The sequence below is a fragment of the Onychostoma macrolepis genome, chromosome 01, assembly GCF_012432095.1.
Source record: "Onychostoma macrolepis isolate SWU-2019 chromosome 01, ASM1243209v1, whole genome shotgun sequence".
Lineage (NCBI taxonomy): Eukaryota > Metazoa > Chordata > Actinopteri > Cypriniformes > Cyprinidae > Onychostoma > Onychostoma macrolepis.
In genome coordinates this window covers 47,229,984-47,302,072 of record NC_081155.1, presented here as the reverse complement: position 1 = coordinate 47,302,072, position 72,089 = coordinate 47,229,984, and the positions used below count along the sequence as shown (strand labels likewise).

The window sequence follows — 72,089 nt, the reverse complement described above, 5'->3', positions numbered from 1 at the left end:
GAGCATTCGAGAAATTGAATCAACAAATATAAAAATAAAACACTATATGGATTGATTCCTATTAAATCAACTGTATTAACGTTTTTCAGTCAAGAGTAGTGAGTGATTTTTCTCTTTGTGTTTTATTAACATTGAAGGAATAATTAACCCCAAAATAAAAAGTTTTATATTTATACCATTTACTCACTCAAAAGTTTCTTTAAACCTGAATGAGTTTCTTCTGCTGAACATAAATGCTATTTTGAGGAATGTGGAAAACCAAACAGTTACTGGTCTACAGTGACTTCCATATTTTTTTTTTCCTTCTATCAAAAGTCAATGTGGACCAGCAACTGTTTGGTTACCCACATTATTCAAAATATCTTTTGTGTTCAGCACAAGAAAAAATTAATACAGGTTTGGGACAACATGCCAGTTAGTAAATAATGACAGAAATACAATTTTAAGGTGAACTATCCCTTTAATGACAGTCGGCAGCATGTTCAGTACTGCCCCTTTAAGACATGCAGGCATCTAATATACAGAGGCACGCATCCGTTTCTCTCAGCTGTTTACTAACTCATTTTAGACATAAGCAACGGAGTCTATACATAAAGCTTGTGTGTTTTGACAGTATTAGTGCACAAGATAACTTAGTTCAGTAATCAGGTGCTTTTTGACAGGCTTTAGCACGCGCGCTTCGGGTGTACGGGCTCAGAAAAAGCGCGCGTCAGACCGACGCGTGAATAAAACATTTAACCAGCAAGGCTTTAAAGCAGATCCGAATAATGTACAGTATATTGAGACGGAGGAATAAGAACTGCAGCTGATAGAATGTGTGCTGTAGCACAATACTACGATATTTCTTCAAAAGCAGATCGTGGAGACATTTTTATCGTCCACGATCAAAAATCGTCATATCGCACACCCCTACTTTAAGGCAATGATTGCAATACATAACATTTGTCAGGTTGGTATGTTCATCTATAGTTGCCATTATCTGGGGTCTTCATCTGAAGTCACCACAAGTGAGGCTGGATCCAAGCTGCAGTCCCAGCTAACAGGGAACGTTCCCAGAACATTCACTAACGTTCTTTAAAAGTTGTGTTAATGTTAGTACAAAACGTTATTAAAATAATGTTTTTGGAATGTTCTTATAACGTTGTTAGCGTTCTTGTAACGTTGATAGAAAACGTTCTTAGAACAACGTTCTTGGAACGTCTTTAGGACGTGATTTATACTTAATGAACGTTCTCATAACGTTGATAGAAAACGTTCTTAAATCAACGTTCTTGGAACGTCTTTAGGACGTGATTTATACTTAATGAACGTTCTCATAACGTTGATAGAAAACGTTCTTAAATCAACGTTCTTGGAACATCTTTAGGACGTCATTTGTACTTCATGGACGTTCTTATAATGTTGAGAGAAAACATTCTTAGAACAATGTTCTTGGAACGTCTTTAGGACGTGATTTATACTTAATGAACGTTCTCATAACGTTGATAGAAAACGTTCTTAAATCAACGTTCTTGGAACGTCTTTAGGACGTGATTTGTACTTCATGGACGTTCTTATAATGTTGAGAGAAAACGTTCTTAGAACAATGTTCTTGGAACGTCTTTAGGACGTCATTTGTACTTGATGAATGTTTTTATAACGCTGATAGAAAACGTTCTTAAATCAACGTTCTTGGAACGTCTTTAGGACGTGATTTGTACTTCATGGACGTTCTTATAATGTTGAGAGAAAACGTTCTTAGAACAATGTTCTTGGAACGTCTTTAGGACGTGATTTATACTTAATGAACGTTCTCATAACGTTGATAGAAAACGTTCTTAAATCAACGTTCTTGGAACGTCTTTAGGACGTGATTTGTACTTCATGGACGTTCTTATAATGTTGAGAGAAAACGTTATTAGAACAATGTTCTTGGAACGTCTTTAGGACGTCATTTGTACTTGATGAATGTTTTTATAACGTTGATAGAAAACGCGTTCTTAAATCAACGTTCTTGGAACGCGTCTTTAGACGTGATTTGTACTTCATGGACGTTCTTATAATGTTGAGAGAAAACGTTCTTAGAACAATGTTCTTGGAACTTCTTTAGGACGTCATTTGTACTTGATGAATGTTTTTATAACTCTGATAGAAAACGTTCTTAAATCAACGTTCTTGGAAAGTCTTTAGGATGTTATTTGTACTTCATGAACGTTCTCATAATGTTGAGAGAAAACGTTCTTAAATCAACGTTCTTGGAACGTCTTTAGGACGTCATTTTTACTTGATGAATGTTCTTATAATGCTGATAGAAAACGTTCTTAAATCAACGTTCTTGGAAAGTCTTTAGGACGTTATTTGTACTTCATGAACATTCTCATAATGTTGAGAGAAAACGTTCTTAAATCAACGTTCTTGGAACGTCTTTAGGACGTCATTTTTACTTGATGAATGTTCTGATAATGCTGATAGAAAACGTTCTTAAATCAACGTTCTTGGAACGTCTTTAGGACGTTATTTGTACTTAATAAATGTTCTCATAATGTTGAGAGAAAACATTCTTAAATCAACGTTCTTGGAACGTCTTTAAGATTTGATTTGTACTTAATGAACGTTCTCATAATGTTGAGAGAAAACATTTTTAGAACAACATTCTTAGAACGTTATTGTAATGTAATATAATTTCTAAATTAATAATTAAATGCTAAATGTTATGTTGTTATCAAAACATTCTGAGAACAGTATTCATGTCCTTATGATTGCAGGCTACTTTATGAACATTACCATAATGTTGGGAGAAATATCTTTAGAAAAAAAGAAAAAACAACTTATAGGCTATATAAAACATGAATAGAATAGAACCGAATATGATAGAAAAATAAAATGTATTTAAATATGAAACTACAACCTCGATTAGGATGTGGCAAATCACCTGAATGAGTCACTGAATCTTTTATAATTACTTTATCATTATTAATTATATATCTTTTATAACTTATTGAAGTCATAGGCCTATAGTGAAATGTCATACACTGTAAATCAGTGGCATTGCTAAATTAAATTAGTTAATTTAACAAAAATTTTTATTTCAACTCAATATATATTTGTGATGTGAACTCAAAATCTCATTAGGTTAAGGGGAACTCAATCTAAATAAGTATAAATTAATTTAATCTAAAAATTAGCTTAATTCATGATTTCTAACATTGTTTTTCGAGAAGTCACGTTTGCTTTATCTCTCTCAATATTAATTAAATAGCCTTCATAACTAAAGATAATATAATAAATACATCAATCTGCTTCATATTAAGCATAGATCAATCCTTTTAAAGAAATTAAATTTACTCGAGACAAAATATTATTTTTCAAAAACCGCGCGCATTTTTCAGTCAGTCTCATTCGCCCCTCCCCCATAGCTCACAGTCACGGACGGGATCACAGCCGGACGGCTCGCGACGCGGTCACGGAAAATAATAGGTAAGCATTCACTTCTGTATTCTTATTTAAAGCACTTTTGAACGTTATTTTGTGTTTTGTCAACTTTATCTGAAGATTAACCAGCTCAGTTATCATTGTAATGTTAGCTAGCAAAGAAGCAAGGAGCTAACAACCAACCACATCAAAGTTATCAACGGCAAGTGTTAAATATGCAGTGTTATACACAACAGTTTGTCAGTGATAAATTAAGATTTGTGTGTGTGTGTGCGTGCGTGTGTGGGGGGGGGGGGCATATTCTCTGTATTACAATACGTTTAAACTTTTAGTTAATCATTATTTATTATCCGCTTTGTCAGTTTCATCTAGAATATCCATGTGATGCTGATCAAGTTTTCTAAATCCGCCGAACACAGTGAACAAAGGGGCTGAGGAGCATTTATAATGGCTGTTTTGTTAACCTTAGTTAACATTTTACACTGTTATTTGCTCCTCACGTTGTCTTTCTTAAAATTCATACTAACAAATTGTTGTCATGCTTTTGAAATCAATCTTTTCAGTGCAAAGGCAGCGAGGGGTCATTTGCAACTAGACGGCTGATACTAATATGGGCCTAAAATAAATTAAGTAGTATTCACATTAAACAAATTGATGGGCTTTAGTGTTGTACAAGATGTAATTTGTCACCTTATAAACAGTTATTTAAATTCATCGTTCTTCGGTTTTTATTTTATTTTTTTTGTTATCAACATTTTTATTTATTTTTTATACATAACATCAAAAAAATAAAAATAAAATAAAAAATAAATAAATAAAAATAAAAAACAACAACAGACACATACTCAATATCTCAAAGTCCAATCAAAGGGAGGGAAAGACAAGAGAAACACAAAAGTCACTCCTTTATACAGTCACGTATATCAAAAAGAAAGCACTGCCAAGCATCGATGGTAGAAGGCTTGGCCCCATTGATTCGTGCTGTTGTACATTCACAAGCCACTATGTGCAGGAGACTACGGATCCAATATGTTTTTCCACACATGTGCGGTGTAAACCAGTTTTGTATTATTATTGTCTTCGCAGCTGTAAAACCAGCAAACATCATTCTCTTTTGCATTGAGGTTATACAGAGATCAGAATCATCATTAAGAAGACACAAACTTGGATTAACAGACCAATCCATTTGCAATAAGGATGATAAAACCAGGTTTACATGTGTCCATAGACTGATGACGACAGGACATTCCCAAAACATATGCAGAAAAGTACCTGATGATGTAGTATTACATATATGGCAGTTGAGATTCGGTTGTAGTTTCATTTTAAATCTTTTGTAAGGAGTTATGTATGCTCTATGAATGACTTTGAAGTGAATAAGACGATGAGCCAGATTTTTAGATGTTAAACTGAGATTAGACCACACTCTCTCCCAGTCGACAGATAAATTAAGGTCAGATAATTCCCTATTCCAAATAGTTTGAATAGAAAGAGGTTTTGTAACGCAATCAATAATCTTACTATATATTAAAGAAACAGACGGCCGACCAACAGATGGTGCAATCCAATCTTGCATAGGATGAGAGGAGATGGGAGATGCCCAAGGAACTCCATACGCTTTGAGAGCAGAACGTAACTGAAGAAAGACAAAATATGCGGATGCTGGTAGACAAAATTTGGTTCTTAATGTCTGAAATGAACATAGGCCCTGGTTATCATATATATCACCGCATGTGTTTACACCTAAAGAGGACCAAGAGGGTTGGACAAATGGACGATTTCCGCATACAAAATTAAAATTGTGCCATAAAGGTGTACTATTACAAAATTTGAAGGTTCCTCCTATCCGACGTTCCACCGTTTTCCAGATTTTAATAGAGTTGGCCACAACCGGACCAAATTTATATTTATCCCCTTTTTTTCCTGTGCCAGTAAATAACATATCTTGGAGTCTATTTGGTTTAACCTTGTCAGCTTCAATCACTCTCCAAGAAACTGTAGATTGAGGATCAACCCAATTATGAAGAGCCTTAAGCTGGAACGACCAATAATACAGTTCAAAATTTGGTACAGCCAGTCCTCCTGCGCTATTAGGATGTTGTAATGTGGTAAGCTTAATTCTGGGGCATTTATCATTCCAGATAAATTTAGAAATTATGGAGTTAATCTCCTTAAAATAACCTGGAGGGGGAGAAAGTGGTAGCATAGAGAAAAAAAAAATTAAATCGAGGTAACAAATTCATCTTAACAGTGGAAATTCTTCCTTGAAGAGAGACTTTAAGATTCTTCCATCTTTGAATGTCATTTTTGACTTTAACTAAGATATTATTAAAATTGTCTCTGGCAATCTTATGAATGTTTTTATATATGGTAATGCCCAAATAGATGAAAGATTCCTTAATAGGGATAAATGAGGGAATAGAAGAATTGACTTTAACATTGTTAATTGGCATTAAAGCAGATTTGCTCCAATTTATTTTATATCCTGATAAGCTACTAAAATTATCAAATTCCTTAATTACACTAGAGACTGAAACATCAAAGTGGTCTAAATATAGAATAATATCATCAGCGTATAACGAAATACTATGATTATGATCATGAATCTTAATCGATACTTCAGATTTCCTGATGGCTTGTGCTAAGGGTTCAAGAGATAGACAAAACAATAAGGGTGAAAGCGGACATCCCTGCCTTGTTCCCCGCTGCAAAGGGAACAGGGGGGGGGGAAATAATATTACCAGTTATGACTGATGCTGCAGGTGAGTGGTATAATGTCTTAATCATAGAAATGAAGTGTTCGCGAAGCGAAACATTGCAGAACTGCCCACATATAATTCCACTCTAGCCTGTCAAAGGCTTTTTCTGCATCAAGTGAAAAGACCGCACAAGGGGTCGGGTGGGAGTCTGCAAAGTCCAGAATATGAAGGAGTCGACGATATTGTCAGATGCATTGCGCCTTGATGAAACCAGTTTGGTCCTCCTTGATCAGACTATGAATTACCTTCTCCATACGAAAAGCAAAAATTTTAGCATAGATTTTAAGATCACGTGGGATAAGCGAAATCGGTCTGTAGCTGGAACAATCTAATGGGTCTTTCCTTTTTAAGAAGTAATGAAATCAGTGATGTTTTTGATCTCTATGAAAACCCCATGTTCAATCGCAAAATTAAATGAATTAAGCATAAGTGTCCCTACCAAATCCCAAATTTCTAAATATAATTCCGGGGAGACCATCTAGACCTGGCGATTTGCCCTTTTGAAGGCTTTTAGAGAGACGTGAAGCTCCTCCAAACTTAATGGGGCCTCCAAAGATTCTTTATCCATCTGTGAGATCCGAGGCAGTTCCAATTTATCTAAATACTGCTTACAAATTGGTTCATCAAAATCTGTTTCGGGTTTATACAGATTCATGTAAAAACCTTTAAATATGTCATTAATTGCCGCAGGATTCATGGTGACCTGATCATCCGATGATTTTATTGCGCTAATATATGCCTTAGACTCGCATTCTTTCAACCGAAGGGCCAATAAATGACTAGGTCTCTCTGATTCAAAATAATATTTTTGCCTAGTCCTATGTAAAATAAATTCCGCCTTTGAGTGTGAAAGTAAATCATATTCTTCTTTTAAAGAGGACAACTGTGTAGCCTGTTGCTCAGTAAAATGTTGTTTTTGTAGGTTTTGCAATGATTGTATTTTATTTTCTAATTGTGTAAATTGGTAAGTTTTCGCTTTGGCAAGAGTAGAAGAAAAAGATATACAGAATTCTCGTATGGCACATTTAGTTGATTCCCACATTATTTGAGGATCCACATCAGAGGGCATATTGATTTCAAGAAATTCCTTAATATATTCTTTTAATGAAGTAATGAAAGTCTGATTACTTAATAATGATATGTTAAAGCGCCATCTAGGGGCTTTGGCTTTAACATCGGAAAGAGGAACACTGCACAACACCGCAGAATGATCAGATAATAAAATTGGTAATATAGAGATGGACGAATTCGACGAAATTAAAGATGGGCTGAGAAATATGTAGTCTATCCTAGAGAAAGTCTTATGTCTATTAGAAAAAAGTGAAGTCCTTAGCTTTAGTATTCTGAATTCTCCAAAGATCGATTAAGTTGAGCTCGTGATAAATTTATTCAGTAATTTAGAAGATGGATTGGCTGTTGTATCAAATTGAGATTTATCTAAAGCAGGATTTATGACAGCATTAAAATCCCCACCCACAACTAATGGGCAGTCAGTCTGCTCAAGTAATGTTTTGGAAATCTGTGTAAGGAACGCACTGTCTGTCTCATTCGGACCGTAAACAGAGACCAATGCTAACCTATTATTATATATTTTGCATCGGATAAACACAAATCTACCCTTCTCATCACTACCAAGGTGTTCAATTGTTAAATTTAACTTTCGATTAACAAGGATAAGCACCCCTTAGTTTTATTTTGAGCGCAGGAAAAGCCACTAATTTATAATATTTATTCTGAAAACGTGCCACATCAGCTTGTTTTAAATGCGCCTCTTGAATTAGGGCACAGGAAATAGACTTACGGTGTAAATATTCTAACACACGGGTTCGTTTAACAGCGGAATTTAAACCATTCACATTCAGTGATAAAATATTTAGAGTATGCATTGAATATTCACAATCCCTAAATTGTATTCAATAAATGAAAAAACAAAAGCACTTCCATTCTGTAAATAGCATGTAAACGCTGACGTGCATTTTAGATACCAAACCTCCTAGATGAAAAATCCCTTTAGAAATAAGGTAAAATAAATAACAGTATAAATGTCTGTTGTAAAAAATACAAACAACATAAAAACCTGAACAACCAACAACTATAAACGAGGAACAACTCAGACCGCACATTACCGAGAACATAGGTCTGACTGAGCAACAAAAATAGTGATGGTTCGTGACCGATCCACTCCAACGCAAGACATGTCTCCCGAAGGCCCACACAGCCAAAAAATATTTTTAATTAAACCTACTCTCAATTAGTCCCTCCAAAAAGAGAGAAAAAAAAGGAGTGTCAGTCTTACCAGCAACGAGATCGTTGTACCGGATATATAGGGACAATATCTCGGTAGTAGAGAGAGAGAAGAAAAAGCAAAAATAGACTTAGCAAGCGTCCATGTCCATCCTACCATCATCCCCTACTGGGCAGCTAGAACCATGTCCATCCCGGCCATAAAGTTCCTCCCGCTGGACCGGAGAGACAGCGGCCGCTGTTCCCCCGTCGCCGCCCGCAGAGCCGCTGCATATGTCTTCTGCTGAGACAGGGAGCTGATAAAATCCTCCGCTTTCTGAGGGGAATCGCTTTTCTGTTCCCCTTTGTGCCGTAGTTTAACCACCGCCGGATAGATGAGGAAGGGCTGGAGGCCAAGCGCTGTCATCTTCTTCAAAACCGGACCAAATGCCTTTCTCCTGATCGCTGTAGCTGGACTAAAGTCGGGAAAAAATAGTAGTGTAACATTGTTCTGTGCGCATTTCACCGGATAGGCCTGCCTTAGCACTCATGATGGGTCCAATGCAGAGTGGTTCAAATTTTACTGACAGGATCTTACAATATGTGGCAAAGTGAGCAGAGCGAAAGACTAAGCTTGCATCGCCGTCGAAGGGTCACGTGATCCCCCCGGTTTTTATATTTTGATGAATTGCTATTAATGCAGATGTAATGACCAGCAGCACAAATGTTAAGTCTTCTGAAGCAATAGTATACTATTGTTTTGTGAATATTAGATTGAAATTTAAACCTAAAGATTGATCAAATCGTGAATAACGTTACACAATACAGATGAAAAACAACAAACTAACATCCCACAAGAATGACATCTAAAGACCGGTCATGTTTGATGTAATGTAGTGTGCCACCAATTTGATTCAGACTGAATTGGCAGTGAATAACATCTTAAATTTCAGTTTGTCTGTCATTCCGTCAAAGTCTTTTGGTATTTTGTGTTGCTTCAGAAGAATACCAGTGAAGTCTTAAGTTCTTATTATAGTTATACATTTATATACTTAACTAATATAGTTAATAAAACTTCTACTTTCCCTTATCCTAAAGTTGCTTTGTTTTTTTTTTATAAAGATGTCAGGTAATTGCTAATGTTAAGTTTGTAGTGGTTAAAAATTGTCTTGTTATGATTCATAAAAATAAGCTGTCCATAAATGTTGCTTAATTGTGAGTTAAATTTCTCTAATTTTGTGTTTTGTCTTCAGGGACAATAATGGCATCAGCCATTCAAGTTATGATCCTGGCAGATCTACTACTATCTGAAAAGTAGTCTCTGCAGATATTGTCAAGATGCACAAGGTAGGACACATGTCAGGACAACTTTATATTTACTTGGCAATATTTAAAAATTTTAGCTGAGATCAGCATAGTTAAAAAAAAAAAAAATTCTGTCATGGTTTACTCACCCTCATGTTTTTCCAAATTCATTTTGAATGAATTTCATTCATCTTCAAACGAATGTTTTTATTTTTGATATTCATTCATCATTTTTGTCTTTCCATTGGAAGTCTAGACAGTCTTTTTTTTCAAGCTTCAAAAAGTTTATAGTTTAGCCTTTGAGACATAATAATAGCTACTTATACCTTCTGTTATTTATCTTGTTTCTGAATACCTGTAAAATTTAAAGGATTAACTAACAACTTACGTGTAACTTGTTTTTTTGCTCTCAATGCCATTTTGACAATGCAGTTTTTTTAATCCATGCAGCATTTTTTTTTTAAAGGAAAACATTACAAATTATTCTTTAACAATTTAACTGATGTATTAATAGCAAAAATTCTTACTGTCAGTTAATGGTTCAATGCTAGCATACCTACCCAGAAACACCTACTAGAACCTATTAATCTTACCTGTTTATCTCTGAGTTTCCTTCCCTAACTGAGTTCATGTAACAGTTTATTAGCTAATAACATGTAACAAGGCAACTTTTGCCATTTAATAACTTTATTGATAACTTCTAAATGTTATCTATATTTGAAGGGATTTTTCCTGTTTCAAATTGGTATAAAATGGAAATTGCAGTTGACTTAACTACCCTATTATGACGTATTTCCAGTAGTGTGCATGTGTATACCTATCAAGATGAATAAATTAGGTCAATTTATGTTGACCTAAAAATTGTTTTTTGGAAATGACACGATGAAAATGTATTATTTGAATGTTTATATTTTTCTTAATCTAATGATGCTTCAGAAGACGTTTTTCTTAATGCTGCTATGAAAGTAGCTTGTCAATGAAAGTAACATATGCCAAGTCAAATGAAACTACCTTTGACTCTTGAGTAATGTAATATTTGTAGAACTCACAGCACAGATCCTAATAATTTTTTTGGCATAGCCACACTAATTATTTTATAGGCATTTTGTAATATCACTTTGTAACCTCAGCCAATCTGTTTACTTTATAGATGGAGCGTGGAGAGACGGGACATGGACCACAGTTTTTCAGCACCCACACACCACACTCAAATTCATATAGAAGTCCTCAATTATTAAATGTTAATATGATAGTTTATATTTAGCTGTGAAGTTATAGTTCATTGTCATAAATATTAAACTACATATTATTATTATTATTATTATTTTACATGATATGCAAATTTCACCAATTTGTTCAATGTGTTAATGAACTTTTTGAAAGTGATTATCTTTAATAATTCAGATACCTGTTGAAATGCACATGTAATTATATACTTGCTCGTATCTGGAAGGTTGTGTTAATAAAAATTATGTTGAAAGCAAATGTTGCAATACTGCTAATCTTAAAATAACATTTTATTAAACTAAACTTTTTCCAAATAAATGTTTTTAGGATGTTGTATTTTTAAGAAAATGTAGGTGGAAATAAAGTTGTAGGAACATTATGCTAACCATAAAATAACGTTCTAGCTACGTTAAGCAAACTGGACATTTTAACGTTCTTGGAATGTTCCAAATAAACGTTCATAGAACGTTATATTTTTTTTAATGAAATTTAGGTTGCAGGAACGTTATGCTAACCATAAAATAATGTTCTAGGAACGTTAAGCAAACTGGACATTTTAACGTTCTTGGAATGTTCCAAATAAACGTTCATAGAACATTATATTTTTAGTGAAATTTAGGTTGCAAGAACGTTGTAGGAACGTTATGCTAACAAAACAATAACGTTCTAGGAACGTTAAGCAAACTGGACATTTTAACGTTCTTGGAATGTTCCAAATAAACGTTCATAGAACATTATATTTTTAGTGAAATTTAGGTTGCAAGAACGTTGTAGGAACGTTATGCTAACCAAAAAATAACGTTCTAGGAACGTTAAGCAAACTGGACATTTTAACGTTCTTGGAATATTCCAAATAAACGTTCATAGAACGTTATATTTTTAGTGAAATGTAGGTTGCAAGAACGTTGTAGGAACGTTATGCTAACCATCAAATAACGTTCTAGCAACGTAACGCAAACTGGACATTTCCATATTTTTGGAACATTCCAAATAACGTTCCCACAACCAAAACAGAACGTTACAAAAACGTTCTCAGAACATAAATTTGTTAGCTGGGGTAACACTGGGATGGAAACCTGAGAGATAGAAACAGGAAAACAAAAGAAGAATTAGCATAGATGCTGTTCATATTATTTCAGGCAAAAGATGATCATACGCATTTATTACTAGAGTACAAGGTTATGAGTTATGTGAACGCTTGGCTAAAAGATGTATTTTTAATCTAGATTTAAACAGAGAGAGTGTGTCTGAGCCCCAAACATTATCAGAAGGCTATTCGAGAGTTTAAGAGTAAAATGCGAAAAAGCTCTGCCTCCTTTACTGGACTTTGATATTCTGGGTACTATACTGGGTACTTTGTGACATTATTTAGCTTACTTTGCTATAATTTGGTTAAATCGCAATCTGATTTTATTGTATATCCCTTAGTAAGCATATAATTTGTCCTCAGTATTCAGGAACAGACACAGTCTCACTCTAAAAAGTAGTTTTATAGTCCATTCAAATAAAATGTTTTAATTGGTCAAACATTTAGAAGACTACAGCAAGTTATGTCAATTAAAATTAAACACTTTACTCCATGTGTTTTATATGTTACCTCAACTAAGATTTATTATTTGGGCATCATAAGAAATTGCGGGGGAACTAAAATATTAAAAATATTAACCAAAATTATTAAAAATTATTAACTGGTGTTAAAACACAATTTACAACACATAATAGCCATTATTTAATAACAATCTCCATTTATAACATTTGTCATACAGACTAAACATACAGGCTTAAAAAAAAAAAGTCACCTACATCTCAGATGGCCTCAGAATATTTCCGGAGCAGCAAATCAGCATATTAGAATGATTTCTGAATCATCATCATGTAAAACTGAGGAGTAATGATGCTGAAAATTCATCTTTGATCACAGAAATAAAATACATTTTAACATCACTCACTCATGTTTGGATGTCAAAACCTTCTTAAAATAACTTTAATAAAGAATTGTAAAAGATGCATGGTGATATGCATTTTTTCACTACATATTTGCATATATGAAGTGATTTAATGAGCTTTCTCATGCAGCTTACCTATGTTTCCCACATCTATGTCAGCAGCTTCCTTCAGAAATTTAGATATCTGAATATTAAATCACGTTTTAACTAGATTCAGTTAATACATGCTCCTTTAAGTGACGTCACCGATTAAAAGTAAAGTTACAGCACATATTTTAGGCTAAATAAACTCGTCTAATTCCAATAACCCATTGACAAAACCTTTACAAAGCTATTAAAATCTCCCAACTACACATTAATATGTGATGAAAAGTCAAAACTTTGATAAATCAGAGCTCAATATACAGAGTTATACAGATATACAGAATATACAGATTCATTCAGAGTTAGCATACATGTCTGAAAACAGCTGAGATGCTAACGGACTTTTTCGAAAACACTAAACCGTCTTTATGAAGTAAATATTCAACAGAAGCGTATCAATTACAAGAAAGAAAGGTGTCAGAAACAGTTGTATGTAATATTTGTGTGATTTTAGGGACTAAACTCACCTGAAAACGGTGAAAACAGCAGCGAGAGACGCAATGTTGCAGCCGTCAGTTGGAGAGTTGCCGCCCCGTTTCCATGGTAACTCCCTCGCTGCAGCGTTTGAAAGAGACTCAGAGCGCGTCCATCAAATCACCTCACAGTCACGCACCATTTAAATAAACATATTATATAGAACATAAACAACAACAAAAAAATTATTTAATTTTGAATTTTAATCGTTTTGTAGTTATATGACCCATTCATACATAAATTGCAACCCGCACATGATAGTGGGACAAAGTAGCACTTTTATTTTTATTTAATTTTTATAGATTTTTTTTTTGCAGTTTTTTTAATTAGATTTTGTATTGTTGTTTTTACGATCATTCAAACTATTTATTTCATTTAAAAATGTGCTTGCAGTTTTTATACTAAACTTTTGTTAATAATTATAACTCTCACTATTTTTATTCAGTGCTTCAGAATCAGATTCCTTTTAACTGTAAAAATGTAATGTAAAACATAAATGTAATATATATATATAATTTATAAAACAAAGATGTCATGTAAGAGCTCAGTAGAAACACGGGACACAACCGCTTGCCACTGGTGCACCGACGGAGGCCCAGCCGCGGCAAACCGCTGGTGGCGTGCCACCCAAAAAAGGCCGGCTGACCGACAGCGCTTTTAGATTGGTTGGCTCGCCGATGGTGTGCCGACGGTGGTCCGACCGTATTAAGCCGCTGAATTTGTGCCGCCCAAAAAACGCTGGTGGACCGCCAGGACATTGTTTGCTGGGTAGGAATATATATATTCCAGAATTTAACAAAAAATTGTGTTATAGATTAAATAACCATCTTTCTGTTTTTACAGTTGAGATGTCTGGGATAATTACAGCATTAAGATGGATAGAAGAAAATAAACCAATTAAATCAGTCATATGTACAGATTCAACGGCAGCCTTACAAAGTTTAGAAAGCAATATTTCAGTTAGAGAAGATTTAATCATTGAAACTAGACATTTACTATTAAATATTAGAAATCTAGGAATAGAAGATCAGTTGTGTTGGGTTCCAGCAAATATTGGTATCAAAGGTAATGAAAAAGCCGATAAGATGCCAAAAGAAGCACTGGAAAAAGAGCAAGTAGAAATGAATACTTCAATGGGAAAAGGAGCGATTAAAGCCAAGATCAAATGTGAAATAATGCAAATGTTGCAAAAAGAATAGGAGTCTGAGATTAAAGCTAAACATCATATAAATCAAGCAAAAGTAGGAGGGAAAAGGATAAATATGACAAATAGGCGAGAAGAAGTAGTGTATTCAAGGCTGAGATTAGGTCATACTGGATTGAATGATTCATTACAGATAATAGGGAAGAGCCCTTTAATGAGTTCAATAAGTAAAGCATCTGTCAAGTCCCTCTACACACTCCTGTACAGTAGGTGGCGATATGCAATAATTACAAGTTGCAAAAGCCAAGAAAAAGAAGACTGTAGGAACCGAGTGAATGTGATGTCCATCCTCTCTCTGCAGGTGTTCCAGTTCCTGAATGCTAAGTGCGAGTCTGCTTTTCTGTCCAAGAGGAACCCCAGACAGATCAACTGGACCGTCCTGTACCGCCGCAAGCACAAGAAGGGCCAGAACCCTTCAGAACACACTCACTGACTGCGCTTCTCTCGTCTGTAACCATTGTGGGATATTATTCACATGACCGGCTGGAAGACCTGGAGGGCAAAACATCCATACAACTGCTGCACAAGCGTGTAAATTTCTCAGCCGCAAATATTTAGATCACCTCTCAAAAGAATAAAACAAAGGTATTTTTGAACAAAATGCAAGTTTTGGTCATTTGCAATCCATATTATGCATCCGCGGTAATATTTCAATCATAAACAGTGCGACAACATGTTGTAAAAACACTTAAAAGTGCCGTAATATATTTAAAACGGTAATATTAAAAGATCAAATTCAGTATTCACCATATTAATGATGCATAGTTTACACAGGCACGCAGATGAGGCCGGAATATGAACGCAATCCGCTTCACGGTTCAGTGTTTTCCTTCTAATGGTTTTCTGTGGGAAGCTATTTCATGTGAAACTTTGCACAATGTGTTTATATTCTGACTTCATCTTCTCGCCTGTACAAAATGCACATCATCAATAAGGTGTTTACTGAATTTCACCCTTTAATATCTGCGTTTTACTACATTATTACTTAATGCAGTCTGCGTAAAAATAACTGGTGGTCTGTGGCGCAAAGCTTGGTTTTGGCCTCCAGGTGGGTGTTCCTATAAGAGTGTGACGTCACGTGAAAACTATCAATAGGTGCAGGAGAGATCTATGAGCTCTCAGTAACACCACACACTGATGCTGACTGTAATTGACGTGGCTTGATTCTTTCTGAACCCTGAAGGCAGTGTGTGATGTGTGCTGAGTGATTGACTGTAAGCTAGCCATTAATCAGGTGTTCATGTGTGTGTTTGCTGGTTTAGGAAGAGGACTTGGGTAAAGTTGGTTTCATATTCGCACATTCACAACATTTCCGCGTTCAATAACTTTCTAATTATATGTGCAAAACATGTTTATTTTGCAAATTCGATTCAGCGACATCATTGTCAACCTACTACCTTTTTTTCACAATCGAACAAAATGGCCAAGTATTGTTTTAATGGCATATTTACTTGCGAATGTCCGCCGAATGTCCAATGTAGAGCGGTAAGCAAGATAGGGACCGTCTAAAAGTTATATATTTTTTAATTGTGTGCAAAGAGACAATTACTTGTATCACAAATATCACTCACAGTATGCCTTCTTATGCTCCTTTAGCAACAATAAAAATATATATATATATATAATTATATGCAATATAATTATGCCGTTTGAAGAGACGTTTAGGCAGTGGTGGAAAGAGTACTGAAAATTTGTACTCAAGTACAAGTACTGTTACATTGCTGAAATAATACTCAATTACAAGTAAAAGTACTGGTGCCAAAACAGTACTTAAGTAAAAGTACAAAGTACTCGTCTCAAAAACTACTCCGAGTACTAGTTACTTTTTAGCTGGTGATATTTCATGAAAAAAAAAAAAAAATTCATTCATATCAAAGATCTATTTGGATAATAGCTACTTTGAACAAAATCCACTTTTATCTTATTGACTGAAGTGGAATATTGGATATTGAATACTCCACCTCTTGCTCAGAGCAGATTCACGGTTGGATAGGAGTGGTTAAGAATATCTGTTTGTTACGTCTGACATCACGCTTCACCAATTCTGGGTCCTAACGCTCTGCCAGACGCACCAAGAAAACACCAAACTGTGCTAATATACACACACGATGTCATGTAATACTGAAAAATTATAACCCTAACCTTTATTCCCATACTGAAATCCCAGATGGCCAGACAGAGATTCAACTAAAATATTAGTGTCTGGGACACTGTGAGCACGGAGACTGTAGTGTGCACAGCAAATTTTTAAATGCTTAGCTTAAATATGTAATATTAATTAAATAGTGCTTATAAATGGTTGTTGAGATAGTATTCTCAAGTGAAATAAGTAGAGGCATGGACCCGGAAACACCAGTCCTTACGTCACGACTTAACAAGAGGATTCTCCCCAAACCATCAAACTGACATCATCAGAGCGAGAACGCCATTCCAGAGCGGAAGCAAATTTTCAGTTTTTGATTAAAGATTACGACTGCAGACAATTTTTTCCCCAGTGTATTGCACGGTTTAATTGTTCACCACAAGACTAGTAATGTGCATTAAAAAGTAAGTAGGGTAATTTTGATTTCATGACAACTAATCATTTTCAATACCATTGGCAAAACTACAACATACTGTATACTGCCATATAGATATTTTAATATTTAAAAATAAAATTGTCCATCCATTTTTCAAGGCAATCATTATTTCAAGCTTTGAAACTGGTTTAATCCAAGTCTTCTAAAAGACACAGATGAACAGCTTTTAATATAGGCCTTCATGTACATGCATATAAATATTGATCAATTACCATTACAAAAATTTTAATCTTAAACATTTGCTCATTCTGTGTATTTGTGTCTTTAAAATAGCGTAACTTTGTTGCAAAAGCTTACAGCACAAGGATGCTTGATTTCAAATTTGATTTCAAACTGAATTGAATTTACAAAAAAAAAAAGACAAGTACAGTCAGTAATAAAATTATAAAACAAATGACCTCAATTCAGTTGAGGTATTCGAAATATGACAACATTAATTTTTTATAAGCAGTGATTTAAGACCCATATATTTTAGGCCTATTTATTTAGGCTACATAAATGGAACATCAGATGGCTTTGAACTATAATGTCTGTACAATGTAGTGACGCAGTTAGGCAGACTAGGATATTTATATGTACAAATCAGACAAATATCCCATTCCAAAACATTTCTAACATAAACTTACATTGTAAAGAAATTAAAAAATTAAACAATCTTTGATTGTCGGAAGACTTTCTGGTGCATTTCACGTACAGACAATAAAATCTCCAGTAGCATTTCCATCGGTCAGGCGTGGATCTATTCTGAATGGTTGATAACTTTCGACAAAGTTTAATCCAGGAGCAAAGAGAAATAATTTCTACTTTAAAAGCACGGAGAGATCGCGATAGCACACAGTCTGCGCACAATATTGGAGTGAGAGGACAAGCAGTTAATTTGTATAAATTAGGCCTATTTGAAAGCTCGCATCCAGTTTTCTGTGACTACATGACTGTTCTCATGTTACAATAAAGCGCTCGCCACATTTGCGAGGAAATGATTAAAACTGTGCGGAATAGGCCCTACCTGCAATCCCGCGCGGATATTCAGACTCTGTAACTGACAGGAGGCTGATGCTGTCAAACTCGCTGTCGGAGAGGATGTGTATCGGTGTATATACAGTAGATACTGTGGAGAATGAGTAATGGAACCGTGTCAGATAGTTAAATATCGATATCAAAATATCGATATTTATGATAATGCTACCATGTAGTTTGTTTCTCCAAACTTTGAGTCCATAAATCACGCTGTGCTCCCTCACTGTCCGATCAGATCTTCACCTGCTGCAGCGGCGGCTTTTCCCGGGACTCGGTTCAGATATCAGGGCTTTTATTGGTCCGTTTACAATCGGATATCTTTATTGGCTAATGAAGTTTCGTGAAAGGTTTGAATATCAATTCAAATTGTGGGCGTACTCAGTAACGAGCTATGATTTTAAAAGTAATGAAGTAGATTATTTTGCTTAATTTGTACTTAAGCACAAGTAAAAGTACAGCTTTAAAAATATACTCAAAAAAGTACAAGTACCCGAAAAAACTACTCAATTACAGTAACGTGAGTAGTTGTAATTCGTTACCTCCACCACTGCGTTTAGGAAATGACAAATAATGAACTTGTAATTTTGTAACAATACATACAACTGGGAAATCATGTGTAATCTCCTGAACATAGTTAATGTCTAATTTCAATTTATGGGGTTGTGGATAGGGTCTTTAAAACAGCTCTATTCATTTATACTGTTATCAGCACATGTTGAAGTAGATTCGTCTCTTGTCTCTGAGATAATATGCGCTGTTAATGCTCCGTCAGTTTTTTTACTTTCACTTTCTGTATGACTGAAGTTAAGATGTTCACCGGCATAACTATTGCGCAAAGTTTGCACGTTGCTTTTGTGATATCCATTGGCTCGCCTTCTACTGTATAAACTACATGAATACATGAAAGAGGAATCAACCCTTTAAAGGACAAGTATTTGCTCTAAATGTACATTTCTAACATCTCTCTGTTCGATGGGTGCATACATTGAGACACATTCCAGTTTGATAACTTTGGAAAAGAGGCTCACACTTTTCCAAAATACATTTCTAAGTATTTAGCTGAAATTGTACAACATAGCAGAACTCTTTAAAGGACAAGTATTTGCTCTAAATGTACATTTCTAACATCTCTCTGTTCGATGGGTTTCTTCTTAGAGACGACTGCCAGTTTAATAACTTTTGAAAAGAGGCTCACACCATTACAAAACAAGTTGCAAAATATTCATTTGACCCTAAAGAACATACTACAAGTCTTTAATGTAGTAATATTTACTGTAGATGTAAAATTTTTAACATCACTGTATTCTATGGATTTCTTACCTTCCATCAAAAAACATTACATTATCTAAATTTATTTATTACTGTAATGCCTGAAAATAGTAACTTCTTTAATTAATGGATTTATTTATAGAGGAATTATTTGCTTTAAAAGAACTCTGAAACCATTATGAGCAAAGTGTAATACAGAAATGTTGCAATTGTACCATTTAGAGCAAATACTTGTACTTTAAAGACTTCTGATATGTTGAAAAGGCTCAGCTAAATATTTAGAAACTTGTTTTGTAACATTGTGTGCCCCTTGGAAAGCTATTGAACTGGAAGTTGTGTCAAAGGAGAACCCAATAGAAAACAGTGATGGTAGAAATTAAAAATGGTCTGTAATGTCTTTCTCTAAACTTACTGAATATACTACTGCTAAGCTTTAAACCTCAAATGAACTTGGCTATGTTTGTATGACATGGCGCTGTCCACATATGTGGTGCTGAAGGTCCATCCACAATCCTACCTGCAAATTAAAGTTTCAATAACTTTTCGCTACACTGAAAAAAGTGTTTCATTGGATCAAAGTAAAAATTTTGCGTCAACTTGTTACATCTAATTACTTTACTTTTTATCAACTTTAAATTTTTACTTTGAAAAGAATTAACTATACATTACTTAGCCAAAGCAAAAAAGTATCTTTGAATCAAATAAAGTTTTTAAGTTTAATGAAATCTCAAATTATACTTTGTCTTAATGTTTTCTTTGTATTAACTTAATTCTTTTACTTTACATCTAACCAAATATCCAACCAAATACAATTTAAAATATTAATGTAATATAAAGAAATGTATTTACTTTCAGAATGTGCAATTTTATCATGTCTAAGATGAATGACTTCAAGCATCAAACTTTTGACAATTTATTGTGTCATAATACAATTTTTTACAATGTGTACAGTATCCTCATACACACTAACAATGTAAACACATAAACTTCACAATTTGTAAAAATATTTCTACAATGTGTATAGTATTGTTATAAAAACACATACTGTATAACAGTTTTTAGTATCCATATACATAGACACACTGGATTCAATGTAAATTCACCATAAGAATCAGTTATGGTTTCGAGGAGAATCATGCAATTTTTCCATGAACAGTCACTTAGAACTGACTACACAATCAAACCTTTAGAATTCTTCTGAAGTTAAAACAAGTTTGGCCCAAAAACTGGTTTAAAATGGGCAGTGTAAAACCAAACACTTAATAAAACACCTACCAAATTATAGCCAATGGTAGAAAGAATAAAATAAAATAAAAAAAATTCACCTTCATGGAATAGTTTACCCAAAAATTAAACTTCTCTCATAATTGGCATAAAATGTCTCTGAACCTAATTTAATTAAAGTTAAATACTTGAATAGCTTAAGGATGAGTAAACAACCTAAGAATTTTCATTTTTGGGTAAACTATTTAACTAACCCAAGATAAAACACAACTTAACCAAGATAAAACAAATCAGGTTGTAAACAGTAGTACAGTTAACTTTGTATAAAAGGCTTTATACAGTCCAACATCTTCAAAGAAATTTACCATCAGCAGAACATTGTAGCTGGGTCAAAGGAAACAAAATTACTCCTGCAGCTTTGAAGAGAGGTTCTGCGCCCTTCATCTAATCTGCTTACTCTCCATGTTCATGATTATTTTTTGAAAGGCATATTTGAGTCCTTCAGGATATTTTAAGTTCAGTGCATAAATGAGTCCAAACATCATGGCACAGGCACATGCAACAGAGGGCAACTCATTTAGTTCTTCCACACCGTCAATGACAATGGAAATGTCCGGTGCACGACTAAGAGCATCACTTTCACGGATCACAAAAAATGCCATGGTGGTCTTTTCAAATTCTCTCTGCTTCCTCCCTCTGGTCAGCCTAAAAACATAAACGAACAGAGAGTAATTGAGGGACTGTGGAAGAAAAAAAAAAAAAAAAAAAAAACACCCCTTCATCTGAAAATTTATTACAAAACTTAGTTAGCTTTCCTACTATGGAGGTCAATGTAGAGCCCAAACCTCTGTTGCTAACTTTCATTCAAATATCTTCATTTGTGTTCAGCATAAAAATAAAATTTGTACGGTTTATTACAAGAGTAGAGTAAGTGATGACAAAATTTTCATTTTTGGGTGAAGACGTACTTTTACACTCTCTTTGGCTTTGAAAATGCTTTTAAACACTTGTACAATCAAACGCTCCCATGTGTTGACCATTGTAGACAATCACAGACATATTTGTTAAGTGCAGTACCACAACAGCCAATCAGAGGCATTTATCAATCTACTCAACAGTGTTCAAAAATAATTTTTGGGTGAACCAACCCCTTTTAAAGGAGTAGTTCACATTCAAAATTCTGTCATCATTTACACACCCTCTTGTCATTTCAAACCTGTATGAATTACTGTCCTCTGCATAATTTTGAACAATGTTGGAACAGAACAGCACAGCCCCCCATTCACTATTATTGTACGGACACAAAACCAATGCAAATGAATGGGGGGCTCTTAAAAACATTCTTCAAAATATATTCTTTTGTGTTCTGTGGAAGAAAGTCACACAGGCTGATGTGTAAATGATAACACAATTACTTGAAGTACTTTAAAGCGATATGTCACTACCAAATCAAAATTTCCCCACGTTTTACTCACCCTCAAGGCTTGAGAAGACCTTTGTTAAGACCACAGAGCCGTGTCAAGCAGTTCTTTGAAGCTTCAAAAAGTCAACAATTCACTCACATTCTACCGCTTGGAAGTAAAATGATACGTAGGATTATAACTTTGCCTATATTGTTCTTCAAGGATATAACCATATTCAGTTAGGATGCCTTGAGGGCGAGTAAAACATGGGGAAATGTTGATTTGGTAGTGAAATATAACTTGAAGGCAAACATGGTTGGAGAAAATTTCAGTAGTTTGCATTGTCTACATTACCTGGTATTCTTTGATCAGACAGCTTGCATCTTCACCAAGGTACATGATCAGGCACTTCAGCAGGCACTCTCTTCTGATGTCTATGTCCAGACTCTACAAAATGTTCAAGATGTATTGTTTTTATTAAACCAAAACACTACTAAATTAATTGCCACAAGCAATTTTGTTCACATGCAACCAATACCTGATCCATAACTTTAATAGTGTCCTTAGTTTTTTTTAACGGAGGACTCCACCTTTGCTCCTAATAACCTGGAGAAGCTGAGAGCTCTGTCTGTCCAAAGAGGTCATAAATCTCGATTGTAAAGGTAAGGTCCTGATGCGAAAAAATTAATCTGTAAGAAAGAGAAACAGAAAATAGACTTCTGAAAAAAATTATTTTACTTTGAGAACTAGTTGTAAAAATACATATACACACAAAGCATTAAACAACAAAAGGTATAATTAAGGCATCTAAGACATTTTCAAAAACACTACATACTAAAATCCCATGGTAAAAACTATGGTAAATTCAGGATTAGTCACTTACATTTTAAAATTTTTCAATAAAATAAATGCTTTTACCTTCTCTTGTTGAAACAGAGCTGGCCATCTTTCTTGCAGTTCTTGAACACTAGGTTGGTTTTCCTCAATCTCTTGTCTGCGTAAGGCAAACGTCTTTGTCATTTTTAGGGTTATGGTACTTCTTTACCGGGTATGCTGGTCGACGCGATACGTTAAAATAAGTGTTCAGGCACGTCACTAAAGACATGTGTTTGGGCCTTCATGTAAAGCTAACGTTGTGTTAACATTAATCATAAATGAGAGACCATACAAGTAAGCAGAGCGAATACCTTGCGAACGCGAGCTTCATAATAAATCAATAAAAATCATCACAATAAAGCTTCAAAACAACGTTAAGTCCATACAAAGCGTCTGAAGCGTGCATGCACTTTATAACGTGACATGGCGCCGTACAGTATCGCACTCCAGCATACCCGAAACAGTCTTTATACTACGTTTCAATATCAATCCATCTCACCTCAAGCAGTTTACTTTATTTAGAATTATTATTTTATTTCCACTCGGTTTAACATCGTGATGAGGGAAATCTTCTAGCCGAGTTAGAGCCGTCAAACTAGTAATACTAACCGTATGTAAAACAACAGCGCAACATAATATTTTATGAAATCATACATGTATAATGTTAATAATATGCCCAAACGTATGTTTACAATTACTTACCAATTTTCTTGATTCCCGTTTTTCCACGCCGAGTTCATCCACGCGGTGTAACAAGATGGCGGAAAACTGAACGTCCTCACGCACGACCACGGATGACGTTAGAAGTCACGTGACAATGGGAACCAATATTTTTAATTTAATTTAAAGAAATGTATTTACTTTACACTAACAAGTCAAGTCACCTTTATTTATATAGCGCTTTTACAATACAGATTGTGTCAAAGCACTTAACAGTATCAAATTGGAGGATAGAGTGTCAGTAATGTATAATGATAAGATTAAACACTCAATTTTCAGTTAAAGGCATTTCATTATTGAATTCAGAGATGTCATTGTCTAGCTCAGTTTAGTTTAAATAGTATCTGTGCAATCAAATCGGCGATAATCGCTAGAAATTAAGTGTCCCCAACTGAGCAAGCCAGAGGCGACAGCGGCAAGGAACCAAAACTCCTCTGAGACATAATGGAGAAAACCTTGGGAGAAACCAGGCTCAGTCGGGGCCAGTTCTCCTCTGACCAGACGAAACCCGCAGTTCAAAAGTTTCTATTTCTATTTTAATTTTGTTGCAATTTCTAACAATAGTAGTATTATGTAGTTAGGTATTTTATTATATTTTAGTTATTTTGTTATTTTTGGTTGATATATCTGGGGATATATCTCTGGGGGTCATCTGGGTGTGCTGGTCTCCGCTGACGATCAGGGCTGTAGACATCATCTCTTGGTGCTGTTCCACCATCTGATCGGATACGGACTGAGAAACAGAATAAGAAAGAAACAGACAAATATTAGCGTAGATGCCATTCAACTTACGATGTAACGAGTACATCGTGTGTTATGGGGAGTGTTCCCGGTTCCAGTTGATCTAATTAATGCAGCCTAACCAACCCATTGGATGACATCAGAATAAATCCTTATAATTTTTTGTTGGTGCAAATACTGTACATTAAAGTAACTTGACATTATCATTGAAGACCAGCAATAATAATTTTCATTTTGATTACATAATAATGGCAATATATACATGTCAAAGTCAGACATGCCCCTTTGCCAGCTGTGATGCCTGGTTACTGGTTTAAACTTGGCCCAGGTTTTCAGCTGCTAATGGTGGATATTTTGATGAATCGAAAATTTAAGTATTTTCTATGTATTAACTGTTTATGTAATAAAATATGTTTTCATAGTTTGCGTTGTCCCTTATCAGTGCAAAACAATTTTCTTACAATTTAAACACACTTTCAGCATCAGCTCCTCTAACTAAATAGCTTTCAAACACACATCACAAATCCATGCTTGTTCTTCTGGTAGCAGATTAATGTTGAGGCACTGAACATGAAACTACCTCTGGCATAATTCACATTGAATCTGGAAGGGAAATAGGACATGTTGTTAGATGTATTAAGAAAGTGTTGGAATTATTAAATGTAGTTGTGAAAACAGTCAACAGGCAGAAATGGCGTAGTGAATACCCAGATGCATTGCTCCTCTGTTTGGGCTCTTTCTTTTTCTCCACACACAGAGCAGTACTCCTCTCTTCACACTGCAATCATTTGAATATAGATAGGATTATAATTCATCTCTCTGTGTCTGACATGGAAATATACTGTTCTTTCAAAGTACTTTATACCTGATGCCAGCAAAATTTCATTGGCCACATTTTTCCTGTAGTGGCAGATCATCTCCTTATATTAATGCTGCCAGGAATTTTTGGGAACTCTTCCACCACCGGAAGAGATGTCATTTTTTTTTTTTTTTTTTTTTTTTTTTTCTCCATTCTGTCACAGAGGGAGTTTTGGTTCCTTGCCGCTGTCGCCTCTGGCTTGCTCAGTTGGGGACACTTAATTTCTAGCGATTATCGCCGATTTGATTGCACAGCTACTATTTAAACTAAACTGAGCTAGACAATGACATCTCTGAATTCAATAATGAAATGCCTTTAACTGAAAATTGAGTGTTTAATCTTATCATTATACATTACTGACACTCTATCCTCCAATTTGATACTGTTAAGTGCTTTGACAAAATCTGCATTGTAAAAGCGCTATATAAATAAAGGTGACTTGACTTGACCGGTTTCGCCATCTAGAAGGACAGCAATGAAAATTAATAGACACGGTGTCATATGGGAAAAGGTGAAGACAGTGTTTATGTAAACCACTTTCCCTCTCCATTTACCAGCATTACAAAGACACCACAGCTGGAACCATCCTCCTGAAATGAATGTTGGATTGTGCCAGGTTTCCACTTGGTACTAACCAAGTCCTCTCTTCCATACTTGTTTTTTCTAATTTGGAAAAATTCTCTGTTTTTGGAAAAATGCAGTGTGTGTGTTTATTGTGGTTTTAAGCAACACCAACTATGGTAATTTACCATCATTAATGTTGTGGAGCTAAACAAGCCAAATTACTTTTTAACAAACTGTCCTACCAAAGGACTCATTTCATTTGTACCACTTTGAGGGTCAAGTATTAAAAATGGTGTCAGTGTAAGCATGTAGTCACTAAAATGGAGAAAAGGAAACAAATAAATTATAACTACTAAGTCAATCAAATGTCGCTGAAAAGATCAAACATTTCTATATGGGCATGTCCATGTTTACATGTACTAGCTTAACATTTGTATTTGCAGTCTTTTTACTTACCGCAAACCTCTAGTGTATGTGGTTGATATTTACGAAAGTGATGAGCCCATCATATTGCTCAAAGTTGACCTGTTTATCAGAAATATGCATAATCATGTCTGTGTACTGTACATGTAAAAATTAAGAATCATAAGGAGCTGCTCTCACTTTTCGCAATCTTTGCCATGCCATCTGCTCCCTTGTGCTATTTAAAATGACACCTGTGGTGTAATGGTTTTGCTGGTAGAGATTTGCACCCTTCATATTAAGTACAGCTCTTAAATAGCACTCAATAGTCTAAATAATACACCATTTTGAATCAAACGTCAATTTGAATCAAAATACTTGAATATATTGAGGACAGCATTTACAAATACAAATATAATTGTACAATTATGCATTCAGATTTTGTTTTGATATGTATTCTCTCCAAATAACCATTCATGTGGCCTCAGTGTTTGGAATTCCTTGGGATGTAACAGGTACTCCAGATTCTGGCTAGGAGACTTATCAACTCTGTAGGTGGCTTCTTCCATAGCATGTCGACCTATAATGACATGCAGTTCATACAGTAAATAATAGTGTACCTTAATATATGCAATTAATAAATAGTTTTCATTTTTGTATAATGATTTCATTACCTCTTCCTCTACATTGAGTATCTTTGCAGGAAGCTGACATGCATCAAAACTTGAACATTTCTTGCTCTGTGTCACATACTTGTGGATCCTTTTTTGGGGGGGAACATGTTTTTTTTTGTTTGTTTTTTTTTTGTGGAACAGAAAATCATTTGGAATTGGTGGATGGGAAATGTTTGTTCTTCTTCATCCAAGTTTCTTGAGACTGATCAAGGTTCATAGGTGGCTCAGTTGTCATTTGCACTGTGTGTTCATTCGTTCACTGCTGTGTGTGTGCAATTTGGATGGGTTAATTGCAGAACACAAATTCCGAGTATGGGTAACCATACTTGGCCACGTCACGTCACTTTCACTTAAAATTTTTGGGACAAGAGGGGAGGGGCTGAGAGCCGTGGGAGCCACCAAGCCTCACGTTCATGGTTCTCAGTCCCACCCCATGCATTACAATGATAATTATATATTTAATAATCTTTCATTTAATTCAATAATTTCGCATTAATTCTCAGGACACTGCTCCACTGATCATGTGCTGGTTACCCCACTGCACACCTCAGATCACTTCCTGCTCACTCTTAACCTCAACATGGTTCCTGACACAACACATGGGTATGTCATCACTCCGCATGTCATCTTTCGATGTAAACTAGGCTCACATTCACCCTCCAGGCTCTCTGTTTTACTTTCATCTTCGCTTCCTCGCTCTAAACAGTTAGCATCTCTTACTCAAACTGTCAAACACATCTTACCAGCAAACATACACTCGTTCACATCCTTCTCTCCACTCTCTGAGTCAGAAGTCTCTAAACTCATCCTTCCTAATCATCCTACTACTTGTCCACTTGATTCTATTTCATCTCATCATATTTCATCTCATTCACACTGGTGTTTTTCCCTCAGCATTTAGACAGGATCGTATAACCCCACTACTTAAGAAACCCACTCTTAACCCAACTCTTTTAAAGAACTCTTTTCCCTTCTTCCTTTCATTGCAAAAACTCTTTAACGAGTTGTGTTCAACCAAGTCTCTGACTTTCTCACACAGAACAACCTCCTCGACAGCAACCAGTCTGGTTTCAGAAGTGGACATTAAACCGAGACTGCCTTGCTCTCAGTTGTTGAAGCCCTAAGACTGGCAAGAGCGGTTTCCAAATCTCCATTACTTAACTAGCTGGATCTGTCCACTGCTTTTGATATGGTCAACCACCAGATCCTCCTGTCAACCCTATTGGCAAAGGGCATCTCAGGAACCGCACTCCAGTGGTTTGACAATTACCTCTCAGACAGGTCCTTCAAGGTATCTTGGAGGGGTGAGGTGTCCAAGTCGCAACATCTAGCTGCTGGGGTGCCTCAGGGCTCAGTTCTTGGACCACTTATATTCTCTGTCTACATGGAATCACTGTCTACATTTTGTCATTCAGAAACATGGCTTTTCATATCACTGCTATGCTGATGACACTCAACTCTACCTCATTCCATCCTGATGATCTGATGATAGCTGCTTGCATCTCAGCTTGTCTAACAGACATTTCTTGCTGGATTAAGGACCATCACCTTCAACTCAACCTTGCCAAGACAGAACAGCTTGTGGTTCCATCAAACCAACCACTTCATCACAATTTCACCATCCAGTTAGACACATCAACCATCACTCCTTCAAAGAGCCGAAAAGAACACGTCACACCTCTGTTCATCAATTTGCACTGGCTACCAATAGCTGCTCACATAAAATTCAAGACATTGATGTTTGCCTACAAAACCACCACTGGCTCGGCACCCCTTTACCTAAATTCACTACTTCAGAATTACGTACCCAAAGAGGCACTAAATCACTTTCACGGACTTTTACTTTAACTGTTCTCTCCTGGTGGAATGACCTGCCCAACTCAATTTGAGCAGCTGAGTCCTTAGCCATCTTCAAGAAGCAGCTAAAAACACATCTCGTCCATCTATATTTGACCCTCTAACTCTAACACACTCTATTCCAAATCTATCTATCTATCTATCTATCTATATATATATATATATATATATATATATATATATACTGTATGTATAAAAAAACACACCTTGTTACGTGTATTAATTTACAGCGATTATCGTCCATTTGATTGCGTAGACACTATTTAAACTAAACTGAGCTAGACAATGACATCTCTGAATTCAGTAATGAAATGCCTTTAACTGAAAATTGAGTATTTAATCTTATCATTATTCATTACTGACACTCTGTCCTCCAATTTGATACTGTTAAGTGCTTTGACACAATCTGTATTGTTAAAAGCGCTATATAAATAAAGGTGACTTGACGTGTACTGCGTTAGGCTAACCACGACTTGTAATAGCACATGCATTTTATTGCTCTTTTGTTGGTTTTGATTGCTTCTATTGTCCTCACTTGTAAGTCGTTTTGGATAAAAGTGTCTACTAAATGATTAAACATAAATATGTGGTTTGTTTACATAAACATCGTATTCACGCTGATCTTTCATTTTTTAGTGTTAATTATCAACAGCATATGCTAATGTGATAACCAAAAATGTTCTCACTATACATTTACATGTAAATAGTCAAACAACATGAAACACACACAATCTTAAAGTTTTGCTGTCCATCCTGAACCTAACCACAGGCTCTACTCTTCACGACAACGGTAACACTACAAAATGAACATAACAGAAACTTCTGTAAATCCTGAAACTGGGAAGTGGATTTCTAGTTCCCAGCATGCTTTGCATAGGGCTAGATCAGGAGTGTAAATCTGTAAATTAAGTGCTGCTTGATGTGTATTTTTTAGTAAAGGGAAAGACTTTTTAAAGTTTGTTGTTCAGCTATTTTTGACATTTAAAAGAGTTTTTGTTTATGCCGATTTTTGAAGTTACCATTATTGTGAAGTGTAGGCCTTGTAGTTAGGCTATGGCTACATGAGCTAAAACTGTTTGTTCTCAATGAGCTAACAACATTTATATTTTTTTTATATAGCTCATTTGCCTTTTGGCAAAAGTTTAACGTGAGAACAAGTGTTATGCTGGTTGTTTGTTCTTATGAGCATAATTAAAATACATCAATTTAAGGCCAATCACGTGACTTATATGATCAGCATTTCTACTCTTCATGATTATATAACACTTATGTGCTTATAATAGCTACTGATAGTCTAAACACAAGCTCCACTCTTCACCACAATGGTAAATATATATATATATATATATATATATATATATATATTGTGTAAATTATTTTAAATGTTACATTTACATTTACATTTACATTTAGTCATTTTGCAGACGCTTTTATCCAAAGCGACTTACAATTTGGGGAACACATGAAGCGATTCATCTTGAAGAGGCAATTCGACAAAGGAAGTGCTTGTAACACCAAGTCTCAGGCATTGTTTAAATAAGTACAAGCTAGCAAGGAAGGAATAAGTAAGGAGAAACTTTTTTTTTTTTTTTTTTTTATGTGTAGGTTGAAGTCAAGTAGTGTCGAAAGAGATGAGTTTTCAGCTGTTGCTTGAAGATTGACAGGGATCCAGTACTCGAATATGGGTGGGAAGATCATTCCACCAGCCAGGAATGGTGAACGAGAATGTTCTGGAGAGTGATTTTGAGCCTCTTTGTGATGGTACCACGAGGCGTCGCTCACTAGCAGATCTCAGATTTCTGGAGGATGTAGATTCTTAATAGTGAGTGCATGTAGGCGGGTGCTGAGCCTGTGGTTGTTCTATGAGCAAGCATCAGTGTCTTGAACTTGATGCGAGCTGCGATTGGTAGCCAATGCAATGAGATAAAGAGAGGTGTAACATGGGCTCTTTTGGGTTCCTTGAAGACCAGTCGTGCCGCATTCTGAATCATTTGTAGAGGTTTGACTGTGTTTGATGGAAGTCCAGCCAGAAGGGCATTGCAGTAGTCCAGCCTAGAAATGACAAGGGCCTGGACAAGAAGTTGTGCAGCATGCTCCTTCAGAAAGGGCCTGATCTTTCTGATGTTGTAGTGCAAACCTGCAAGATCGAGCAGTCTTTGCAATGTGGTCTTTGAAGGTCAGCTGGTCATCAAAGATTACACCAAGATTTCTGACCGAAGTTGATGGGGTAATTGTTGATGAACCTAACTGGATCGTGATGTCATGCTGTAGAGTTGAGCGGCAGGAAAGACAAGAAGCTCAGTCTTTGCCAGGTTGAGCTGGAGGTGATGTTCTTTCATCCATGCCGAGATGTCTGACAGGCAACCTGAGATCCTTGCAGCTACCGTTGGATCATCTGGTTGAAAAGAGAGATAGAGCTGTGTGTCATCAGCATAGCAGTGGTAGGAGAATCCATGTGCCTGTATGATGGGACCCAGTGATGTAGTGTATGTGGAGAAGAGGAGGGGTCCAAGAACCGATCCCTGAGGAACCCCAGTGACCAGTGTATGTGCTTTGGATACCTCCCTTCCCCAGGCCACCCTGAAAGACCTACCAGTGAGATAGGATTCAAACCAGCGAAGTGGAATTCCAGCGATGCCCAGTGATGAGAGAGTGGAGAGGAGTATCTGATGATTGACAGTGTCAAACGCGGCAGATAGATCCAGCAGAATGAGGACTGATGATTTGGAATGGGCTTTGCAATTGCAGGGCTTCAGTGACCGAGAGAAGCGCAGTCTCAGTTGAATGGCCACTCCTGAAACCTGACTGTTTAGCGTCCAGTTTGTTGTTCTGTGAAAGAAACAATGAGACCTGGTTGAAGACAACACGTTCAAGTGTTTTCGCTATGAATGGAAGGAGAGAGACAGGTCTATAGTTTTCTATAAATGTTCAAAATAAATAAACATTAAACTCCAGCAAACCTTTCCATTTTCATAAAAATGCAGAAAACTCACAACTCTGCAAGGGCACCAGTCTGAACATCAACAGTACTGGGTGGATCTATATGAGTGAATTGTGTTGAGAACATTCACAGAAAATGTGAAATGAAACTGATGTGGTCTCATTAAATTAGCATGATTTTTACTCATCAGTACAATTAACTAAATTTAAGTTCAAATAAATCAGTTCAACTGTATGGAAATAAGTGTCATAATTTCATTAATGCTTCAGCTGTTCTGGTATTTTTGACACAACTCCTCCCGTGGCATCAAGATAGAAAGACACAGGAGACCTACTTTGCAAATGATGCAAGAGAATGCTGATGACATACTCTGTGTACAAATGATCAATGAACAGATTCATACTGAAAAGTTGTATGTAGCCTGGTATTTTGAAGTATTTTGTGGCACATTCCTTGATTATTGTCGGCATTAACTATATTTATATCATGATGTGAGAGTGAATGGATTCCCTTTTCCTCATTTCTGAGCCTATTACTTTCAACTCTTTTTATTGAGACATTGTGTCATGTTCCCAGCCAAGAGTTGCTCGTTTGGTGTTGAGTGAGCTGTAAAAATGTTGACTGGGTTCATGCATTAGGGTTTTTTATATTTTTCCTCTTTTTAGGTTGGTTGCTGGCCTAGCCTTTTTCTCTGAAAGTTTGTGTTGTATATCTCCATTTTGTTGGACTAACATGTTTACATCTTGGCCCAGTGCAGCAGGATTATTTTGGATTGTGAAACAGGGTCATTACGTGTCAACTCAACCAGAGGTCCCCAGCTCAAATTTTCCTAAGTAATCCACTATTTTGTAGAGGGGGTCAAAATGGCAATTTTCACCTGAGATTCAGAGACAAATTACAGGGGGTAAAAATGGCTTCAGAAAAATGGCAGCATCATAATGTAATTTTTACACAGAGATTGGTAGGCATGTTAGTAAAATCTGTTCACTTTAGCAATCTTTTTTGCATTATGTGCCAATGGTGACCATTCAAAACTGGGGAAACAGCACTTTTCAAGTTTTTTTCTCCAAAGTATGCATGCCTGTAACTCAAGAAGTATAAAGATATCTTGATGCCCTTTTACATATTGGGTCTTAACAAACATTCCGTTTGACATCTCCATTTTTAAGGCCTTATATAGCTCGGTTCCAGAGATATTGGAATTTTAATATGGCTTCAGATGTAAATTGTTAAAATGTACATATTTTCAGTGGTCAAAAACCAAATGTGAGTCAATTTGCAAAATTATGATTTTCTTTTGGAATCTTCATTTTCAAGGCCCTACATTGTTCAATCCCAGAGATATGGGGACCTCAATGAGGCTTCATTTTCAGATTGTTGAATATTACATTTCAGCGCTTGAAAAACAAATGTTGGTCATGGTCACTTTGTATACAGCTGAAACTTAGTGTATTTTAAAGCAAAATGTCTGAAGAATAAGTAATGTTGAAACTAGGAATGCATCTTGTTTCCCTCTATCAAAATAATTGTATAGGACATACCTGTTTGAGTGTCATAAATATCCCAATATCCCTGTATGGTTTAATCCAACACCTTGGTGCGGCTCCAGAAGTGTGGAGTCACCTTGATTTGTGATTCCTTCAAACACACATTGGTACTTCTTCTTTAAGCTACATTTCAGCTGATGAATGAAGAACAGCTCATCTAAACAGAAACAACAATACAGATATATTTAATCTTAATTTTCTCTTTGACATCTATAAGTGACAATCTGACAGACGGTGGGTCTCTTACCTTCTAGAGTATCAGCAGCTTCATCTTGCTTCATCTCTCTCAGGAAGCAGAGCGAGAGATCAAGAGCTGCTTCTGTGATACTGCTTCTATTCTCATTAAAGTCCTTCACAAAGCATTGTGTGTTCTCTTTTTGTAATATTTTCTTAAAATTTTCCAGCTCTTTCTTCAGAAATGTGATTATTTTGCTCTCAAGATCCTACAAAGTATGACAAAAATCAATGTTAGAAAAAATCTCAGTCCATATTTGGTCAAAACTATTTATTCAATAATAAAACAATATATATACAATATATTATACAATATATAATATTAAAAAAAAAATCAAGTTGAGACAAACGTTAATTAACTGTCAATATGAATAAAAATAGGGTTAATTCTTATTTTATCGGTTCTTAAAAATAAAAAAGAAAAGAAAAAGAAAAGGTCAAGAAGAATTAGAAATACAATTTCTGTCACACTCTTATTCTCTAAATATTGTGTTATAAAATGTGTTTTATCACCTGGAAGATCTGCTGGAGATTGTCTGTAAAAGTCTTGTGGTTCCTGTGAGTCTGGAAATCTGGATCTAGGCAAGGCAAGGCAAGGCACGTTTATTTATATAGCACATTTCATACACAATGGTAATTCAAAGTGCTTTACATAAAAGGAAGTGAAATAGTCATTAAAAATAATAAGAAATTAAAAATAATAAAAATCACAACAATAAAAACAAAGTGATTTAAAAATTGATTTTAAAAGAATTTAAAACATTTAAGAATATAAAGTGATTATACATAGTGCAATCAGTTCGGACGCAGCACAGTGCTCATTCAACAAATGCACAGCTAAACAGATGAGTTTTGAGTCTGGATTTAAATGTGGCTAATGTTTTAGCACATCTGATCTCTTCTGGAAGCTGGTTCCCACTGCGGGAGGCATAATAGCTAAAAGCAGACTCCCCTTGTTTTGTGTGAACCCTTGGTATTTCTAACTGACTCTATCCTAATGATCTGAGTGGTCTGTTAGGTTTATATTCAGTGAGCATATCTCCAATGTATTTAGGTCCTAGGCCATTGAGAGATTTATAAACGAGTAAAAGTACTTTAAAATCAATCCTAAATGTAACTGGAAGCCAGTGTAAGGACCTGAGGACTGGTGTAATATGCTCAAATTTTCTGGTTCTAGTCAGAATCCTGGCAGCAGCGTTTTGGATGAGCTGCAGCTGTCTAATGGTCTTCTTTGGAAGGAGACCATTACAATAATCCACCCTGCTGGTGATAAAGGCATGAACCAGTTTCTCCAAGTCTTGACTGCAAACAAAACATCTAATTCTTGCAATGTTTTTGAGATGATAGTATGCTGATTTAGTTATTGCTTTGACATGACTACTAAAATTAAGGTCTGTCTCCAGAAACACCCCAAGATTTTTGACTTGGTTTTTAGTTAATTGACCCCTAGAGTCAAGGTATGCATTCACCTTGAGAACGTCATCTTTGTTTCCAAATGCAATGACTTCAGTTTTCTCCTTATTTAACTGAAGAAAGTTCTGGGACATCCAACAGTTTATTTCATCAATGCATTGGCAGAGGGTGTCAATGGGGCTATAGTCATTTGGAGATAAGGCTAGGTAAATCTGCGTATCATCAGCATAGCTGTGATAGGCAATTTGGTTCTTTCTCATTATTTGACTTAGTGGGAGCATATACAGGCTAAACAAGAGCGGTGCAAGAATTGAGCCTTGTGGGACTCCGCATGTCATGGACATCCACTTAGACTTATGCTCTCCTATACTCACATAATAACCTCTCCCTTTTAAGTATGACCTGAACCATTTGAGTACCATCCCAGAAAGCCCGATCCAGTTTTCCAGTCTCTCTAGAAGTATGTTATGATCAACAGTGTCAAACGCAGCACTAAGATCTAGTAGTACCAGCACTGATATTTTGCCTGAATCAGAATTGAAGCGAATATCATTTATTATCTTAATGAGTGCTGTCTCTGTGCTATGATGTACTCGGAAACCAGATTGAAAATTGTCCAGGTATCCATTTAAGTTTAAGTAGTTGTTCAGCTGATTAAAAACTACCTTTTCAATAATCTTACCTATGAACGGAAGATTTGATATTGGTCTATAGTTGTTCAACATGGTGTTATCAAGATTGCGCTTTTTCAGAAGGGCTTAACAACTGCAGTTTTCAGGGAGTTTGGAAAAGTCCCAGAAAGAAGAAGCATTCACTTCTAAGAGATCTGCTTCTAAACAGTTAAGCACACTTTTGAAAAAAGATGTGGGAAGTGTGTCAAGATAGCAGGTTGATGATTTAAGGTGCTGTACTATTTCTTTCAAAATTTTGCAATCAATTGCTTCAAAACAGACATAGTCACTTCTTTTGAAATTGCGGTCGAATCTGTGTAACCTCTGCAAAAGTAGATATGCTAATCTCCTTTCTGATATTATTGATCTTCTCAGAAAAGAAGGAAGCAAACTCATTGCATTTACTGTCGGAGAGCATTTCACTGGGAATCTGACTTGGGGGGTTTGTCAGTCTCTCCACAGTAGCAAAAAGAGTCCGAGAGTTGTTTAAGTTACTGTTTATAAGGTTTGAGAAGAAGGTCTGTCTAGCTGTGGCTAGTTCCACATTGAAAGCATGAAGGCTGTCTTTATAGATGCTATAGTGAATTTCAAGTTTTGTCTTCCGCCACATCCGCTCAGCTTTTCTGCATTGTCTTTTCATACTCTGAACTGCTGTTGATTTTCTCCATGGTGATTTTTGTCTGCCATTCTTCTTGCAGACCCTTGCCGGAGCAATATCATCAATAACATTCTTAACTTTTGAGTTAAAAGAATCCAGGAGAAGATCAACAGAGTCTGCAGAAATGCTTGGTGTTAAAGATATAGCCTTCATAAATAGCGCACTAGTGTTCTCATTAATGCATCTCTTTCTGACAGAGACAGATCTAGATTCAGTGGTAACAGAGATCAATATATCAAAGAAAATACAGAAGTGATCAGATAGTGCTACATCCTTAACAACAATGGATGAAATGTTTAGACCTTTACTGATGAGTAAATCTAGAGTGTGTCCAAGATTGTGTGTGGGTTCATGCACATGGTGGGTCAGATCAAAAGTGTTTAAAACAGTAATAATTTCTTTTGCAGTTTTGATTTCTGCATTATCTATGTGAATATTAAAATCCCTGCAATAGTAAAACAGTCAAACTCTGAGGAAATCATTGATAACAGTTCTGTGAACTCTTCAACAAAGGTTGTAGAGTATTTTGGAGGTCTGTAAATAATGATAAAACAGAATGCGTGGAGCACCTTTCAGCACAATACCTAGGTATTCAAAAGACAAATACTGACCAAATGACACTTGCTTGCATTGATAAACATCTTTAAATAGAGCAGCTACACCTCCACCTCTCCTAACAGTCCTGCAGACACTTGTAAAGTTAAAGTTAGGAGGGCTGTTTCATTTAGGACTGTTGCACTGCAGCTGTCTTCAGCCATGTTTCATTTAGAAACATAAAATCCAGGTTGTTTGTGGTTATAAAATCATTGATCAGAAATGATTTATTTTTAGTGAGCGAATGTTTAAAATGCTAACTTGATGGAATTACATTTTGTCTCTACAGCAATCTCAGATTGACGATTACAGGCCGCAGATTAGATGGATCAGCCGTGCGGCTTGAGAAGTTCTTAGACTTTCTATCACGTGATAAAACAGAAATATAAAAGCTACAGGCTCACTGGGTTCCCGCTTGTTCTGTGAACATTTGTGAATGTTGCTGCTAATATAGCGGGGACCCGACACATATCACTGAGAGCTGTTATCAGTTGTTTTTGGTTCACCTACAGCCGATGGAGGAGGGTTTGGGCCCTGTCGTTGTGGCAGCGGTCGGAGAGCTCTCAAAGGAGGAGGAGGGAGATCTGGGCCTGCTGTCTTTGGTGGTTGTGGGGCCCGCCGTTTTTTAGTTGATATCTGGGGGCTTGCAGCAAACGAGTGGGAGAGTCTGGTCCCAGCATACACCAGTTCCTCCATTTTCTGTGAGAAGCTTAGAAGTGGAGATTCTGGAGAGAGGGATAGTGTGTCTGGTGAGATGGGCTCTGGCTCTGGTGTTTCCGGTGGCTGTGATATGTTGTCCTGGCTTCCCTGGCTGTTTTCCAGATAGTTGTCCTTGGGTGCTGAGTCTTGGAGCTGATGTAGTACGTCACAGTCTGTTTGTGATGAGCTCTGTGGGCAGGGCTCAGCCGGGATAGTCTCTGTGAGGAGAGCTTGTTTTGGCTGCGTGGTGTTATCAGTGTCCTTGTGGGATGTGTCAACCACAAGATGACTCTGAGGCTGACATGAAGTCCTGTGGTCACTCATATTCTGTCCAGGTGTGTGTGTGCCATTGAGGCCGAGTGGATTGGCACACACCACTGAAGGATGACAGAGGGAGAAATAGATATTGTCCTTTAGCACTCTCGCAGCAAGTTTGTTTGGGTGGAAGCCGTCCAGTTTAAACAGTTGTCTATGGCCCCAGAAAATATTGAAGTTGTCGATGAAGTTGACTCCTTTTGTATTGCAGGTTCTTTGTAGCCATGTATTCAGCCCAAGCAGCAGTGAAAACATGTTAGTTCCCTTGCTGGGAGTGGTCCACTGATGAACGACTGAACTTCAAGTCTTTGAAGTGTTTCAAGGAGTTCACTGAAATCCTTCTTAAGCAGTTCTGACTGCTCTTTCCGAATATCGTTCTTCCCCACATGGATTATGATTCGATTTGCAGTCTTGTGCTTCATCAGAATGTTCCGAAGTTCCTTGTTCACATCAGAGATGGTTGCTTGAGGAAAGCAGCATGTAGTTGTAGTCCTGCTACTGATGTTTCTGATAATAGAGTCGCCCACTATCAGAGTCCTGGGCTCGGCTGCGCTCTGAGCTGAGTGCCGCTGTCTGCTCGACCTCGAGCGCCTGTTAGTAGCGATGTTAGCTGCTGGCTGATTCGATCCATGTTTTGACACATTTGGGGATTCCTCACCCACATTCATTAATGCTTCAAATCGGTTCTCAAGATGTATAGGGGGTTGTAAAATGCCAGTGTTTACAAGTCTTGTCATAGCCGTATCTGGGGTAGAGGATGCTACGGCAGCAATACGAGATACTCGTGACAATCTGATCTCTCGAGTGCCTTTGGGTCTCGCTCCCTGTTTGTGCCATCGATTAGTCTGTCGATCAGCTTGTTCTTCTACACTTTGTATAAACTGTTGAGATTCACTAGATTCACAGGACTCACCGGCTGTATGCTGCGGGGGTCCGTGATGACGATCTGCTGTGTGTTCCACCTGTTTTGGAGGTCCAGCAAGTAACTTTGTTTCAAGAACCGCAATCCTTTGTAGAAGTCTGTGGCAGTTCATGCAGCAAGTAGATTCCACAAGGGGCATTTTCTTTCCGTCTGTTTGAATGTAGACAGCTGTGTTTTCCGTCTCGAATGTAAACTGCTGGCAGCGGAGGCAAAGAGTCTTCTTTTTCTAAAAACTGTGTTGTTTGAGCACTGTGCTGATATGCTGAAGTTAAAATCTTAGAGAAATCTGAGAAAAGTGCATAAATAGGGAGCGAAGCGCAGAGCAATAAGCAGGAGCGTCCGAACAGTAGCGAAGCCGGAAGCGAGATTCAGTATGAATCTACTGTTTCATAATGAAGCCTGATAGTAAATAAAATAAATCAATAAATAAAATGAGACAAAATATTGCATTTCTAGGAAAAAATATTACCAGAATGTCCTGTAAACTTTTTTAGCAAAGAGAAAAACATTATGGGCCTTTTTCACAGTCCGCGTTCAAAGACCGGAAGCTTCGAGTAGTTGTGTAAAATAACTTCTGCTGTAGCCTGTATGAATGGTGCCTGTAGCACGGGGTTGTTGTGATTTATTAATGAATAATTCATTATAGATGTTTCATTAAAACATATTAACCACAGTTTTCAATCATTAATCAGGTATGAAGAAACCAGGAAAACTGTTGTGTTATGTCCTAACCCTAACCCTAACTGTTCTCATGATATTCCGATGCATATTTCATGTTTTAAATGGGAGCGTATAAGTGTATGTATGCACAATACTTCAGAGACAGACCAGCTTTTTACTTAAAAAAAAAAGAAAGAATAGCATACAAACAACATATCACATTAAAGAGCAATAAAATCGGCATTCATCAAGTGTTTATTATGGTAACAGTACATTGCGCAATAATTAATCAAAATTAATTAATTAATTAATTAGCCTAATTAAAAATAAAAATTGAAACACTGTATATTCCGAGTATTTCTCCAGCAGTAACATAAGCAGCGATGGGCAGATTCTCAGTTAAAAGAATCTGTTTAACACATGATACCCTGCCATATGTGTAGTCCATTTTAACGTGAAACATTCTGTAAGCGAGCCGTTTGTAAGCGTTGATGGTGTCGCGACAGTGAGATATGAGAATCTACCCTCCGCTGCTCACGTTACTGCTGGAGAAATACTCAGACTGTTTTAATTTGATTTTTTTTTTTATCAACATTTTTATTTATTTTTATACATAACATCCAAAATAAAAATAAAAATAAATAAAAAATAAAAATAAAAACAACAACAGACACATACTCAATATCTCAAAGTCCAATCAAAGGGAGGGAAAGAGGAAAGGCAAGAAAACACAAAAGTCACTCCTTTATACAGTCACGTATATCAAAGAAAGCACTGCCAAGCATCGATGGTAGAAGGCTTGGCCCCATTGATTCGTGCTGTTGTACATTCACAAGCCACTATGTGCAGGAGACTACGGATCCAATATGTTTTTCCACACATGTGCGGTGTAAACCAGTTTTGTATTATTGTCTTCTTTGCAGCTGTAAAACCAGCAAACATCATTCTCTTTTGCATTGAGGTTATACAGAGATCAGAATCATCATTAAGAAGACACAAACTTGGATTAACAGACCAATCCATTTGCAATAAGGATGATAAAACCAGGTTTACATGTGTCCATAGACTGATGACGACAGGACATTCCCAAAACATATGCAGAAAAGTACCTGATGATGTAGTATTACATATATGGCAGTTGAGATTCGGTTGTAGTTTCATTTTAAATCTTTTGTAAGGAGTTATGTATGCTCTATGAATGACTTTGAAGTGAATAAGACGATGAGCCAGATTTTTAGATGTTAAACTGAGATTAGACCACACTCTCTCCCAGTCGACAGATAAATTAAGGTCAGATAATTCCCTATTCCAAATAGTTTGAATAGAAAGAGGTTTTGTAACGCAATCAATAATCTTATTATATATTAAAGAAATAGACGGCCGACGAACAGATGGTGCAATCCAATCTTGCATAGGATGAGAGGAGATGGGAGAAGACAAAATATGCGGATGCTGGTAGACAAAATTTGGTTCTTAATGTCTGAAATGAACATAGGCCCTGGTTATCATATATATCACCGCATGTGTTTACACCTAAAGAGGACCAAGAGGGTTGGACAAATGGACGATTTCCGCATACAAAATTAAAATTGTGCCATAAAGGTGTACTATTACAAAATTTGAAGGTTCCTCCTATCCAACGTTCCACCGTTTTCCAGATTTTAATAGAGTTGGCCACAACGGACCAAATTTATACTTATCCCCTTTTTTCCTGTGCCAGTAAATAACATATCTTGGAGTCTATTTGGTTTAACCTTGTCAGCTTCAATCACTCTCCAAGAAACTGTAGATTGAGGATCAACCCAATTATGAAGAGCCTTAAGCTGGAGCGACCAATAATACAGTTCAAAATTTGGTACAGCCAGTCCTCCTGCGCTATTAGGATGTTGTAATGTGGTAAGTTTAATTCTGGGGCATTTATCATTCCAGATAAATTTAGAAATTATGGAGTTAATCTCCTTAAAATAACCTGGAGGGGAGAAAGTGGTAGCATAGAGAAAAAAATTAAATCGAGGTAACAAATTCATCTTAACAGTGGAAATTCTTCCTTGAAGAGACTTTAAGATTCTTCCATCTTTGAATGTCATTTTGACTTTAACTAAGATATTATTAAAATTGTCTCTGGCAATCTTATGAATGTTTTTATATATGGTAATGCCCAAATAGATGAAAGATTCCTTAATAGGGATAAATGAGGAATAGAAGAATTGACTTTAACATTGTTAATTGGCATTAAAGCAGATTTGCTCCAATTTATTTTATATCCTGATAAGCTACTAAAATTATCAAATTCCTTAATTACACTAGAGACTGAAACATCAAAGTGGTCTAAATATAGAATAATATCATCAGCGTATAATGAAATACTATGATTATGATCATGAATCTTAATCGATACTTCAGATTTCCTGATGGCTTGTGCTAAGGGTTCAAGAGATAGACAAAACAATAAGGGTGAAAGCGGACATCCCTGCCTTGTTCCCCGCTGCAAAGGGAATGGGGAAATAATATTACCAGTTATGACTGATGCTGCAGGTGAGTGGTATAATGTCTTAATCATAGAAATGAAGTGTTCACGAAGCGAAACATTGCAGAACTGCCCACATATAATTCCACTCTAGCCTGTCAAAGGCTTTTTCTGCATCAAGTGAAAAGACCGCACAAGGGGTCGGTTGGGAGTCTGCAAAGTCCAGAATATGAAGGAGTTGACGCATATTGTCAGATGCATTGCGCCTTGATGAAACCAGTTTGGTCCTCCTTGATCAGACTATGAATTACCTTCTCCATACGAAAAGCAAAAACTTTAGCATAGATTTTAAGATCACATGGGATAAGCGAAATCGGTCTGTAGCTGGAACAATCTAATGGGTCTTTCCTTTTTAAGAAGTAATGAAATCAGTGATGTTTTTGATCTCTATGAAAACCCCATGTTCAATCGCAAAATTAAATGAATTAAGCATAAGTGTCCCTACCAAATCCCAAATTTCTAAATATAATTCGGGGAGACCATCTAGACCTGGCGATTTGCCCTTTTGAAGGCTTTTTAGAGAGACATGAAGCTCCTCCAAACTTAATGGGGCCTCCAAAGATTCTTTATCCATCTGTGAGATCCGAGGCAGTTCCAATTTATCTAAATACTGCTTACAAATTGGTTCATCAAAATCTGTTTCGCTTTATACAGATTCATGTAAAACCTTTAAATATGTCATTAATTGCCGCAGGATTCATGGTGACCTGATCATCCGATGATTTTATTGCGCTAATATATGCCTTAGACTCGCATTCTTTCAACCTAAGGGCCAATAAATGACTAGGTCTCTCTGATTCAAAATAATATTTTTGCCTAGTCCTATGTAAAATAAATTCCGCCTTTGAGTGTGAAAGTAAATCATATTCTTCTTTTAAAGAGGACAACTGTGTAGCCTGTTGCTCAGTAAAATGTTGTTTTGTAGGTTTTGCAATGATTGTATTTTATTTTCTAATTGTGTAAATTGGTAAGTTTTCGCTTTGGCAAGAGTAGAAGAAAAGATATACAGAATCCTCGTATGGCACATTTAGTCGATTCCCACATTATTTGAGGATCCACATCAGAGGGCATATTGATTTCAAGAAATTCCTTAATATATTCTTTTAATGAAGTAATGAAAGTCTGATTACTTAATAATGATATGTTAAAGCGCCATCTAGGGCTTTGGCTTTAACATCGGAAAGAGGAACACTGCACAACACAGCAGAATGATCAGATAATAAAATTGGTAATATAGAGATGGACGAATTCAACGAAATTAAAGATGGGCTGAGAAATATGTAGTCTATCCTAGAGAAAGTCTTATGTCTATTAGAAAAAAAAGTGAAGTCCTTAGCTTTAGTATTCTGAATTCTCCAAAGATCGATTAAGTTGAGCTCCGTGATAAATTTATTCAGTAATTTAGAAGATGGATTGGCTGTTGTATCAAATTGAGATTTATCTAAAGCAGGATTTATGACAGCATTAAAATCCCCACCCACAACTAATGGGCAGTCAGTCTGCTCAAGTAATGTTTTGGAAATCTGTGTAAGGAACGCACTGTCTGTCTCATTCGGACCGTAAATAGAGACCAATGCTAACCTATTATTATATATTTTGCATGGGATAAACACAAATCTACCCTTCTCATCACTACCAAGGTGTTCAATTGTTAAATTTAACTTTCGATTAACAAGGATAAGCACCCCCTTAGTTTTATTTTGAGCGCAGGAAAAAGCCACTAATTTATAATATTTATTCTGAAAACGTGCCACATCAGCTTGTTTTAAATGCGTCTCTTGAATTAGGGCACAGGAAATAGACTTACGGTGTAAATATTCTAACACACGGGTTCGTTTAACAGCGGAATTTAAACCATTCACATTCAGTGATAAAATATTTAGAGTATGCATTGAATATTCACAATCCCTAAATTGTATTCAATAAATGAAAAAAAAACAAAAGCACTTCCATTCTGTAAATAGCATGTAAACGCTGACGTGCATTTTAGATACTAAACCTCCAAGAAGAAAAATCCCTTTAGAAATAAGGTAAAATAAATAACAGTATAAATGTCTGTTGTAAAAAGTAAAAACAACATAAAAACCTGAACAACCAACAACTATAAACGAGGAGCAACTCAGACCGCACATTACCGAGAACATAGGTCTGACTGAGCAACAAAAATAGTGATGGTTCGTGACCGATCCACTCCAACGCAAGACATGTCTCCCGAAAGGCCCACACAGCCAAAAAATATTTTTAATTAAACCTACTCTCAATATAGTACCCTCCAAAAAAGAGAGAGAGAGAAAAAAAAAAAAGGAGTGTCAGTCTTACCAGCAACGAGATCGTTGTACCGGATATATAGGGACAATATCTCGGTAGTAGAGAGGAGAGAAGAAAAGCAAAAATAGACTTAGCAAGCGTCCATGTCCATCCTACCATCATCCCCTACTGGGCAGCTAGAACCATGTCCATCCCGGCCATCAAGTTCCTCCCGCTGGACCGGAGAGACAGCGGCCGCTGTTCCCGTCACCGCCCGCAGAGCCGCTGCATATGTCTTCTGCTGAGACAGGAGCTGATAAAATCCTCCGCTTTCTGAGGGAATCGAAGCTTTTCTGTTCCCCTTTGTGCCGTGGTTTAACCACCGCCGGATAGATGAGGAAGGGCTGGAGGCCAAGCGCTGTCATCTTCTTCAAAACCGGACCAAATGCCTTTCTCCTGATCGCTGTAGCTGGACTAAAGTCGGGAAAAATAGTAGTGTAACATTGTTCTGTGCGCATTTCACCGGATAGGCCTGCCGAGCACCCTTCAGGATATCTGATCTGTCATGCCATCTCAGTACACGGAAGATAAGAGTGCGCGGCCGATCGGAGCCTCTCCCTCCGTCATACACGCGGTGCGCCCGGTCAATCTCAATGTCACGGCCCCTCAAGGAAGGAATCCACTTGGGAAGATGAACTCTGAGGAAACCAGCCGCGTCGGATCCCTCAGCCCCCTCTGGCAGCCCCACCAGTTGTACGTTGTTCCTCCTGCACCTGTCCTCCATATCCGTCATCTTCTCGGTGAGTCGCTCCAGCTTATTTCTGACATCCGTGACTGCCCTCCTATCCTCACGTGCATCTGCTTGCACAGAGTCAACGCGGTCACGTGTCTGCTTCGCCGCTGTAGTTATGGCCTCAAACTCCTCTCTTAGCTTTTTAACAGACTTGTTGGTCGCTTGTATGTCCTCACGCAGTTCGCGCAATGCTGGAATCAGTACAGAGTCCATCGCATCTCTTACTGCCGAATTCACAACCGAATTCAAAGTGTTTTGCTGTTGTTTAAATGCTAGTTCAATACGGCTAGCGATAGCATCGTCGAGGTCTTCTCTGGAGATGGCGGAATCTCTGAATTTTTTCTTCATTGGCGATTGCTCAATCTCTCTTTTCCGATCCCCTTTGTCTGCCTTAGCACTCATGATGGGTCCAATGCAGAGTGGTTCAAATTTTACTGACAGGATCTTACAATATGTGGCAAAGTGAGCAGAGCGAAAGACTAAGCTTGCATCGCCGTCGAAGGGTCACGTGATCCCCCCTTTTAATTTGACTTTTAATGTTATTGTTTTATTATTGTGCAGTGTTTACTGTGGTTCTTCTCCAATCTTATCTACATAATGCTATTCAATCACTGCGCTCAAACCCGGATGATGTGTCATGTTTAAGATGGTAAAACCAGTTATTTTTGAATAATTCTGGGATGAAAAATATGAATATATTTGAACAACTCCAATTTGATCTAATACATGATGATTGTAGCCTATCGGAAAGTAAAGTTAGTGCACCAAATGTTACTTTCATTTAAATTTACTTTAATTTGTACAGTTTTTATTTGTGGTTAATGTTTTATAAGATGTATAAGCTTGTCTGATTTCATTGCTCTTTAATGTTGTTTGAATGGTATTCTTGCATTTTTTAAGTAAAAAGCTGGTCTGTCTCTGAAGTATTGTGCATACATACGCCTATGCGCTCCCATTCCGCGTCGGAATATCATGAGAACATTTTTCCTGGTTTCTTCATACCCGATTAATGATTGAAAACTGTGGTGAACATGTTTTAATAAAACATCTATGATGAATTGTTCATTAATAAATCACAACAACCCCGTGCTACAGGCACCATTCATACAGGCTACAGCAGAAGTTACTGTATTTTACACAACTAATCAAAGCTGCCGGTTATTGAACGTGGACTGTGAAAAAGGCCTATTGTGATAAATTTCTGAACTATTAAGTTCTATGATAGTTGTTTATTGATACACTTCCTAACACAGTCTATGTGTAAACAAAAATAAGAAACACATGAAATACCGTTTGGTCCATGATGGTTCTTCACTGAAGTTCAGCGGGTGACTCTTTGACCAGTCACTCTTCACAGACACCGAGCTGAACACATGTGATCCTGATCTTACACTAATGACACAAAGAACAAAACACTTTACTACAGGAGCTACTTCAGTCTCATTTAAAGAGGTTCACTGTTGAGGATGGTAATTACACACAGTATACACATGCATTTGTCCATCTATGACTATAGAGATGGAAAGACATATTCATGTTTGGCTGCATGATCTATTCTCCATGGTTAATTTATATTTTCTTGTTTGTGGCTGCTTGTGTAATTGTGTTACTGGAAAGAAGCTCCAGAGTTCAATAAAGAGGAAATCAGTCATTTATTGTTTTATTTCATTCATTTCTATTACAAACATCTTAGTGGAGAAATAAGCTAACACAGCAGTACAATGTAAAAGATATTTAATACCTTTTGATAGATGTGTTTTTCTCATTGAAGGTCGGTAGGTCAGCATTCTTTGACCGGTCACTCTTCACAGACACATGTGATCCTGATCTTACACTAATGACACAAAGAGAGAAGAGAAACTTTACTACAGTGCTTTATACTGGCAACTCCTCACAGAAACCTTTGCAGAGATTAAATACATTTGCAGCTGATTTCTACAAACATTAGACTGATCACTGAAGAGAACATTTCCTTTTTTGACTGAGATGGAGAGCAGAAACGTCAGCGCTACACAGTTCTGTTAGCATACTGCTATTAAAGGATCATATGATGCTATTTTAAATGTTGATGAGTTTGTTTAGTAGGTGTAACAGTAAGAATAATAATCTTGTCGTAATAATTACCGTATCCGAGTCTGAGCAGAACCTTTCACAGTGGTGAGATTTACTCTCTTATCTTTCACATACAATCTACTGAAGTTATCATTTTCTTCTTCACTGTAACAGCTTTATGTCCTGAAGCGCCAGCATGAAATACAGTTTAAGAAACATACTCAGACGTGTATTTCTAATTTATTAGGCTGTGTATCCTGTAGCTCATGTTGTACAAAGGAAGCTGGGAGAAAATGCACAGCAGCTGAACACAAGCTGACCTTTGTGTTGTACGACTCAAATAAATCTGATAAATAAATCAAATAAATCTGATTCAAACAAAGCGGGTTTGCTTTCGCATCCAAACACACAGCGTCTCCACAACATGACCACAACACCACAACTCACTGAAGCCTCGTCTTCTCTCTGCGTTTACTTTTGAGCAGCATTACGCTAATATTTCACATTGTGATGCAGACATTTGTGAAAGTGACTTCAATCAAGGCATGTTAGGCAGGTCTGCATCAGTGTTCTCTGTTAGACAGAATAAACCACTGCAGGAGACTTGCTTTAACTCTGAAGATCTTACACAAACAGATACATTACACACTAAAGGAAAAGAAAAACATTAAAAAGCATCATATGAGCCCTTTAAATTAAGTGTGTAGTCATTTTTTAATGTCTGACAATAAATTTATGATCTAAAAACCAAAATCACTGATGTGGAATCATTTACTTAAGTGTCTACATAACCAGTGCTGAAGAGCGACTGTAAATTATGATTATGATTTTCAGTTCTCACATGTTTATCATCTATTGGCTACTTTTTAAAAATATTTTATGTTATTTTTTAATTAGGAAGAACTCTGAAGTTCTGCAAAGCATTTGTAGATATAAAACAGAGTTTCTTAAGGTTTTGTATTGTTCACAGGTGAAATCTGAAAGTCCAGCAGTGTTTAAAATGACTCAGTCTTACCTCTGTTTCTCTGAGAGACTCATCTCTGTTCCTCGATTATATCATTATTAATTATAAACTGCAGCGATCAGCTGTTCAGTGTGACCTGGAGATGATGATCATTAATGAGATGAATAACACGGCAGTTATTCAAGAAAATAAAGAAGAACAGCAACAACAAACACTATATAAAATAAAGTGAGTTACAAACATGTAGAAAAACCAGATGGTCTTAATGAGAAACGATTTCACATCACAGAAACAACAGCACAAAACAGAAGCAGAAATACGGAAAAACCTTCAGAAACGCATTTGTCTTCAATAACCCCTTTTTGGAAACTTACTAGCAGTCTTGTCCACTAAGAAGAGCATTTATAAGTATCTGAAACGCTCATTTTTCTGTCCTTTAGGCCTGTAGCTTGTCAGCAGTTCATTCTCATATCTCTTGATGGTACAGACGGATCGGAATAAACACAAAAACAATGTCCACGAGTGTTAAAATCGGTAGAGTCTGTGTTAAATTTATATCTGGAACATGTTTTCTAGGACACGGAATGGATCAAATCCAACGAGCAATGCTTTCTCTTGTTTTCTGCGTGTTTTCTCAGTACTTTCGTTTTCGTTTTCGTCTTCTTCATGGGTTTTACTGCTGTGTTTAGATCAAGCTGAACAGTTCCTGTCACCTGCTGTACTGGAGCTGGATATTCTACATTTAAACACTGCATTATTATATTCACTCTTTCTGGACTAATTGTATTGATTAGTAATATGCATTGCTAAGAACTTCATTTGAACAACTTTAAAGGTGATTTTCTCAATATTTAGATTTTTTTGCACCCTCAGATTCCAGATTTTCAAATAGTTGTATCTCAGACAAATATTGTCCGATCCTAACAAACCATACAACAATGGAAAGATTATTTATTCAGCTTTCAGATGATGTAGAAATCTCAATTTAGAAAAATTGACACTTAAGACTGGTTTTGTCGTCCAGGGTCACAATTCAGAGATGACTGAAGGTGAATCAGACTGGATCTCTGACGATCACAAACACCAGAACCACAGACTCTGGAAGAAACCAGCAGCAGCACAGAGACAACACTCAACATGTTTCATATTACTATGTGACACTGTCCTTTTGCATTTGTTCACTACGCTCTGAGTTCGATTGCTTCAGTCTGTTGTGCTGCTGAGAGGTTTGTGTTTGTAGCTCCGTGTACCTTCGCTTTTTATTGAATCTCTACTTTACTTTCAATCCCTTTTGTCTAAAGAGATAATATATAACTTAATTCCCACCATATTTCTGGTGTTATCTTTCAAACTAATCTAACTAATTTGATCGTTCTCCTTTAAAAACCGCGAGTGCAGCTTGTTAGCCCATTAGCTTGTCACTCGCGGTTCCATTTGCATTTCTATTCGCGCCTATTATTATTTTATTTTTTCCTCGCTCCGTTTTTCACGAGCTCATCAAACAACAGTGGTAAGTTAAGTTGGTATCATTCATCAATCACGGTGAGTAATGGCTGCTTCTCCTGCTATTGTTGTTTGCACTGTTTGCCACATGTATAGTTTATCTGTCTCTGTCAGCAGCGAGGGATTCACATGTGATAAATGCAGGGAAATAGTTAGGCTGACAGAGAAGGTTTTAGAACTAGAGACACGCATCCAAACTTTAGTTGAGGATAGTAAGAATGTGAGGGCTGTAGATACTGCTTTGGATGCGACTAGCTCAAGGAGTCCTGTACATTGTTCGGTTTCGGTTGAGCCCGTGCAGCAGGGCAACTGGGTGACAGTGAGGCGGCATAGTCGCGGGTCAAAACACCACTCTTCCGTTCCGATCAGAACATCAAACAGGTTCTCCCCACTCGGTGACGCACCCACCGAGAAATCTGATGAAAGTGCTCTAGTTATTGGCGATTCTATTGTACGGAACGTGAAAATAGAGACACCAGCCACCATAGTCCATTGTTTACCGAGCCAGAGCGCCTGACATCTTGGCAAATTTAAAAGTGCTGACTAATGCTAAACGTAAATTCAGTAAGATTGTTTTCCACGTCGGCGCTTAATGATGTTCGACCGCCAGTCGGAGATCACCAAAATAATGTTAAAGAGGTGTGTGAACTTGCAAGTACGATGTCAGACACTGTAATATGCTCTGGTCCGCTCCCTGCTTACCGGGGTGATGAGATTCATAGCAGACTGTCGTCACTCAATGGCTGGATGTCTAAGTGGTGCCCGCAAAATAACATAGGCTTTATAGACAATTGGAAGAATTTTTGGGGCAGACCTGACCTGTTGAAAAGAGATGGTGTTCATCCCTCCTGGGGTGGTGCCGCTCTTCTCTCTAGAAATATGGCACATAGTCTTAGAGTTTGTACTTGACTAACTGGAGCCCAGGTCAGGAAGCAGACAGACTGGCTAAACCGATCGTCTGCTAGCCGCCTCACGCCACCAAAGTCAGTTAACTCTCAGCACATAGAAACTTTTTCAGCTAGATATCACTCTATAGAGACTGTGTCTGTTCCCCGAACTAGAAAATACAGAAAACATCCAAACCAAAGTAATAGTAACAATTTAATTGATGTTCAACAAATAAAAAAACGATATAATACAGATAAACACATGATAAAGCTTGGCTTATTAAATATTAGATCCCTTTCTTCAAAAGCACTTTTTGTAAATGATATGTTCACTGACCATAAACTAGATGTGCTTTGTCTGACAGAAACCTGGCTAAAACAAGATGATTACATTACTTTAAACGAGTCTACACCCCAAGATTACTGTTACAAACATGAACCGCGTCCAAAAGGTAAAGGGGGAGGTGTTGCTACAATTTATAGAAATATTTTCAGTATCTCTCAGAGGTCGGGTTTCAAGTATAATTCGATTCAAGTAATGGTGCTTCATATAACGTTATCCAAAGAAACAAGTGTTAATGATAAATCCCTGTGATGTTTGTACAGGCTACTGTATACAGGCCACCAGGGCACCATACAGACTTTATTAAAGAATTTTCTGATCTTCTATCGGAGTTAGTGCTGACTGCAGATAAAGTCCTAATCGTTGGTGATTTTAATATCCATGTTGATAATGACAGAGATTCGTTGGGATCAGCATTTATAGACATTCTAAACTCAATTGGTGTTAAACAACACGTGTCAGGACCTACTCATTGTCGAAATCATACTCTAGATTTAATACTGTAACATGGAATTGATGTCAGTGGCGTTGAAATTTTGCAGCAGAGCGATGATATCTCAGATCATTATCTAGTCTCCTGTATATTCCATATAACTAAAGCTGTAAATCCAACTTCTTGTTACAAATATGGTAGAACCATTACCTCTACCACAAAAGACTGCTTTATAAATAATCTTCCTGACTTATCTCAGTTCCTCAGCATATCCAATAGCTCAGAACAACTTGATGATGTAACAGGAACTATGGACTCTCTCTTTTCTAGCACTTTAGATGCGGTTGCTCCTTTACGCTTAAGGAAGATTAAGGATAAGAGTCCAACACCGTGGTATAATGAGCACACTCGCGCCTAAAGAGAGCAGCCGGAAAATGGAGCGCAGCTGGAGGAAAACTAAATTAGAGGTATTTCGTTTAGCTTGGCGGAAAGTACCCTATCCTACAGAAAAGCATTAAAACTGCTAGATCTGATTACTTTTCGTCTCTTCTAGAAGAAAACAAACATAACCCCGATATTTATTCAATACAGTAACTAAATTAACGAAAAATCAAGCATCAACAGGTGTTGGCATTTCCCAAGAGCATAGCAGTAATGACTTTATGAACTACTTCACTTCCAAGATCGATACTATCAGAGATAAAATTGTATCCCTGCAGCCGTCAGCTACAGTATCGCATCAGATAGCGCACTATAGACCCCTGAGGAACAATTCCACTCATTCTCTACTGTAGGAGAGGAAGAATTGTATAAACTTGTTAAATCATCTAAACCAACATCATGTATGTTAGACCCGATTCCATCTAACCTACTAAAAGAGCTGCTTCCAGAAGTCATAGATCCTCTTTTGGCTATTATTAATTCATCATTGTCATTAGGATATGTCCCCAAAACCTTCAAATTGGCTGTTATTAAGCCTCTCATTAAAAACCACAACTTGACCCCAAAGATCTAGTTAATTACAGACCGATCTCAAATCTCCCTTTTCTGTCAAAGATACTAGAAAAGGTAGTATCCTCACAATTATATTCCTTCCTAGAGAAAAATGATATCTGTGAGGAATTCCAGTCAGGATTTAGATCGTATCATAGTACTGAGACTGCTCTCATTAGAGTTACAAATGACCTGCTTCTATCATCTGATCGTGGTTGTATCTCTTTATTAGTTCTACTGGATCTTAGCGCTGCGTTCGACACTATCGACCACAACATTCTTTTGAATAGACTACAAAACTTTGTTGGCATTAGTGGAAGTGCCTTAGCATGGTTCAAATCGTACTTATCTGACCGCCATCAGTTCGTAGCAGTGAATGAAGAGGTATCATATCGATCACAAGTGCAGTATGGAGTACCTCAAGGCTCAGTACTAGGGCCGTTACTTTTCACGCCTATATGTTACCCTTGGGAGATATTATCAGGAGACATGGTGTTAGCTTTCACTGTTATGCTGATGATACTCAGCTCTATATTTCTTCGCCCGGTGAAACACACCAAATTGAGAAACTAACGGAATGCATAGTCGATATAAAAACTGGATGACGAGTAATTTTTACTGCTAAATTCTGAAAAACAGAGGTGTTAATTATCGGACCTAAAACCCCACATGTAACCTAGAACATTATCTAACACTTGACGGCTGCTCTGTCAATTCTTCTTCATCAGTCAGGAACCTAGGTGTGCTGTTCGATAGCAATCTGTCATTTGAAAGCCATGTTTCTAGCATCTGTAAAACTGCATTTTTCATCTCAAAAGCATATCTAAATTGCGACCAATGCTCTCAACGTCAAATGCAGAAATGTTAATTCATGCGTTTATGACCTCAAGGTTAGACTATTGTAATGCTTTATTGGGTGGTTGTTCTGCACGCTTGATCAACAAACTACAGTTAGTCCAAAATGCAGCAGCTAGAGTCCTTACTAGAACCAGGAAATATGACCATATTAGCCCGGTTCTGTCAACACTGCACTGGCTCCCTATCTTGTTAATTACTTATAAAGCCCTGAATGGTTTAGCTCCTCAGTACTTGAGCGAGCTCTTATCGCATTATAGTCCTCCACGTCCGCTGCGTTCTCAAAACTCTGGCCGTTTGATAATACCTAGAATATCAAAATCGACTGCGGGCGGCAGATCCTTTTCCTATTTAGCACCCAAACTCTGGAACAGTCTACCTAACACTGTTCGGGAGGCAGACACACTCTGTCAGTTTAAATCTAGATTAAAGACCCATCTCTTTAGCCTGGCTTACACATAACACATTAATACGCTTCTATTATTCAAATCCGTTAAAGGATTGTTAGGCTGCATTAATTAGATGAACCGAACCGGGAACACTCCCCATAACACACGATGTACTGTTACATCGTAAGTTGAATGGCATCTGCGCTAATGTTTGTCTGTTTCTTTCCTAGTCTGTTTCTCGGTCCGTGTCCGATCAGATGGTGGGTCGGCGCCGGGAGGTGATGTCTGCGGCCCTGATCGTCAGCGGAGACCAGGACGCCCGGATGACCCCCAGAGATATATCCCCAGATATATCACCCAAAAATAACAAAATAACTAAAATATAATAAAATACCTAACTACATAATACTACTATTGTTAGAAATTGCAACAAAATTAAAATAGAAATATAAACTTTTGAACTGCGGGTTTCGTCTGGTCAGAGGAGAACTGACCCCCGACTGAGTCTGGTTTCTCCCAAGGTTTTTTTCTCCATTCTGTCACAGAGGAGTTTTGGTTCCTTGCCGCTGTCGCCTCTGGCTTGCTCAGTTGGGGACACTTAATTTCTAGCGATTATCACCGATTTGATTGCACAGATACTATTTAAACTAAACTGAGCTAGACAATGACATCTCTGAATTCAATAATGAAATGCCTTTAAATGAAAATTGAGTGTTTAATCTTATCATTATACATTACTGACACTCTATCCTCCAATTTGATACTGTTAAGTGCTTTGACACAATCTGTATTGTAAAAGCGCTATATAAATAAAGGTGACTTGACTTGACTGTCACAAAGCCGAGTTACAACTTTACTGAATAAAAACAGCTAAATAGCTTTGTTTCAAAAACAGTGTTGAAAAATCAGATTTAAAGCAGCTGCTGTAACAGACTCTGGACTTTCTAAAGTAACCAGCATCTGTTTGAGTCGATGGCAGTAAAGTGAACAGAGCAGAAACCTTTTAGCAATGAACACAATTTTAATTTGAGTTTTGTCGTCATTATCATTTATTGTAAGCAACTTTTAAACACTTTTGAACAGATTTTATCTTTGATCATGAAGTCTGTTGAGCTCAGTTTGATCAACACTCCATTATCATGTTTAATGAAAGTTTAGAGATTATAGTTAAGCACTATGATAGATTTCACAAAAACATTCATGATCACAACTTTACAGCAAAATCATTCATTAAACATTACAATTGGAGCTCAATGATCTGTTAATTCAAAATACCAGTTATGAACAGATCTTTCTGCTTTGATCAAACACAAAATGATCAAAGAGCAAGGGATTATGGGTATTGGGTGAGTGTTTCTCCAGTGAGCGTGATCACGAGCACTGTGTTTTACTCAATGTAGAACAGATATCAACTCTCAGCTACAAAAAAAGGACAGTGCAAATGAACTTGTGAAATATTATTATGACAATGCATCAAACTTCTGTGTCACCAGTTTTCCAAAAAGAACACAGCACGTTTTACACACCATTTACACTCGTTAAAGAGCAGGTGCACATCTCTCATACCAAACAACATAGAAACTTTACGTCAGAATGGCTTTACGAACGATTTACACACAAACAATTCATTCTGCTCGTGTTTACGATTAACTGTATACCATTAATATTTTATTTGTTCTAAGTAATAAGCTAATTTATTTTGTAAAAAAAAAAAAAAACACTTAGGCAGTTTACACTGAAGTTTCGCAAAGCACTTGAGGGAACAAAGTTGTGTTTCCCCCAAAAGGTTTATTAATTATTGTTTGTTTTGATCGAGCCATTAGCTGTGTAACATATTGGCTGAATGCACAAGATTGAGTGCAAATCAAATCAGTGATGAAAATTTAAATATAATTAATATTTTTGTGGGAATTATTATTTTTTTAATTAAATGTTACAAATCTCCAAAAAAGTGTTTAAATGAACATTGTATGTTTACTTAATTGTAATTCATGTTGTGATGTTCTTACCAGGTAGTGTATAAGTTGTTTTAATAATATGTCATTATATGACGCATTGAGTAGGAATTTGAACTCTCAATTAATATTTTTTTTAATCTTAATGTTACGATCTTTAAAGATCTAGGGATTGTAACGCAACATTATTATTCAATACTGCTGGGAGAATAGAGATTATAGAAAGAACCAGGCAGGAAGAACGCTTAATTCAGTTAAATGTTTTAATTTCTTTAAGCCAAAGCCACTAGATAATGTGTGAGCTATATACAATGCATAATTTAGAAAGCAAAAATAATAAGAATACATTAAACTAGGAAAAAACTGAGGAACGAAGGTGGCGTCAAATCAACAAAAATAATAAAACATAAACATTCTAAACTGAGTTCCCAAAACCCTTTTAACCTAACTAACCAAAGAAAAATGTAGAAAACAAACTAGACATCTTCAACATATGCGACGCCACAACTAAACTACACTAACTGCAAACAAAAATACAGAAGAGACGCTCACCTCTTATCTAGCGTGTCTAACACTTGTTAACTGCGGGCGGAATGTGTCCTAGGGCACGCAATACGCTAACTTGTTCCTCATTTCCCCAATCAAAGAAAGAACGGTAATTCTTATCAACACTCCACTCAGAGTCTCGATAACACAGCAACAAGCAGTAAGCTCACACATCCACAACCAAAAGGACTACAAACTATAAAACAGACTTTAACTCAAAACACCTGAACACACACACTGAGCTACTCAGCGTGACACACCGGGAGATCTTTAAACAGCAGGATGACATCGGATTGGCTGCAGAGATGACGCCCTTAATGATGATTGACAGCCGTCTCCTCCATCCAGCAGAGACCTAAGAGCAATGATGACAGACTAGAGAACAGATTGATAGAAATAAGAAAAAGAAAAGAAAAAACACACGCGGCACGTAACATTAATAATTACATGATTTGCTCATTAATTCATATAATTAGTTGCAAATAAATATGTAGCAATATTTGCTGAGAAAATGCTCAAATAAAAATGTCCCAAATAAACAATTAAAAGATTAATTATGCTTTTAGACAGTGACGTAGACAACACAAAAAAGTGGCCTTTCGAAACGTTAATGTTGTCTGTTTTAATTCTATGACACTCCTCATTAATTCAGCCCATTCTTGCATTCTGTCTGGAATATGTTTCTAACCTCTGCATCACATTGTTATTAAGTGATAGTTCACCCAAAAATTAAGATTCTCATGTCGTCCCAGATGTTCATGACTTTCTTTCTTCAGATGAACACAAGCTAAGATTTTTAGTCCGTGTAATGCAAGGGGACAGAACCACTTCAGAAACCACACAAAGTGATCTCGACGGTCAAGTAAAAAATATTAGTATTTGTAATTTTCTTACATATGCCTACCGTTTCACTGAAGACACTGATTCATTCACAGGGCTTGTATGAGTTACTGTCATATTCACTTTGTGTGGTTTTTGAAGTGTCATTTTTGGACGTCCCATACTTATTATACGAAGAGAGATGATTTAGTTTAGATGATTTAGATCTTAGTTTGTGTCCATCTGATAGATAAAAGTCATATATATATATATAAACATGGGATGTACATATATATATGTATGGGATGGCATGAGGGTGGAAAGGATAAAATAAAATCAGTAAATGGCAGGTTATAGGAGAGGTGGAATGCTTTTATACATCTCCTAGCTGTTAGATAAGAATGGAGGGTTCTGGGTAAAACTGCTTGGAGGATAGAGTTGAGTGAAGCGTCGAGGATGAGTTTTACGGGGATATGAGTTGTGAATAGTGAGGTACTGAGGGTGGCGATGGATCCGCCTCCAGAGACAGCGCTCTGAATTCCTGAGAGTCTGAGACCTGATGGTTTTAGACGCAGGGGTGGCTCCGAAGCGGCGGCATTCGGTGGGGGGCAGGACTGCAGTAAATAAGGTGAACTGAGGTTTAGATTGAACAGAAAGGCTGGAAGGAAGAGAAGATGGGGCCGTAACCATTTGCGGAGGCAGACTCACGCATGGATTAGCCCCTGGTGCTTGAGGAAGTAAGTAGGAAGAGGTGGAAGAAAATATAATTAGATTAAAGAGTTTTTAATTGAAAGAAATATTAAAGTAAAGGTTGGAGGTTATATTTCAAGGAAGGGAAGTATCCGCAAAGAAGTGTCATAAGTCCCTTGTTATTTATAATTATGATTAATGATGTTTTTGCAACAGTAGGGGAAAATATAAATAAATATTTGGTTTGCAGATGATGGAGCTTTGTGGCTTAGAAGTAGGACTGTTGAGTATATTGTTAATACAATGCAAACAGTTCTAATAAATGTTGAAAAATGGTCTTATAAATGGGGTTTTACATTTTCTGTAGATAAAACTAAATATATTTTCTTGACAAATAAAAGGAGAGTATAGATATAAAAGTATAGATTTAAAGTTGAAATGATATGATAAAGTGTTAGAACAAGTTAAAGTGATAAGATTTTTAGGTATGTGGTTTGATGCAAAGGTTACATGGAATAATCACATAAGTAAGATGGAGAGAAAATGTAAAAAGATTTTGAATGTAATGAGGTGTATTTCTGGACGTGAGTGGGGAGCTGACAGATTGGCATTAAAACCATTTATTCAACAATGATTAGAGCAATACTAGACTATGGATGTATGGTATATGGTTCAACAGCTAAGTCACAGTTAGGAAAATTAGAAAGAATTCAATCACAAGCTTTGAGAATTTGTTGAGGAGCTTATCCTTCCTCCCCGGTTCCAGCATTACAGGTGTAGATGGGGAAATGCCGGTTCCTCTAAGAAGGAAACAGCTGATTTTGACGTATTGGGCAAGCTTAAAAGGCCAACAGGATAATCATCCAATAAAAGGATTACTTGAGACTTGTTGGGAGCATGGAAAAGGGAAAGTTAATGGTTTTGGTCGGATCATTGAAGATTTAGTGCGGGAGATGGAGTGGCGGCACATACAGGAGGGGCAGGGAATGAGGAAGCAGACCAATTAGCTAAACAAGTAATGACAAAGCAAAATATAGATATGCAAATTCTGTATAGTAAAGCTGAACTTAAGTCAATAATTAAAAAGGGGATAAATACAAATTGGCAGTTGTTTTGGGATAATGAGTTAAAAGGCAGACATCTACATTCAGTACAACCAATGGTAGGCAGAGGAAGGAATTCAAGAGTGAGAAGAAAGGAAGATTGTGTTCTTTAAAAACGAAGGTTGGGACATACAGGACTGAATTCAACATTGCACATAATAGGGACACATCCAACAGGACTGTGTGATTGGTGTGGAGTCAGAGACACTGTAGAACATGTACTTATTCAGTGTAATGGATATACGGAGGAGAGAAGTAAACTAATCGATGAACTTCAAAAGAACGGTGAGCAGCAAGTAACGTTAAAAGATAGTCTGTTAATACAATTTCTAAAAAGAACTCAGTTAATTCATAGAATATAGTATATTATTATTATTGTTACTCCTCTTCTCTGGGCTGGGAGGGACTTGGGCTGTAGATGGAGGAGCTGAACACGCAGCAACATCGAAAGCTTGAGTTCTGATAGGTCTGGGAAAAGGGATTCAAGTCTCTGATCCATTGCTTCAGTAGATGGCGGTAATGCTCAATTTGTGATTGCAAGCCGCCAATAAATCCACAGAAGAAGAAGAAGAAGAAGAAGAAGAAGAAGAAGAAGGCCACGGGAGAGGAGGCGTCATGTTCTAAATTGGTGGAACCCGTGTTCTCATCCAGGAGAGAGTGGCTAATGAAGCCCTCTTCACCGGAAACCATAATGCTGTAATCAAAGGGAGAGAGTAAGTATACAAAATGAGTATTAACATTAACCTCACACTCTCTTTACATGTATTTATGTTAGGATCTTCATTGATTCATGCTTTTTTTTTTTTTTTAAAGCAAGTTTTATTACATTTATTTGCCAGGTGTTTACAGTAGCTATATTTTGTCAGTTGCAAAGTGCTTATTATGTGACATTGAGAAACTATTTTAAAGCAATATTTGCTCAATATAACTTCAAAACAATATCAAAGTATTTTTCTTCCCCTGTATGTGTATAAGACGAGGACATTAAATTTGCCTAACAAAAATGAGTGGGGGAAAAAAGTGGAAATTCAAAATTTACCCCAGGAATAAAGTAGTAAATTTGTAAAATTAAGCCCAAATAATATATATAAATATACATATATATCAAAGAACTGTGATATGAATTCGGTTTCTGCAGGTCTAAAAAGTTCTTGAAATGTCTTAAGTAGTGCCGTCTAAATGATTAATTGCATCCAAAATAAAAGTTTGTGTTTATATAATGTGTGTACTGTGAATATTTATATATTAATACATGTACATTTAAATATTTACATGTGTATTTATTCATGTTTATAAATGATATGTGACAGCCATCTATTGTTCCAGCTACCACATGGAAAGTTGGAGACCCAGCCAGCCGAGCAAAACCTGCTCCCACTGTCTCCAGGTCATCTGCAATCAGCCCTCTCAGAATCCTGAAGACTGCCCTGCTCACGTCATGCACAGAGGAGCTGGGGATGTCGAAGGCCAGAGACAGCACCCAGTATGATGCTGCAGTGTGTGCATGTTGTCTGTAATGTATATAGTATGTATGTATTTATGTATATATGTACAGTGTTGTGGAGTAACTCGTTACATGTAACTAAATTACGTAATTTAATTACAAAATAAATGTAATTGTAATCAGTTACAGTTACTGATAAAAAAAAATGTGTAATTAAATTAGTTACTTATGAAAATGTATGATTTGATGATGATGATTTTTTTTCACACACCCAAACAAATTAAATTGATTTCTTTCATAAATTGCAGCGACTGCAGTAAAATATGAGACACCAATGTTTCAGGGGTTTAGGACACAGAATAGGACACATGCTTAGTCGATAGCTTTTATTTAATATTTGGATTTATGAATATGCTTTTTTTAAGATTAACTGTTTTTTCCAAGGCATTGTTAGATGTAAATATTTGATTTAAAAAACAAACAAACTGTATAATAGTTACTAAACTGTTTCTTATGGTTTTAAATCTGTATTTAACCTCAGAGTTATCTCAAAGTAAGTCTTATTTTGTGGTATCTGTGCTTTTAAATTAAATTACTTTAATCTTAATTCAAGTGATGAAGGACCAATCAGTGTTGAGTACTGTGAAATTAACCCTGTCTGGTTTATATGATTGAAAATGATTAATAGTTGAAAACATTAGAAATTTAGAGAAGTTATCAAATGTAATCAGTTTAGTTACACTACTTATTACTGTGGTTTTTTTTTTATTTTATTTTATTATTCTGAGGTAAACTTTATTAGATAAATAGGTGATGATACTTCTATTGTGTTTTGTTTTATATTATGTATTGTTTATATATATATATATATATATACTGAATTGGTGTGTGTGTATAATTATTTATCATCATTTATTATTATTTGCATTCATTTATTACAATAAATTACTGAAAATCAGCAGGTTCACAGCTGTGGCTGCTTTTATTCTGAGGTAAATTTTCCTTGCTATATATTTAGTAAATGGTTTACAAGCTGTCGATGAAGGGGTAATCTGCGAGCAGCTGACCGACGCTAAAACGCAGACGAAAGCGGTAAGAATAACAACAACAAAACAAAACAAAAAAATCGCCGATGTTTGTTCAGCAGAGTTATATTTTCGCGCTGTCGTGACGACGCATGTCACGTGACAATATCAACATGGCGGATGTAGTACATCCGAGTTTCATTCATACTTCCCTCATTCATACTATATAGAACATACTTTTTTAACGGTCGGGAAGAACATTCAAATTCAAATGTAGCACCTACTTATGCAGTATGCGATTTCAGACGCAGCCCTTGTTCGTGTTTTGGTTTCGTTTTCGTCTTCTTCTGGGTTTCTCTGGTGGTTCTCGAACAGATGAACAGATGAACAGCTTCACAGCGACACCTGCTGGACTGGAGCGAGAAGTTATCATTTATATCTCTAAATGTTTAAAAGCTGATTTGAACAATGCAGTTTTATTGTCTCTGTTATTAATTATATCCAGCTGTTTTAAGCAGCATGTCGTTATCTTCACTAACACTCTTCAAGTTCATTTATTCCAGCAGCAACATAAAGTTCCCTGTTGATCATTACTGATGGTCATAAATACACTTCGCATGATGTGATGAAGTCTAGCGCTGATCTTGAGAAACTGCAGATTTATTTTCCATTCTATTAGTAGACTGATAATAACAGACAGATAATAACACAGTATTATGAATCAATCGTTTCTATTAATTTGGTTGCTGGTGGACTTCCCCAGACTCTGACCGTTCTCCTGTCTCTGGTCCAGAACTGTTCTGGAGCCGTTTGGCTGGTGCTGTGGTTATTATTGTGCTTCAGTAAACTGGAGTTAAGTGTTCTTCTGCTTTTGGGTCCTTCCTTCCAGAGATCATTACAATCAGACTATAATGAAGTGCTGTTGAGAGACTGGTGGTGAAGCTGTAGTTTGTCTCAGCTCACAGCCATTGAATGAGCTTTAAGTGTCAGTTTACAGTGATCTGAAGACATCAGCACAATGAATGAGGTGAAAACAGGAGCTACTGACATGAAAATGACACTCATGCCTTCAAAAACTCATTTCACACAAAGAACAGACGAGGTTCTCCTTTGGATGAACTTTCAGCTGATCTTCAGGGATTCTGCTCATTCTTGATAATGTGGATATCTGAACATGAACATGTTAGCTCGACTCAGACAGACAGATCAATAAGAACAAGTTTAATGAAGACAAATTCAGAGACGACTGAAGGTGAATCAGACTGGATCTCTGACAGGCACTTGTAACATTGTTGTCTGACTCATCTTTTTAAACACTCAAAGCCCTCACACAGTTTAATCTGACCCCGTTTTAAATCTATGTAATTCAGAGGATAAGGCCGATCGTTACAAAATAAATTGACGATTACGTTTGGTGTTAGTCTACATGTATGTGTTCTTCTTATTTGACAGTCAACAGTACGTCATCTTCTTCTGGTGCTTCTGATAGAGGTCCTAAACAGGCAGAAGTTAGTAGTCTGTCTTGTGCCTGTCTCAGCTGCAACACCAGTTCTTCTTGTCGTCTGCCTGGCACAACCAGAAACATGAAATACCAATTATCATCATTCCTCTAGATGCCATTTAGCCATGTTTGTGATGACTTTGACACAAATTGTGTGTGTCATGTTCAGTGACGTCATCATCCAGCTCAGTTCAGTTTAATGTGAATCTGTACTCGGTAGTACTCACGCAGTCGGTCGGTACCCAACCCTAGTAGTCATAGATGTTCAAATGTGTGTTTTTGTTAGTATGTGTGTCTTTGTGGTTATGCAACTGGTTTTGCACAGTTAACTTCTCTTATTACAAGTTTGTGCTGCATGTTTGACATCAGATCTGACCCTGTCACTGTCCTGCAACTGTGTTTGATCTGATGTTTCAGGGCTGCTAAAGAGGCCAAGAAGGCGAAGCAGGCGACTAAGAAACAACCCAGTCAGAGCACCAAGGTAAGAGATGGTTTTAAAGGGATAGTTCACCAAAAATGAAAATTAGTCCATGATTTACTCGCCCTCAAGCCATCCTAGCTGTATTTAACTTTCTTCTTTCAGACGAATACAATCAGAGTTATATTAAAAGCTCATCCGCCGGAACACCGCTCTCTTTCTCTCTCGTGCAACAGTTAACTACAGAAACTAGAGGTTAGGGTTTATAAAGTATTAAATATGGACGTTTGTCTTGTAGAAAGGCATCGATTCATTCAGGTGGCCTTTATTCACCCCCGGAGCCGTGCGAGGCACTTTTCATGATGGATGGACGCAGTTTACTGAACTTCTGCTGGACTTTGACTGCCTTTATAAAGCTTGGAAGAGCCAGGACATTTTTTACTGTAACTCTGACTGTATTTGTCAAGTCACCTTTATTTATATAGCGCTTTTACAATGCAGATTGTGTCAAAGCACTTAACAGTATCAAATTGGAGGATAGAGTGTCAGTAATGTATAATGATAAGATTAAACACTCAATTTTCAGTTAAAGGCATTTCATTATTGAATTCAGAGATGTCATTGTCTAGCTCAGTTTAGTTTAAATAGTAGCTGTGCAATCAAATCGGCGATAATCGCTAGAAATTAAGTGACACTTAATTTCTGTATTTGTCTGAAAGAAGAGTCATTAACACCCAGGAAGACTAGAGGATGAGTGAATCAGGGACAACTCTTATTTTTGGGTGACCTATCTCTTGTACAAGACGTGAAGGCTATGAGCTACTCTTCAGCTCTTTATCTTCTTATTCAGTCTTTGCGTTAAAGTGTGTATGTGGTCTCATCCGGGTCCTGTACCATGAAGCGGGATTAGCTGCTGGTCAGGGAAGTTTCAGTTTAGTTTGCATCAATCCTGGGTTTTAGGTTCCATGAAAGTGGCTTGGCTTTCAGCTGCGTTCGTTGCCATAATAACTTACGCTCCACAGCTGCTCCGGAGCAGATTATGTTCTGGGTTCGAGATCTCAAACTGAAATTGGACCAATCAGATGATAGCAAAGTGACACATGTCTGATGCAAAAGTTTTTCTCTTGCTCCAAATTAAAGGTCACTAGTACTGGACAAAAAAAAAAAAAAAACATTTGTAAAAAATTACATCTACCTCAGAAAAAACATTCAATGACCTTAAACTCGAGAGTCATCTAGAAAAGTAACTCTAGAGGAGAGCATTATGATAAATATATGCATTATATTACATATTCATATTTTTATTGAACCTGTTCTTCAGTATTTAATGTTTGAATAAATCCAGCAGTAATTAAACTCAGACAGGAAAGAGTAAATTAACATCATGGTTATTTACTGCTATCATGATTCTGATTGGATGAACACGTTCTTGTTCGTAGCATATCTCACTGATTATTATTGTGACAGTGTTGGTACTAAGTGATCAAAAACAGGTCAGCGGTCATCATTTCTATAGACTGAGTTTATTTCTATGGTCATTTGTGAAGTGTTGATCTGTCCAGCGTCTCGAACGCTTCTCATGGAGCCTGCAATGAAGCTCAGCATACACACATTACAGACGATACATATTAAACATGATTTCATAGGAACATTCACACAGTTCAATCAAAAACATTACACACATATATTACTAAACTCAAAAATATGAATTACTGTTAATAAACTAACCTGATAACAATAGGTTGTCAAGATTTTAGATGTTAGATCAAGAAAAGAAAACTTATAAATTCAGGTAACTGTGTTCTCTGATATAAACTGAAACCAGCTGTTGTAGATATAACTGTATGTAACAAATTTAGGAACTAGTAATAAACTATATATTAATAACTGTTTGTTTCAAGATTATATTTATATATCTAATAAATCTTAACTTAAAATATAGTTAAGCTTCACAGCACATGACAGATTGCTCACTAAAATCAGTTTCTGCACAGGTCTCTTTAGATTATTATTGTAATGAAAACTGGTTATTGACATCCTGAAAAACTATTTCTGATTCATTTGCCCTCAGCTAATTCACTCATTTCTAATTTGTACTATTTTATCTTGTTTTACTTCCATCACAGAAAGGTAAAAAGTAGACAATGTTTGTCCTGTTTTCTGAAATAGAAGCTCTTGTTTTAAAGGGCAGCTGATGTAATATAAGTCTCAGGTGTCTCCAGGAAAACTGTTGAGTTACTGATGTTATGAGCTGCACCTGTCGCTCTTATCCTTATCTTTCTTTATTGCACAACTTTTAATTGCATACAAGATCAGGGAAAGATGGTCGTATCTTTAACAATGAACAATCATAATGACAAATCACACTATATCATAGTATGAGATTATATACACAGAAAAAAGCACAATGACAATGTTAAATATCTTTGAATAATCATAATATTCATATAATCATAATGCATCAAAAGAAAAAAAAAAAGAAAAAGAGGAAAACAAAGGAGATTTAATAAAGCCTTGCGTTTGGATCCTGAACTCCGTTGTTACAATCACTCACACGGTTTTATGTTTCATGCATTTATTTAAGAAAGAGAATCTCTCTTCATCTGACAATATACTGGATATCTGTGCATTAACAGCACACACACACATAATTAACTTAATATAATATAACAGAGTAACAATGAGTATAAAATGAGAGAGAGATCATGTAAATGTTTTAAGTGACATGGAAATTGTAGATTTGCTTTATATCTTTTGATAGATTTAAGTGCTGCACTTGACAATCACATTTACGATTAGAAACACATGAATCATTATGGATGAGTTTAATACAAATATTATTATATCTGTAGATCTTAAACTGAAGATCCAGACAGACTCATCTGAGCTTCTTCCTCTTTTCCACCTTTAAATAAAACAAAATGATCATTGAATACTAAAGCATACACTAATCATTCAATATCATGTTTCTAACACACATGCTGCATTATTTCAGTGTAAAGAGTCTCTTCAGCTGCATGCATCACATTTATTTCTGCTCATAGACACAGAGATGAAGCTCTTCTGTGGATCCTCACCTGATGTTCACTGCTCCTCTCATCATCATCTCAAACTATGATATACAGCATCCATCATCTTTTGGAGATTGAGCATGTACACTGTAAGGTGGAACAAAAGAGAAAACAATCAGTGTTCAGTGGAACAAATTACAAATTAATTACTATTTCAATTACAGTTTTTTTTTTGTAAAAAGAACTTACATGATCTTGCATAGTTATTTCTAAACAATGTATATTGTATATACATATAGAATATGAATTGTTATATATAATAATGTTTGTCTGTTTGTGTGACTCCTATTGAGTCGATATAAAGAGAAACACATGCTAATGATTGTACATCATATATAATAAACGACACGGAACAAACACAAATGTGATTTTGCTGTAAATCAAACCTTTAGTTAATTGTTATTGTTGTGTCTTTGTTTGGACCGAGTGTGTCTTTAACCCCCTGGGGTCGACAAACGCATATATGCGTTTTGAGGCAGATTTTCCTGATAAGGCCGAAATGAGCTTGAATTACTCTGCCATTTTTGATCGTACAGATAAAAGCAATACACCATTCGAATCTGTAAGGGGTCTACTTTTATTTGTATACACTCATAATAACAACTAAACTTTGTGCTTTTGAAGAATAAAGAAAACAAACAGGGTGCGCTTTCTGTCTTCTCCGTCTCCATGAACTGTTTTTAGAAATGCGTCACTAAAATGAACTGTAACTCAGCAAATACTTCACACAGAGACATGAGAAATATATCTATAGAAAGCTTGAAGTGTCTACTTTGAAATGAAGCAAGTCTTAAACCAACACGATGTTCAATCTCTCCCGTCCTGACTCATTATCGCTAATGTGACCCGCGCGCTCGAGCAGTTCATATGTAAATAGCCACGTGGTAAGTGCGCGCGTGCAAACGCCCAACACAAACAAAGAGGAGGTCCTTCATCGCGGCTACTGTTCGTTTCTGGAAGAAGATGCGCTGAGTAAAGGCAGGATTTCCCTCGAAAGAAGAACACGATTTCACCCAGCAGAGGAGATGAGTAAGTAATGTTTCTTTTTTACATTAGTTAACGTTTTATTGTGACATAAACCTGAACAGATTTAACAGTTAGCTGGGTTTTGCCCCAAACGACAACATGATGAATGCTACGCGTCTAAGAATGTTTAGACCATGTTTATTATTAATACTCTGTTCACAAATAGATTTTAATAGCGTGCTAAACAATAATAATTAGTTTCTCAGATATAAGATTTCTTTCTCTTTTTTATGATAGTGATATATATGATATTTATGATATATATACAGATGTTCCTGATATTAACATGCTCACAAATGTTTTTTGTTTGTATTTTATTGAATCAGATACCAGCACCAGATGAATCCTGATGTCTCTTCAAACTGTTTTCCTCTGAGAGCGCTGTACCAACATCAGATGTTCAACTACACTGATATTCTATGTCAAAACAAGCTCCTTCTCTACTGATTATGTTTTTTTCTTCTTGAATCCATGGAAAGAAGTAGAAACACTTAAATAACACACGTAAATATCAGGTATGATTTCCTTGTTTCACTTGTTGAACAGAATCTGTTGCAGGAATGACTCAAAGTCTGTTCACATCTCTGTGGTTAGATCAGTGTGCACAATAATGTGTCTTTGACCTTCATTATGTATGTTTTGATTATACTGTGTTGTAAATAAAATACAAATAATTAAAAAAACTTTTTTCAATCTCCTCACATTCTCTTACCTGCCTCAAAGTCACAGTCACACTGATGGGCCATTAGGGGCCCATAGGGGAGGGCCCTTTGTCTCTCAGGTGAAAATCACTTAATATTCATGGCCATTGCCACTCCCTCGCATATAGACCCTCGATCACAAAACATGTCTTGAAAATTTTAAATCAATATATTGTTTTCTGTGAATGAGTAAGCAGAATGATTTTCACATAATTTTGAAGTAAATATTCTAGGCTACAAGACTGATTACTCAAAAGTCTTGGTCAGGACTATTTAGTATGGGTTTTAAGGCCTTATTTCAGCTAAAAAAATTTTCCCAAAACTTACTAACCATGCATAATATTTTTTTTCTAAAAAATGCAAACATGTACATCCATCTTGGTCACATATTATTGTAGCACAGTTTGTGCTGAATACAAAAAATACATGTTGGTCAATAGTATGTTTTAAGTTGCTGAAATAAGCACAAATATCAGGGCATGTCAAAACATCTCAAGGGCCCCAAAATGACCTCGGACCCCAGAGGGGTCTGTTACATAAAGTATAATAAAATAGGCCGACAAGAAAACATTTTTATCCATCCCACAAGTCTTGTAAGTCCATGTATTTTATTAGTATTAGTAATATTTTCATATTCGTTGTTATGTATTTGATTTATTTTCCCTTCATTTCGATCTCTTAACGTTCAGGGCTGTATTATAATAATAATAATAATAATAATAGCCTAATATACACATATATTACATAAAAAGACACGATCAACGGACTGTGGAATGGATAAATATATTTGATCAGTCTCTGATAATCCCAGGTTGCTATGGTCACGCGGGTTTGTTTATGCATGATTAAACTCATGGCCATACAGTATACAGTATTATCACGTTCCCACGACTTAATATCTCGTGGCCACGAGAAATTTAAACCAAAAAGACTCAAGCTTCATTTTTTTTTTTAAACTTCCAGTGCCAGTCATTTCTTAATTTATGCCAGGAGTTATGTAAATGAAAAACGAAGTCGAGATGGATATGAAGCTTGAGTCTTAGACCTTTTTAATGATGTATAGTTTGTGAAGTTAATTGCATTCTTTTACATTAAAACTAGCAGTAACTCTGAACTAATGTAAACAAAGAGCGCTGTGCACAGGTTAAGAGATTTTAAACAAGCACTATTAATGCACATTTAGTTAACCAGATGAAACAATACACATTTTAATGCTATAAAAGTGTGCACACCTTGAGAGATAAACAGCAGATGTTCATATTAACAACTTCTTTAACTTGAGCAAACGCTGCTAATACACATATACATTTGTTAATAAAACGAAAACATGCATGTTTTAAAGCTAGTGAATAAAAGGAAACGATCCGCCCGCATGCCTCTGCTCAATGACGTGCCTGGATCAGCTGTGATCTGCATCTCGGGCCGATGACGTCACTTCCAGGGAGGCATGCCCAGGCCTGTTGGACACGCCCCCGTCCCCTGACTCCACCCCCATGTCAAAACAGCGCCACAAAGTGAGACGCGCAGAAACGTGAAGCGCAAAGGGAAAACAGTATCGCAAACTCAAACTTGACTGAAACGCAAAATAAAAGCTGCATTGCAAATAAATTAGTAGATATGGCCATGGAAAATATGTATTGCAAAATCATTGCTTTTGCTCTGTTTTATTTATCTATTTTGCAATTCTTTATTTTTATTTGCAAAACTTATTTTCTTTTTGCAATACTTCATTTTCTTTTGCAATTCTTTATTTTTCTTTGCAAAACTTATTTTCTTTTGCAAAACTTTATTTTCTTTTACATATATATGCGGCATTAAATTGACTCCATACATGGCCGCCTCCTTCTGCTCCGGAGTGTGGAACAGAGATTTATATTCCATTTATCAAACCCGTCTCTCTAATAACATCATAGAAGGCTTTATTATTTACTTCAATTGACCATTTTATTAAAACCTTAAAATTTTGCTCCTGAATTCCATTTTTCCTTAATTGTTCTATAATTTTTCCTCTTTCTTGTTCATACTTCCTACATTCAATAAATACATGAGGTATTGTTTCTTCGACATTACAGTGTTCACATAATCCATTTGGATGTTTCCCTATTATTTTAAGAGTGCTATTTAAATTTGAGTGCCATAATAATATTCTGTTAAAGATGACCTCCTCTTTCCTTGACTTTCCTATACACTTTAATAAATAAAGTAAATCTAAGTATAAACTATAAAAGGAATCTACCCTTTTCTCCATTGTTCCACTTAACTTGCCAATGAGAGGCTTAAAAATAATAATAATCTTAAATTTTCATGGAAATTCCCATGTCTCTTAAATAACTTATTCCTCTACATTTTTTATTACTTAATATTAGTTCTAATGTCATTTTATTTACACTTTCTGATTGCATCTTTGTTTCCAGCATATGTCTCTTTACTATATGCTCTAAACTATAATATAATGTTTCAATTTCTCCACAAAACCACATAATCCAGAAGGAGGTTTCCTGATTGTATGTAGGTTTTCATTTAAAGATGAATGTCCTAATCTTAATCTTGCTGTTATTACTTCTCTTCTTTTAAGTCACTTCAATTTTTTTTACTGCAATAATAAAGAATACAGTATAAAAGATAACAAACAGAAAAGAACAGTATGTACAAAATGAACAACATACCTTCAATGGAAAAAATAAATAAAATACTCAAGGATTAATAGATAAAGAAATAAATGTAAAAAAATAAGTTCTTTAAAATTGACAAAAAGAGAGAAAAAAAGGGCATACAAATAGAGATACAAATATATTAAGGGAAAATCTTAAATATGGCACAAATTCTAGAAGTTTTTGTAACTTCAGTTCTTGTTTGAAGATGTTAAAGTGGGGTTTACATTTAGTATATTTACATTTATGGACATAAAACTTTCCAATAAATAACAAGGTTTATACAAAAACTTACATTAAATAGATTCTTATCTTTAACATAAAACCCAAAAAGAATGTGTTTATAGCACAAAGAGAAAAATCACAAAAAATATTTATTTTGGACAATCAGAGCATTAAGATTATTAAAAAAAAAGACATTCCCAAAACAAATGAGCTACAGTTTCAGAAGAAAGTTCACAGAAAGAACAAGATATATCAACATAACTTTTAAATTTCTGTAAAAACTGCTTGACAGGATAAAACCTGTGAATTATTTTATAAGATATTTCTTTAAAGGGGTGGTTTACTGCGATTTCACTTTTGTCATTTTAAATAGTGTGTAATGTTGCTGTTGGTGCATGAACAGTATCTGCAAAGTTGCTGCGCTGAAAGTTCAACGTAAGCGGAGATATCGTCTTTTAAAAATCAGGAAGTTTAATGCCTACAAAAACGACTCCTATGGGACTACAACGAGATACTTCCCGGGTTGCATACGTAATAAACCCATCAACCCCTCCCTCTGGAACATGCCAAAGAGGGGGCAAGGCCATGTTCTGCGGCTGTGTCGAAGAGGAAGAGTTATAGTGGAGAGTTGTAGCCATGCCGTCGAAACGGTGTTATTTTCACCCAGCTGTCAGGTCTTCTTTGTTCGGGCTTCCCACGGACGCTGTAGTTCGTCAACAATGGTTAAAATTTATGTTTGATCATGTTCCTGACAATTACAATCCTAATTTAGCTCTCTGTGCTGCGCATTTTACGGAAGACAGCTTCCAGAAACTACACGAGTTCAATGCCGGATTCACACAGAAACTATTACTAAAACATGGAGCGGTTCCAACTTTAAAACCAGAGGCAGCAGTTGTTGGGCCACAACCTGTAAGTAAGATTTCATCATTTTAAATGTATTTGCATGTATAATTTCAGACGTAATGTTTTAGTTTTATCAAGATCGTAAACACAAGCCAACGCTGTTTGGTTATAGTAGCCAGTTAGTTTGATGCTATTTTGTGTATAAGACAAACGTCTACGAACTTCAAAAAATGATATGTAATCACAACAGCAAACTTCATTCAGAAAGGTTTGTAAGAGCCGTGCTTGTGGAAGTTCTGCTTGACTCTCTTCATTACCGCTTTCTGGGTCTGATTCTGGCTCAAACTGATACGGCAATATTGACACCATTATTTACATTTGACCGGAGCACATGCAGCTGTTGCCCGTGAAGGTAATGGGCGTGAAGTTTCCGGACAATGTGCAGTACGCCGTTTAGCCAATCACAACACACCGGCCCAACTAACCAATCTGAGCCCATCACCTGTTTCTGAGGGAGTGGTTTCAGAGAATCAGGAAGTCAACCGGTCGT

The 72,089-nt window shown here is 36.4% G+C and overlaps 1 protein-coding gene and 4 long non-coding RNA genes across 6 annotated transcripts in view; 1 reads left to right on the top strand and 4 right to left on the bottom strand.

The window, feature by feature from the left end:
• The first annotated feature begins 3,395 nt into the window (after positions 1-3,395).
• LOC131533925 (uncharacterized) lies at positions 3,396-11,160 on the top strand. The gene is made up of 3 exons (XR_009269263.1): positions 3,396-3,456; positions 9,647-9,740; positions 10,849-11,160. It is a non-coding gene; the product is annotated as an uncharacterized LOC131533925 (long non-coding RNA).
• A 9,298-nt stretch (positions 11,161-20,458) lies between these two features.
• On the bottom strand, positions 20,459-24,206 carry LOC131533835 (uncharacterized). Its single transcript, XR_009269226.1, has 5 exons — positions 23,764-24,206; positions 23,104-23,179; positions 22,724-22,874; positions 22,540-22,632; positions 20,459-21,487 (listed from the first exon to the last, which is right to left on the bottom strand). It is a non-coding gene; the product is annotated as an uncharacterized LOC131533835 (long non-coding RNA).
• Positions 24,207-24,265: 59 nt separating this feature from the next.
• LOC131533890 (uncharacterized) lies at positions 24,266-25,508 on the bottom strand. Its single transcript, XR_009269231.1, has 3 exons — positions 25,388-25,508; positions 25,230-25,300; positions 24,266-25,125 (listed from the first exon to the last, which is right to left on the bottom strand). It is a non-coding gene; the product is annotated as an uncharacterized LOC131533890 (long non-coding RNA).
• Positions 25,509-26,792: 1,284 nt separating this feature from the next.
• On the bottom strand, positions 26,793-48,767 carry LOC131533765 (uncharacterized). The gene is made up of 10 exons (XR_009269203.1): positions 48,490-48,767; positions 48,167-48,251; positions 46,841-46,933; positions 46,390-46,491; positions 34,114-34,178; positions 33,614-33,809; positions 33,361-33,523; positions 31,472-31,707; positions 27,022-31,273; positions 26,793-26,927 (listed from the first exon to the last, which is right to left on the bottom strand). It is a non-coding gene; the product is annotated as an uncharacterized LOC131533765 (long non-coding RNA).
• Positions 48,768-66,093: 17,326 nt separating this feature from the next.
• The window catches only part of LOC131532981 (NACHT, LRR and PYD domains-containing protein 3-like), an 82,915-nt gene continuing 76,919 nt past the window's right edge, over positions 66,094-72,089 (bottom strand). For both annotated transcript variants that reach the window (XR_009269061.1, XM_058765193.1), the window contains exon 19: positions 66,094-66,177. Coding sequence is in view for 1 of the 2 variants with exons in the window: in XM_058765193.1 (XP_058621176.1) it covers positions 66,132-66,177 (46 nt within the window). In the remaining variant the exon portion in view is untranslated. The remainder of the gene's footprint in view (positions 66,178-72,089) is intronic.